This window comes from Cnephaeus nilssonii (assembly GCF_951640355.1).
Source record: "Cnephaeus nilssonii genome assembly, chromosome: 16".
Classification (NCBI taxonomy): Eukaryota; Metazoa; Chordata; class Mammalia; order Chiroptera; family Vespertilionidae; genus Cnephaeus; species Cnephaeus nilssonii.
In genome coordinates, this window is record NC_137087.1 from 16,549,338 (window position 1) to 16,620,753 (window position 71,416).

A 71,416-nucleotide genomic window follows, 5' to 3' on the forward strand; every position below is an offset into this window, starting at 1 on the left:
TTTTATTCCACAGCCCTGAGCCCCAGCTTCCAAGGCCCAGGCATTGTGCTAGGCACAGTGGGTACACATGACAAAGACATACCCTTCAGGAGAGATTTGTGCTCAGACATTTACAGTACTAAGTTGACGAGAAGCACTGTAATTGTGAGAAGCACTGTAATTGTGATCCTCTTTTCTGAATCCAACATTGAGACAGGTAGCCTAATTTGGACAGTGCACACTTATGATGATCACAGAATAGAAGGTTCAAATCAGGTCTGAACCGGAAATCCTGGGTCTATGAGTTCTGGAACTCTTAACACATGCTTATGGAGAGTGATAAGGTCCGACACATACGACCGGACATTTCCTTATCGCCCTTGATGAAGAGGGCAATATTTTATTCCTACTGTCATCTTTGTTATTACTATTATTATTATTCTTTGGCAGAAGAGGCCCTTTCCCCTGGAGTCCTTCCTCCGTCACATTCCTAGGGACAAAAAGGAAGATCCTGTTTACTTCCAATCAAGGGAGTTGATTCTGGGGTTGGCCAGAACCAAGCGAAACAGGAACTGATCCCTTCAATCTTCCAGCTCGATGCCATCAGCCCCTGAGAGAAGGAAGGGCCAGTTAACAAAGTTTTATTAGCAATCCTACCTATCCATAGCCGAATTTCTGTTCAACCTGGCCTCATTTCTTTCAGGCTTACCTCCTGGGCAGATTAAGATAGTTGCTATAATTAATCATGCCCCAGCCCCTAGTTTGGACTCACCACATTCAGATTTCAATTTAAAAAAAAAAAAAAAAAAAAAAAGGCTGGATGTCTGCATACAGAATGCTCTTGGTTGCTGAGGCAGCCTCCTTTCGGCCTACAGGAGGGAGTTCAGACAGAGTAGGACAGAGAAAAGGTTTCCAGGCCCGCTCTGCAAAATTTGCACATATGTGTAGGGATTGAGGATGATCTATGCTCCCAATCAGAACAAAGTAAATGTTAAAAAATAAATATTAAATGCAATCATGTCTGGCATCAGTAATCATTGCACAAATGTTAGATTATTATTATTTACCACTATAATAACTATTACTACTATTATCATTAATTCTCAGTGCCTCTGACTTCCCTCCTTTGGGGATCTTTCAAGATTCTGTTGTTGCCTCTCTATTAAAATGCAAACATTAGCAAAGAGTGGGGAGGGAGTAGGTTTGAGAAGGTGAGTGGGAAACCACTTCTGTGATTTTTTGCAACATGCATACTACTTTTGTAATTAAAAAAACAAGAAGGGAGGAGACTGGGATGGAAGGAGCAACAAAAGAAGAGTTTACCTTTGAAACTGCTATCTGCCAATCTCTTAGCATTATATTCACAAATCTCCAAAACAGTACTGAGCAACAAATCTTACCTCCCGATTTGCTTAGAACTTGTCCAATACTCCAGCCCTTAGCTGAGCTCAGGAGTGAAGTCATCTCTGACTTGAGGAGAGGGGCTCACATTTGGACTTTTGAGAGGGAAAGAAATACTGACCAGAGGAACCTGCTCAGCTGTATATTGTTCAGTGGCGGCGGGGAGGGGGAGCAAAGGGGGATGAGAGGAGCAATGGCTAAGCCCCAAGTACCTTCCAAAATCCCAACTTGACATGGAGAAGAGTTCTGCCACTTAGAGGCCGAGGAACTCCCCCCAACACACACCTCAATTAAAATGTATGGAAATGAGATTCTGAGTCAGTAGGTGGTACCCTGTTATCTATGTTTTTCTCAAGTACCCTCAAGTAATTTGGAATTGTGATCTGCAAATTCACTGCTTTAGAAACCATCTACTCCAACCACTGATTGTGCAAACAGAGACCTAGAGAGTCACCCAGCAAATGAGCAGCTGATCCAAAGCCAGAACTCTGACCTGAAAAAAATAAAACAGGACTCCTCCTACTTCCCAGTGAGAACAGGGTGAAGAGACTGGGGAGGAGCGCCCGAAAGATGCCATTTCACATCTAATCGCTTCTTGTCACGTTTTAACCATTTTCCTCATATGGAGCCCCACGCTGATGGATCAGAAATAACATTTTCAAAGTTATATCTGCAAGGAAATGGCTATTAATGTTCTTCCTCTCCTTTTAGAGCGCTGAGGAATACATATTAATTTTCTCTCCACTTATATTGCCTATTTGCAAATTGTATTCACTACCCAGTGCTCCAATTTGTCCTACCCCTGAAGAGATTATGATGAATAAATGTGTTCCTGGAAATAAAATAAAATAAAAAATTTGTCACTGAGATTTATTTTTATAATTATTTACAGGAATTATTTTAGAATATATGGGGGGCAATAATAATAATGCACACATGAGGGTTCTGGCGTGATTTACCAATATTAATTCAGAGCCACTTCCCACTTCTTTGAAAGGAGCCCCAGCATTCTGTGCAGCTCTGAGCCAGGGGCAAAGCAAGTGTCAGCTGTATCTGGCACCACCTGTGCCAGGAGGCTGAGGCCAGCTGAAGAGCTGGTCAAGCCTCATAATGCCCAGTACCCTGGCCTGGGAGTCCAGGTTCAAGACCCAACTTTGCTACTAACTAGCTGAGTGCCCCTGGATGAATGCTTAGTTTTCTTAAATGTAAACTAATTTACTTGAGCAGCTAGTTATCACTAAAATAAAAATATAAGTAAACGTGTACATCTCCCCAAAATGAGAGAGAATGCAGTCATTAGTAAATGATTATTAAGCACCTACCATGTGTCAGGGACTGAGGGCACAATAAGGAACAAGACCCATACAGTCCTTACCTCAATGAGTTTACATTCTGATAGAAGGACACTGGTAACAAGTAGATAAATAATATAATTTCATATATGTGAGATATAAAATTTTAGATAACACTGACACATGCTTTGCAGACAACATGGGGGGTGCCTAATTTAAATACAATGTCCTATCCCTGAAGAGATTTAAATACAATGTCCTACCCCTAATTTAAATACAATGTCCTACCCCTAAAGGTCTCTGCTAGCCGGTCAGGTCCTGTCTTCTGTGAAATCCTTGATGAGCAGAGCATGGGCTGGACTTCAGCCCCACTCACAAAGCTTTTGTGATGTGCAAACTGCATAGCCTCACACAGCTGTGGAGTGTCCCAAGAAGGATTGTCTAAGGGGAGCAACATTTGAGCTGACGTCTGAATAATAAGATGGAGCCAGACATGAGAAGACTTGAGAGAAGGGTTTTCCAGGCACAGGGAACAGCAAATGCAAAGGCTGTGAGTGTTCTCTTAGTCTCATGTTGTCCCTTTGCTTATGCTTGAGTGGTAAACTTGAACTCAAGTGCTTCCAAGGGCACAGAGTCACCCCAATCAGGAGGATGAGTATCTCAGGTACAGCTTCAACAGTCTTTGGATTGCTCCTAGCTCCTTAGCACAGGGGGACTAAGTCCTTGAGATGCAGCAGCTGGAAGTATTCATGGGCGCACACTTAAGTTCTAGGGTGGACATCTAGAGGGGGAATGTTCCAGGCAGCTAGCTACAACAGCAAGTGCCAAGGTCCTGAGGTAGGAGGGTACCTGGCAGGTTTGGAAAGGAGCAAATATGTGAGAATAGCTGGAGTGGAGTGAGCAAGGGGGAAAGTAATGGTAAATGAAATCATGGTTTAGGCGGGGGGGTGGGGGGATATGGCAGGGAGCGGGGACAGATTATCTAGGGCCTGATACTCTGAGGTCAAGACTTAGGTTTATACTCCAAGTGAGATGGGGAGCCTTGAATGGAAGACCCACATTTTGTAAGGATTGTTCTGGCTGCTGTGTAGAAAATGGACCATGGACAGGGAAGGACAGAAGGAGGGAGACTGGAGAGCAGGCTACTGAAGGAAACGTGGAGACAGTGAACACTGCCTGAATATAGATGGCATCAACAGAATTTTCTGATGGATTTAACATTGAGAGTATGAGAAACACAGGCTTCAGGGTAATTCCAAGATTTTGATCTGAGCAAGTGGAAGGATGGAGAAAATTAGGGGGTTGGGGGGCCAGGAAATCACTTTTGGATCTGAGAAGTTTGAGATGACTTTGAGACATAGATGGGGAAATGTCAAGGAGGAAACTGAATACATGAGAGTTAAGGAAACAGATCTGGACCAGGGTTAGAAATTTGGGAGTCCTCAGCTTTTAGATGGCATTTAAAGCCACAAGACAGGATAAAAAAAGATCTGAAGATTTGGCCCTAGAGCACTAACACAGAGGTAAAGAAGGGAAGGAATCACAAAGAAACTAAGAATGAGCAGTTGGAGAGGTAAATCCAAAATGTTGTCAGGCCCTGGAAGCCAAGAAAAGAAAGTAATCAGAAAAGATGGGGTTCCAACATAATGGCCCATTCAGCCAAGGATCATCAGGGGGATTTTGAAAGCATTTCAAAGTATCATCTCACAGATTACCTATAAATTACAAAGGGGAAAAGAGTCCTTAGAGTGGAAATATCTAGTGGTCATGATCCTACACAAGAGCTCAAACTTAGCATCTCCAAGGGTGAGACAACCTGACAATATGGGCCTCTGATATGATGCAATAGGAAGTACACATCACCTACATGGTTGTCTTGCCAAAATGTTTAACCAGAATCAACCATGAGGAAACATACAAATCCAGAAAGTGTAACATTCTTCAAGATAACTGGGCTAGACCACCCAAAATGTCAATATCATGAAAAGGGGGGAGGGAGGAGGTGGGCAGGGAGGGATGCTCTAGATAAAAAATGCACTAAAGAGACATGAAAACCAAGTGTAATGCATGATCCTTTATTGGATACTGAATCTGGGGGAGGGGGGCCTAAAAAGACATTTTAGGGACAACTGGAAGTGTTTATATTTGAACCGTTGGATGATATTGAATTAACATTACTTTTCTTAGGTGTGCAAATTGTATTGTGGTTTTGTAAGAGAATGTTCTTTTCCTTAGGAGATGCAAGCTAAAGAAATTATGGATAAACATCAAGAAGCCTAAAGCTTTCAAATGGTTCAAGGAAAAAGTGTGTGTGTGAGAGAGAGAGAGAGAGAGAGAGAGAGAGAGAGAGAGAGAATACCAATATGGTAACATGTGCTGAAACCGGTTTGGCTCAGTGGATAGAGCGTCGGCCTGTGGACTGAAAGGTGCCAGGTTCCATTCCAGTTAAGGGCATGTACCTTGATTGTGGGCACATCCCCAGTAGGAGGTGTTCGGGAGGCAGCTGATCGATGTTTCTCTCTCATCAATGTTTCTGACTTTCTATCCCTCTCCCTTCCTCTCTGTAAAAAAATCAATAAAATACATTTTTTTTAAAAAAAATATGGTAACATGTTAGCTGATAAGTCTAGGTGAAAAGAATTGGGCATTTATTATCCTGTTCTTTAAATCTTTTCCATAAGTACCAAAAAACTTACAAATAAAATGTCAAGGGATAAAAGGAAGAGTGATCAACTTTTCCAGTGCTACTTAAGGTCAAGTAAATTGAGTTCAGAGAATTCACTTTGGATTTAACAATATAGAGGCCATAGGTGACTTTGAAGATGGGCAAGAGCAAAAAAGGCAGGGAGGGGCCAAATCATAAATAAATATGTGAGCCTCACTTTGAGCACATTGGAAGTGGTTATTAAACATTTGTGTTTTCAAGCAATCGGTCTGACAGTTGTAGATAGGATGCATCTGGAGGAGAGAGGAGTAGGGTCAGGAAAATGTCCTCCCAGGCACTGAAAGTGCCCTGGACCCCCATGAAGGGTGGTGAGGGCCTGAAGGGAGAAACTGCAAAGAGACTGTGCAGCCCAATTGCCAGGACTTGATGCCTGTTGGGCACTGAGGATGGAAGAGCCGAGATGGTGCCATTCACCAAAATAAGGAGCGGGGACAACTTGATGCAACTTAAAAGTCTACAAGCATGGTGCCTACCTCTGGAGGAAGCAGCAGGGACACTCTGGGACCAACAACTGCATGTGATGATGTAAATCATGTCATTGGAGAACCTAGTGAACCAGTGTGGAACTGTCCACACTGCATGCTGTTCATCTGACGTCTGAGCCAGGCCAGGACTTGGAATGCGACAGTGACCTGTCTGGCTGTACCTTTGTTCACAAAGCCTCCTCCTCTTGGGAATCACTCCCCCCATAGCCTTTTACAAATGCTGTTCACCTTTGTTAACAAATTTTCTCCAATGCTCCAGCCCTCAGTGACTGTTCAGGGTCTGAAACAGTACCGCAAAGCCTTCCCCTGTGCCTGGCATTAATGTCTACTACTTGGTGTTGTTATGTCCATTTATATCTGTCCCTGGCTTTCCAACTAGTTGGTCAGCTCCTAGACTAGAGGGAACCCAGTTTATATCTCAAAATATGCCCAGCTTCATTCAGAACAGGTGGTCTATAAACCTGTGAGGACCACTTCTCACTTCTATGGAAAGGGGTGAGTTACTTAGAGGCATCTCTGCCAGCCCAATTCCTGAGTTAAAACCCATGGTAGGAAGCCTCCGCTGAAACAGCCCACAGCGCGCTCTCCCAAAGCTGTTTGCAGTAAGTGACTCACCCAATTAAGAACATCTACATAACAAAGCCTCACCGGGCTGCAGAGGTCACAGAGACTGTGAAGTGTGTCTTTAGTGTGTGCTTTGGAGAAGGTTCACTAATTACCAGTCATTTCCACCCCTCAAGAACCTGTCAGCCTTTGAGATGCAGAGCATAAAAGAATCCCCAAATTTCCACCCCACACATCACTTCTCCCTCCCCCACCCCCTGCATTTCAAACCGGTGACTAATAAGTGCCAAGGATGGGACTCTGCCCACCTGGCTCAGAGCCTGGAGGGAAGAAGGAGAGGATAGAGGTTGAGTTGCCGCCATTGGCAGTAATTTTTAGTAAAAGGAAACGGGGAGGGGCAAGTTCGTAAAGAGCGCTCTGGAAGCACTGTATTGTTGTCTGTTAAATGAGCAAACAAATAAAACTTGGTGTGTGTGGTTTTTTCTCTCTCTATTTATAACGGTAATGTTTGCAGTAGAAACTACAGGTGAGCAAGAAGAAAATTAAAATCACCCACAGCCCTACCAAGGTGACCAGTGGCTGGTCACATAGTCCCCTTGCATCCTGCTTTCTAGGTGACATGTATTAATTGTGGGTATGTGCATGTCCCTGCTCTTTTCTAATCAGATCTGTTCATCCAATGGTATATCTCCAACATCTCTCCCCAGGGGCACACAGAAAGAATGTCAGAGCTGGTATGGATGCTGAATTGGGCTAGCAGAGAAGGTGGGCTTAGGCATTAAACAGGAGAAGGAGGCACTGTCGGAATTTCTGAATGCTGAAGGCCACAGTGAGGCAGGAAAGAACCCTGACGTTTGGAACTTTGAACAAATGACTTCCTCTCTATAAAACTCAGTTTTTTCATCTGTAAAGTGGGGGTAACAGTGCATGCCTTATAGGATTGTTGTGAAGATTAAGGGAAATCATGGTTGTAAAAGAGCTATACAGAAACTAAATGTTTTAGTACTAATTTTAATAAGTGTGCATTTGTGTCTATTTTGAGCACTTTCTATGTGCTAGGCACATGCATTGTTTCATTTAATTTACCCATTGACCTATGAGGTGGGTACCATTATTACATATATCTTGCACTTCAGAGAGAATAAAAACTTTGTACCAAGTCACACATCTAAGAAATGGAACCAAGCAGTTGGAACCAATGGAACCAAGCTTTTTGGAACCAAGCAGTTGCATGCCAGAGCCCACCACATGCAGAAGCACTGGATCTACTCTGATGGAGGTTGGGGTGGGGAAGCTGAGCCCTGAAGTGGGTGGTACAAGATGGAGCCTCAGCCTGGTGGGCATGGCTCAGTGTTTGAGCATCAACCTATGAACCAGGAGGTCATGGTTCGATTCCTGGTGAGAGTACATGCCCAGGTTTCGGGCTCAATCCCCAGTGTGGGGCGTGCAGGAGGCAGCTGGTCAATGATTCTCTCTCAACATTGATGTTTCTCTCTCTCTCTCTCTCTCTCTCTCCCTCCCTCCCTCCCTCCTTTCCTCTCTGAAATCAATAAAAATATATTTTTTTAAAAGATGGAACCTCAGAAGCAAAGATGAGATTGAGGAAGGTGTGTTGACATGAGAGGAAAGATCCCAGTCTGGCTGGGTGGCTAGTCTTCAGGGACAGTGAAAAGTAAGCTTCGACGGTAAGACTAAAGGAGAACAGCAGATGGAACATTTTTTGGTGGGAAATGGGTTGCCCATGAGTGTTTGCGGCAATGCAGGGTCCAACCAAATCAGAGTTTGGGAAGTGGGGCTAGGAGGAGACACCTCAGGAGGCTTTTAGGTGGCAGTGAGAAGGACTGAAGCTGGAGCAGAAGCACCTGGGGTAGAAGCCATTCTTCCTAGATAGCCCTTTTCCCCCTACTTTTCGATCTATGTGACATTTGAGGCTAATCTGCACTTGGTTCCCAGAACCTCTGGCTTCATTTTTGGCATGTTTATTAGCTCCTTTTGCATTTTGGTTCTGCAGGAAGTAGCTCGTTCATTCATCCTGTAAGTGCTTGTTCATTCATCCCTTAAGCTCCCATGTCAAAGGACTCAATCTACACAAGCTGCTAGCTAATTGTCCTGAAAGGGGATGGAGGTTGGAGATGATGCTGATCCTCTGACTGAGCTGAGCCTCACCACACTCTCCCCAAACCCCGCACCTCCTGAGCCTGACAGGCCCTCCCTGGCCACATCAGCCAGTTCCTCAGGCCACTGCTACCACTTCTCACCCCCACACCTCTTCATCCACAAAGTTCCCCTTTTCTTCTGAAGAGGGGAGACAAAGAGAGTAAGGACATGGCCTTTGGCTCTTCAAGGGAAACTTGGCAAACATGAGAGTGTAGCAAAAGAACTGTGGTAGGAAGAGTCCCTGAGACGATGAAAGGTTCAGTAGCAAAGGTGGAAACTGGGAAAGAAAAATCTTTGAAAATGGGTTCATGTAACCAATATCTATTGAATATTGTTGATGTATGTGGTAGATTCTGTAGGATATAAAAATAGGTTGTCATCCATGCCCTCAATTAATTAATGCTTTGGACAAAGGAAGAAGGAAGGGAAGAAGTAGAAATAGAGGTTGGAAAAGAAAGAGAAAAGAACAAACACTGAGCCCAGAGACCTGAAGCATCAGGCCAACGTCAAGAGTTGGGGAGAGTGCAGTGCAGTATGGGAGAAAAACCTGTTACCTCTTCCTTGATTCTACTCATACACAAGACCTCAAATGCTTCAAGCCACCCTCTTCCCAAGGAAATGGAGCCCAGAGGTGTTCCTGTGCCACTGATTGCATTCAGACAGATTTTGAGCACTCAAAAGTACCAGGCACTTACGCTCTTAAGCTCTGCCGAGAAGAATCAGAGTTGATTGTCACCTAAGGTGGTCGATCTTGACAGTGCCCTTTGATGCCTTAGAAACTTAATCAGACATATTGAGTGCCTTAAGACTTATGGGGTGAGAGGGTTCAAAGTAAAGGGGAGAAATTCTGTACATTCTTGAACCAGGTGGGGATAATAATTCTTTTCTCACCGCGCTTTGTTAAAAAGTAAATCAGGTAATGTGGTGAAGCTACCTAAAACAGTGTCCAGGACACAGTAGGCATTTAATAAAATCATCTGAACATTATGTTCTCTCACTCCGTTTTGGCATGACTGATTCCCTTCACTAAATTTAGCTGGGTATATTTGTTTGTTTGTTTTTGTTTTTTAATTAAAATCATTGCCTGCTGGGTTGGAGTTATTCAGCCAGGGGTCCCCACCAGTACCCAGAGCCCAACTAAGAAATAATGTGTTTAGAAGCTACCTGAAGAACCATGCTATGGCGAATCAATTGATATGCTTGGTTGTGAGGGACAGAACCCGGCTCTGGCTACTTTAAGCAGAAAAGAAATCTATCAGAAGGATTTCAGGAAGCTCAGAAAAATCAGTAAGAAGACTGGAGACTTAGATTTGGGAAATGGACAGGAACCGAGTGGCTGAGAAATGGAAGATGTAGTTCCTCGTGTTACTGCAACAGTCTGGTTAGGCCACTGCCTGAGTGGCTGTCATTATCACACTGGACATGGCAACTGTCCTCTCCATTCTGCCTCCTCTAGACAGTCAATGCTATTGATTTGGGCTCAGTGCTCCTAGAGGCTCCCAGTCTCTGCTGCTGCTCAGTCAGATTTCCAACCTGCTCTAATCTCTCCTCTTGAGAGTCAAAGATCCCCAACGGTGGAGCCTCAGCTGTCAGGGGCAGGGCAAAGGAGGATGTGGCCCCTTCAGCTTAGGCAGCTGGAAGCAGGACCTGCGTTATAGCTAACAGGAGGGGGATTCTGATGATAGGCAGACAAAAGTAAAAAACACTAGGATTCTAATATAATCATTTCGTATAAATAAACAATAACACAATAGCCTCATGTGAATGAGTGTAGTTTATATGAGCATGGTGAACATAGAAAAAGGGATAGAGCCCTAGCTGGTTTGGCTCAGTGGATAGAGCGTCGCTTGCGGACTGGAGGGTCCTGAGTTCGATTTCTGTCAAGGGCACATGCCCAGGTTGCAGGCTCCGTCCCCAGTAGGGGGCATGCAGGAGGCAGCCAATCAATGATTCTCTCTCATCATTGATGTTTCTATCACTCCTTCTCCCTTCCTCTCTGAAATCAATAGACATATATTTTAAAAATAAGGGATAGAAGTTAAAAGGCAGGTTGTTAACACTGATTATATCAGGAGATTAGGTGGGAAATTAGAGAGATGGGTGAGATCATAATGTTTTCTTTATGTGTCTTTGAGTTCTTTGGGGTTTGGTGTTGACTTTTATTTTATAATTTTTGAATGCATCCTACTCACAGCTCTTTAAAAAGTAGTTTAGTACTAGATTATGAAGAGCCACTAAGGACTTCTGAGCAAGGGGATGATGTGATCAAGAAAATTAAGCTGGCAAAAGTATGTATAATGGATTAGAGGCAAGAGAGGGTGAAGATATGCAGAACAATTAGAAGATTCCTATAGCAGCAGCTCAGTTAGAAGCTAATAAAGAACTTAACTATGGTAGCAATAGTATGTGAAGTGAGGAAGAGGAGAGGGGACCGGGCTAGAGCCTTGGGACAAAGAGCCTGAATGGTGGGAGGAGTGGTCATTGGGGAAGGAGAGGTTCCATTATACTGTGTCAACAGCACAACTTACACTTTGAAAATGTGAATAAATGGCTGGAAACCCACTGACATTTCTCTTCTCCAACTTCCTTGAGCATTTACTTATTTGATATTTACAATATAGAGACTCAAAATAATATTTTTTTCATGAGATTTGTATTATTTCCCTTGTTAAATTGAAAACATCTTGCCCTGGCCGGTGTTGCTCAGTGGTAGACTGTGGACCTGTTCACCAAGGGGTCACAGGTTTGATTCCCGGTCAAGGGCTTGTACCTAGGTTTCAGATTTGATCCTTGGTGGGGGTACATAGGGGAAGCAGCCAGTCGATGTTTCTCTCTTGTGCCCCCACTCCCCCCCACTCTCTCTAAAAATCAATGGAGAAAATATCCTGGGGTTAGGATTTTCAAAAATTTGAAAACATTTTAGGCTGTGAAACCATAGTGAATAGTTACTTACTGGTTGCCCCCAAAAGTGGAATGAACCCCAAAAGTTATTCATTCACTCAGCACAGTTGATCGTATATATGAAAGCTGTTTTCTTTATTAATTCCTTGAAGGAATAGCCCCAGACCCTGACCTCTCCAAGTTATCATCTAGTGAAGGAGATAGACTCTGTTCAACAAGCATGTCAAACTCTCCACCCACCGGTCGCATGCCCCGTTTATTTGGCCCGTGTTAGTCTTTGAGTTTGACATGCTTGCTGTACAAGAACCCCCAGTGTGGTAAGTGCTCTGAGAGAGGGTTACAGGAGCCCTGACCCAGTACAGGTAGCAAGGTGCAGGGGAGTGGTGTGGAAGCTGAGTCCTGAAGAAATAGCAGCGGTGAGCCAGGTGAAGAGGACAGATGGTCATCCCAGATAGAAGGAAAAGCACTGGCAAGGTCCTGCAGTGGGAAGTGGCATGGTGCATTCGGGTAAGGAAAGGCAGGAGCTCAGGTTGATGGGGAGTAGGGACAGACCAAGGCAGAAAAGCCAGCTGAGGCAAATCAAGCCTCAGAGTCTGCCAGCCAGGGGCTCAGCTTGACCCTAAGAACACTGAGAACCCAGAGGCTGTTCAGCAGAAGAGGAACATGGTCTGGTGTGCTGTTTAAAAAGATCACTTAGGCTTTGGCAGAAAGCACAAAGAAACAACAGGAGGGTGCTCTTTGGTCCGGTTTTCCCACCAGGCTGGGAGCTGCCCAGGGGCTGAGTTGAGCGCACCCCACTTCTACCTTTCTCCTCCCCTGGGCAGGTCCTCTTCCCGCTGAGCAAGGCCTGAGCTGCTAGTGGAGGTGGTTAACTGGCCTCAGACACTCCCCCCATAAGGTGAGTAAAAGCCCAGCAACCTTCCCCAGAGTGATGGGTTGGGATGCGAGGGATCTGAAGGGGTAAGAATATGGATGAGATGGGCGTGAGGCAAGGCCAATTTCTTCTCTCCGCGCTCCAATTTGTTTATAAAACAGGGCATTCCTGGTACTTACCTCGAAGGGTTGCTGTGAGGACACGATTCATACACAGTTTTAGTATCTGGCACAAAGCGAACGCTGGAAAAGTGTTCATTTTTGTTTTCATTCTTCCTAAAAGACAGGTGGGACCTGTGGGCACGGATATGGATTCCCTGCTGTCCGAGCGCCCCCCACGGAAGGTTTGCGAGCCCGTGGGCCACGCAGGTCTCAGCACCCCCAAAAGACCGGAGTTTGACAACGTGTTACGTGCGAGTTTGGGCCGAAGTTGCTAGTGTATATGTGATTCTATTCCCGCGAATTAAATCTTAAAACAGAACCCCAGGGGAGAACAAGGAGCTGCCCACCGCCCTCCCGCGAGAACTCGGTCGTCCGCCAGGCCTCGGGCAGTGGCCCGAGAGCCCGCGGCCCCGCCGAGGGGCGGAGCCTAGCGAGCCGGGGGCGGAGCCTAGGGAGCCAAGGGCGGAGCCTAGCGAGCGGAGGGCGGGCCGGCGCGGCGGAGGGGCGGGGCCTCGCCGGGGGCCAGCGGAAGTGCCGCCGGGCCTTCCCCGCCCTCCGAAGCGGGGTACCCTGGCCCAGCTATCCGCCAGTTCTTCCCAGAGCAATCGGCTTCTGGACCAAGTTCCGCCAAGACCCCAAGACCTGATCCGAAGAGGAGGCCCCAGGTCTGCGTCTCTGACGGTCTCGGGCGGTGCTTTCTGTCCCTCCCACTTCCCCTCCCTCCCTCCATTCCGCTGTCATTGGCGCGGCCGCAGGCGCCGGGAGGGGTGGGGGGCGCGGCACAGGTAAAGACCGCCAGTGAGGAGGGCGCAGGTGTGGGTGCCTCCCCGGCGGGACCGGCGGGGGGAAGAGAGGCTGAGGCACGTGCCCGGCTCGTTTCCAAAGCGATTGTATTGGCAGTGGAGCTAGGGGAGGGTAGGCGCGGACCCCTGGAGCGCCGCCGAGCAGAGGAGAGGTGGAGGGGCGAGACTGAAGCCCCCAGGACCTTGGGGGCCGGGTCTATCTAGACCCCGCGTCTTGCGCAGGCTCCGTTGTGCCTGGGCGGTAGTGAGCTAGTTGGGTGGGGGCGGTTCGGGGCCGCGGCACCGGAGGGTTATCCCCCATCCACTCCCTGTGTTGACTGGGGTCTGACAGTCGCCCCGCCCGGGTGCGCACAATCTCATGTTTGCAGAATGAAAATCAATAAAAAAAAAAATCGATGCCATGGCAAAGAATACGAAACATGTTGGATTGTTATTATTTGCATTTGTTAAGTTATTTTTATTTTATTGTTTACTTCTTTCTTGGAAAAGGTGGCTTCGGCTTGGATCAGGGCCTGGGAGAGGGACGCAGAATGTCCCTTGGTCTCCCGGCAGCCGTCCGAGGCCCGTCCTCGTCCCCAAGCCGCGCAAACTTCCCGGAGCGGCTATTCGGGGTCCGGCGCGGGTGGAGAGTCCCGGGTGCGTTCGGCTTCCGGACACGGCTTTCCTTCGCGCCTCATTGTGCTCACTTTAGGGAGAAGCCCCCCTCCAGCCGCATTTCTCCGGTTCACCACTCCCACACCCCGGGGGCCGCGCCTCCTCCCCTCCCCCGAGCTCTCCCCGGCGCTTTAAATAATGATATTTGCATGCAGGGAGCGATTCATAAATATGTCAGGGCCGGTGAAATATAGGCAACATTTCAAACTTTCTATTTAAAAAACATGAATTATGGCCGCGGAAAATGTGTTCCCATTTAAAGGCGATACGAAGTATTTGGTGTCTCGTCCCTGGGCCCATCCATCACGCAGACAATAAAGAGAGTTTTTCGCCCTGACACCCGCGATTTATGGGCGCCCTTCTCTGCCCTCATCACTCACCCGCCGCGGCCGGCCCGGCGACAGGCCCTGCGGAGAGATGGGCGGCCGCCACTACCCCCCACCCCCCACCTCCGTGCACTTTGCTCCGTAGCCGGCCCCCCCCCCCCCACCCCCAGACAGCCGCTCCCATGGAGGGAAGGTTTCGCTCCGGGAAGTTAGGAGGTAGGCGGGTGATGGTCTGGGCAGCCCGTGGGAGCGGGAACCTCGCTCGTCCTTTCACCTCCGCGCAAGCCTGTCTTGGGGCGAAGCCGGCCCGGGGCGGCCTGGAGGACCGGCTCTGCGTCCCGGCCTCGCCCGCCGACCGCGGCTCGGCGCGGCGCCGGGAAGTTAGCAGTGCAGGCAACGGGAGGGTATTTACTCGCGGTCTGGAGGTGAGGGGAGCGAACTGGGCAGGGGGCTCCCCAAGATGATTTATTTTTTGAATTTTTTTAAATTGTCTAAAGTTTTACATATGTCTCCTTCCCCCCCCCGATTGACCCCCTCCCTCCCCAAGAGGATTTCTGACCATTTCGCCAGGAGTAAGGCTAACTGGTCCCAAGCTGTCCTGCGCCCGGCTGGGCGCGGGCGCTTCTCCGAAAGCTCTTTCTGCAACTTTTAGGAAGCCAACTAACTCCTCCCGGGCGCAATCCCCGCTGACACAGCCTCGACGTCCGCGGCACCCTGGGAACTGTTTTTACAGACCCGCCAAGGAGTTGGCGAGAAATAAAGGAGGAGAGGCACCTTCCCCAGCGTTTCGCCTGGGCCCACGCTCTGCAGGCTGCCCCTTGCCCGCCTCGCCTACAGCCCCACCTCTCTCGCACGCAAGTTGTCACGCTGACCTCCCAGAGCCTCCGCCGAATCTCTGCTGCAAACTTGCATGGAAGAAAGTTCGGGCTTCATCTGCCGCCGAATTTGCTTTCAGTTTTCGCTGCGGGCGGGCTCGGCCTGGTGGGTTCCTGAAGCATCCACACGAAGTGGGGGCTGCGAGGCACAGCGGAGCAGCAAGGGGCCCCTCGGCCCAAGGGTGCTGATCGTCCAGCCTCCCTGGAGGGCCCCACCTGCCGCCTCACGAGCACGGGAGGCCACCTTGTGTGGCGTTCCAGGCCGATGCGTCTGCATACAGGAGAACCGGGCGGCGTTGCCTGCCCGTTGGCAGCGAGCTGGATTTATTCGGATAGAGGCAGAGCAAACCGCAGCCAGAGAAATCCCATCGATTCTAAAAATGACAAGGTTGAATTTATTGGATCAAGATTCATGTGTAGTGCAGGGAGATGAAAATTACACAAACAGCTTCACGTCCAGTGTGAACGGAAGATCGCTCCCGGCTCAAGGGCATGTAACATAACATCTGAATATTTAGATCTTTAGAGGGATATAAAACATTATTAAATTCTCAGTGTGTGCACATACAGTTAAGTTGGAAAAATCCTACAGCAAGGGTCTTTTTACAGCCTCTGCCTGGGTGTAATCTAGGCTCGATATAATACTTATGTCCAAATACCCACACAGCCCAATATTTCCTATAGCCAGAGTGAGTTCCACATCATCGAGGGGTACAGCATGTGTACCTCCTTAAATATCTGTGGCATGGCAGAGGTGAAATACATTTAAGAAAAACAGGCGCACCGGTAACTGAGCCATTACATCTCTACAATATTTGTGCGTACAGAAATAAACATTCCCACCAGGTCGGCTGTGGAAAATACACACAAATTGAGGGGCCTTGGGAAACCCAGGGTGGGGGGGTCACGGGTCCTGTATCTCTGGCGCCCAGCCCCCTGAGGTGGGCTCAGACTCCACTCCCGTATGACTGATGGGAGAAGCTGGGCCCAGACCACCAGTCCTGTCCCGCCTTGGGGGGCAGCGAAGTGAGGTTCCCAGATTCAGGAGCGGTGAGGGAGCCTTCCTGGGGTTCCGAACCTGGCATTTAGGATAGCGGGGCCTGGGGGCCTATGGGCAGCCCTTCCCCCTCAAATATTTGAACCACCTCTGAATTCTGGTTCCACCGAGCTAGGGCAGTAGCCTTTTAGGCCTATGGGTTTGGAAAAGGGCGGGTCGCGCTTGGTTCCCAGGCGTGGCAGAGGGCGAAGCCAGAGAACACCTGAAAGAAGGCCATGTCACTCCCAGGAGGTTACCAAGACCAGCTGGCCCCCCGGAGGGCCAGTGTGAAGCCACAGAAGCAGTTGTCTGGGTGTGTTTACTTCTGAAATGCTAGGCACCCCTTCACAGAATCCGATCGGTGCTGATGCCAGACGCCTGGTGGGTCTCCAAGTATTTGCAACGCCCAAGCATTTGCAGCAGTGACATTCCAAGACCAAATACTAATTCCACCGTGGGGTGCTTGCAACTGTCTTACCCATGTCACTGCCCTGGTCTCTCTTTATTTTCTCACCCCTCCAAATGCAACCAAACCTTAAACAGACACAGACTTTTTGAGAGCCCCTGTTGGAGGAAAAATTAGAAAGCAGTTGGTCATGAGTTCCTGGAAATTGCACACACTCATGAGGCAGCCCTGGCTCAGAGGAATAACCCGGGCCCGGAGAATGCCCTCCTTCAGAGAGTGGGACTGCGCCGAGGTAGTACTGTATACCTAGAGGAGGGAGAGAATAGGAAATATTCCTGGGCAGGGGGAAAGGAAGGGGCGGGGAGAGAAGGAGAAGATTAGGGAGACGAGGAAGAAGCCGAAGAGGAAACAAAAAACAAAAAAAAAGAGAGAGAGAAGATGGGGGGGGGGGGTCGGGGGAGAGAGAGAGAGCCAGGAGAGGCGAACCGAGAAGAGTGCAGGCCGTGGTGAGACTCTGGGAACCGGCCAGGCTTTGGCTTAGGCAAGGTGGGTACCTTCAAAGGTCTCGAGAAGAGGGAAGGCCACCCGGAGGCTCCCCCTACCAGCCCCGGAATCTAGGCCCTGCTCCGGGTCCCGAAGGTCAGCCCTGAGTCCGGCGGCCTCCGCGCGCTCTCTTCTCTGCCCCCTCCTTGGGGACCACAAGGCGGGGCCATGCTGGGTGGGGAGGCCCCCAGGGGCGCGCGCCAGTCCGGGACTATTTGGGCGCTCTGGGCCAGGCTTTCCAGCTCGCCGGGTCTGACCTGTCAGGCGGATTATCTTCGAGGGAGATTAATAGGGGAGGCGGGCTGCAATAATAATCGTTTTGTTTGATGTGACAACTCTGATAGGCGTTGATTTACTTACAAACTGATAGGCTTTTAATTGAGCGCCTCCGCCGAGCCCGAGATGAAAGGGAAGCGGCAGTGAAAGGCGGCCCGCCTGCCCTCCGGCCTCAATACTGATTAGCCATCTCGACAGTGAATAGTTCAAGGCATTTTCAAACTTTTTGCCTCCACTCTCTCCCCTTCTTTCTCCTCCCGCCCCCTCCTCAGATATCTGCCATGCCCACTCCTTTTTTAGAGAAGACAAATCATTTCCATTGTGTGCAAATAAAATCCACAGGACATCCACGCCAACAGGCCAACAGCCGCTGGGGGTTGGAGGCATTAGGCCTAGCGCCGAGTAATTAATAAACCCCCACGGGCCCGCTGGCCTACGAGGATTTGGCCTCCCTGGCGAGACGAGCCTGCTCAGATCCTCCCGAAAGCCCAGGAGCGAAGGCCTGGGTTTGGGGAACCCAGGCGCCTGGGTTTGGGGAAGGGCGAGTGCGCGCGGACCACGACACTCATGCCTGCGCGCAGCGCCCTGCAGGCCTGCGGAAGAGTGTCGCCGCGCCGCGGCTCGCCCGTTCCGAGGGACGCAGGGGCCACTCTCTGGTCCTTCCCCCCCCCCCCCCGCTTTGGGTGCTGGGGCTGCCGCACGCAATTCCAGAAGAGGGAAGGAACTGAGTGGGGGGGGGGGGGCACTCCCGTGTTCACCTCCAGCTATGGCCACCGCCCCTAGCATTCAGTGTCTGGGCCCCGAGGGGAGGCCTGGCGACACCCGGCTCGTAGCTGAGCTCGCCGAGCTGGGAGCTCCACAGCGGATCCAGGCCGACACCTCGACAGCCGCGCCCTCAGTGACACAGACACTAACAGAGCCGCAGGACACGGCGACTTCACAAACGCGCTGCTCTTCGGAGACAGTTTGGGACTAACTGGGACTTGCTACCCAAAGATGATAAAGACAACCTTCACAACCGTGCTTGTGGCCTCGCCACCCGCTCCCAAACTCGCCTTCCTCGGCTGTCGCAGACACTCCAACCCCCCTTGAACGCAGGCGTGTCCTTACACCTACACACGCGCACACATACTCACACCAACGAACAGCAGCCCCAAACACACACGGCCTCACTCGCCTCTTCAAATTATCTTTAGCCAGGTTGCCATCTCATGAAGTTTGCCAACCTGAAGCATCAAGGGATAAGATTAAAACGCAGAAAATGAATGCCTACAAGAAAATGCTAAAACTCACCCCGGAAAGTTCTCGGTACCTGGTCGGAGTGGGAGACAGAGACAAAAACGGGGGAGAGGGGAATGGGGTGGTTACAGAGGAGAGGGCGAGCGCCGCTGAGGGCAGGTCCGAAATCCGACCCCAGCGTGTGCGGGGCTCTGCGCCCGGAGAGCGCGGGTAAACCCCGTGTCCGGCCCGGCCTCCGCCCCCCGCGCGGGTACCGACGGGCTCTGGGCTCCCAGCGCTCCCTGCCCCGCCATTTATCAAAAGGATTGACAACAAAAGAAGAGTCGGGGCGGAAAAGTGGGGGAGGGGAGACTCAAAGTCTTCCAAGTCCTTCCGAGTAAGGGGATGTGTTCTTCTCCCCCCCCCCCCCCCCGCTTTCCAATATCTGCGACTTTCTGAAGGTGACCCCCGAACTCGATCCAGACGCTATCAAAGCCCTGACAACGCACACAGCGGCACAGTCACGCACACACACTTGTGTACGCAGAATCAGGTACACGGAAACACGCACAGCGCCTCCCCTCTTCGTCCCAAACAGCCGAGTGACGGTGCAAATCGAGGGGAACGCGGCAGTCCCGCTCCGCTTCCCTGGAAGCGCCCGTGTTCCCACCGGCAGCCTCCCCCGCCCTCCTTCGCTCCTTCGCTCCGCTCTCCCAGCGCAGGTCAGTCGCGGCTACGGGTCCCACAAATTCGAGCGAGCAGAGCGGAGTAACCCCGGCTACCAAGCCCGCTAGAATGGAGCGCAGTGCGGAGGGACTGGGGAAGCGGCCAGAGGGTATCTCCCCATACACCCATGGCCAGGCCTCTTCTTCGCAGCCTCGCAGCCCTAACCACTACCCCCGGGGTTCAAAGAATTGAGAGGGATACCCCACCATGGGCCGCCAGGACTCAAGGTTACACTGGTGATGTGGTCTTAGGAAGAAGTCGCCGCGTTTGGGGTCAGGGCACTACGGAGGGTGGGGTCCGCAGCAGGCTAGCAGCCTGGCATCCGCACACTACGTGCCCCCGAGGGAGTGAATATTCCAGGAGAGAGGAAAAAAAAATCTCCGATCTTAGATATCACCGCCGCCCCTCTCGGGTACCCGAAGCCCGTTCCGAACTCCGAGGCCCCAACAGACCTAAGTCCCCAAATGTGGAAGGGTGTGTATCTCTGCTTCCGACGCCAAGAGGGGTGAGGCGCGCACCCCAGGCCTGCGCACCCCTCTCAGCACCCTGGCCGCACCTGCGCACTTTCCTCTCACTATTCATTTTCTTGACACTGAGCGCCTCCCTCCCCTCTTCCATTCTTTTTCCTTAGAGCCCCCCTCCCCTCCCCTCCCTTGAGGCTGCTCCCCTTTCCTCCTCCTCCGCTTTCCCCGGGATCTCTTCCTTCCTCTCTGTCTCTTTCTCTCCCTCTTTTTCCCTTCAAGTCGCACCCGCCTTGTAATCAGCAACAAAAGCTGACATAAATCACGGGCGGATTGACAAGAGCTGACAAATAACTGATTGATTGCGGTCGAGGAACATTGACAATTGATGGAGGGGTGGAGATGCCCAAAGAACTTGGCGGGGGTAGGGGTGTGGGTGTGGGGGGGGGAGCGGGTAGGAGAGGAGAGGATGGCAGGGGAGAGTAAGAAGTGGGGGCTGAGTGTGAAACAGAGGAAACATGTGACCCTCGATCCTGCCCCAATCTGCGAGTCCCCGGGCGTCACGTGGCCGCGAAGGGCGGGGAGCCCAGCGCAGAACTCGGAGAAAAACCGCCGCCGCTGCCCACCTAGCTTCTGGTTTCTCCGCCGCCAAAGCTCGGGAAATCAAATCGGGCGGGCGGACTTCCTCCAGCAACCCGCTCCCCAGCCTTGCCTTACCCTGGCGGCCGCACCGCGAGAGATTTCAATTACTGGGGAGGAGAGAATATTTGGTGTTCGAGGCCCCTGTGCACCCCTGGTGTTGACAGTCCGGCTGTGGTCCAGAGTCTGCCGGCGCTCCGTCTGAACGCCACCTCCGTCTGTTCCTCACATGCACCCTCCTGCGAGAGGTTTCAGTTTATTTTCGAGCTGGGAGAAGGAAGGACGACAGGAGGGGGAAAAAAGAGGGAGGCGGCAGATAGCAAACGCAGAATAAAAGTCCAGCTACCCTTCGGATCGAAATCGAGGGAGGGGACTAGCCGCGGAGGTGGGGGGCTGGGGGCGGCGAGCTGGGAGCTGCCCATTAAAACCAGCGCTGAGAGTCCGGGCCGCGGCGGCGGCGGCGGCGGCGGCAGCGGCGGCGCGGGACGCGTCACATCCCCTTGACCCTCCAATCACCTCGGGCTCCCATTTGATTGGAAGGCGGCAAAGGCTTTAATCTCCCCCTTGGTGCAGCTGCTTTTGAAGTGAGTTTCCTCGCCAGAGCCCCGGCTGGACAGGCAGCGGCTCACACCGCAGAGAGCAGCGCCAACGCCGGGCCGCGAGCGCGCAGCGCAGGGGCACAGCCCGAGGCGGACACGGCGAGCCGCCCAGCAGTCCCGCAGTCGGGCCGGCTCTTCCCGCTCGGCCACGGCTCCGCTGCGAGCCACCCAGGATTATTCGCTTCTGGCTCCAGCAGCGGAGAAGGCGCGCTGGGCGCTGGTGGCCGCTGCGCCAGCTCCTCCTCCTCCTGCTGCTCCTGCTCCCCGGGCGAGCGCGCAGCCCCGAGCCCGCCCCGCGCCTCCGGGAGCCCTCCCCCCGCTGCTCCCATGCGCGCGGGTGGGTCATGAGCACAGCGCCCTCGCTTTCTGCCCTAAGAAGCAGTAAGCAAAGCGGCGGCGGCGGCGGCGGCGGTGCGGACCCTGCCTGGACCAGCGCGCTCTCTGGAAATAGCTGCGGCCCCGGCCCAGGCTCGTCCCCGGCCGGCAGCACCAAGCCTTTTGTGCACGCCGTGCCCCCTTCTGACCCTCTCCGCCAGGCTAACCGACTGCCCATCAAGGTGCTGAAGATGCTGACCGCACGGACTGGCCACATTTTGCACCCCGAGTACCTGCAGCCCCTGCCTTCCACTCCCGTCAGCCCCATCGAGGTAAGGACCCTCTCCCTGGATCGTGCTGGGATGGTACCATCCTGGCTTTCGCTTCACGGGATTCCTCTGGGGATCTGGGGGGTGGAAGTTGGGGGTGGGGGGGTCGAAGTGATTCAGCTCCCGGGTGGGAAGAGAGGATAGTGCTCCCGCACCTTAAAACTAGGGCGGAAAGGTGGGAGGAGGTACACTGGGGTGTGCCTGTTAGGGGGCAAGGCACCAAAACTTGCTCTTCCCTTTGGTGTAAAAGCGCCTGGCCGGACCCAGGCCCACTTTCTGCCCAGAAGACGGACGGGAGCCCGAAATGCGGTTCCAAAGTGGCAGTCCTCAGGACCCCCAGAAGCTGGCACACAGCTTCTCAGGCGCAAGCCTCCTGAGCCCGAACTCTGAAGAATTAGGGAGGGGGTGGGGGGGTGTACAGTTCTGGGTCTAGGAGTCAGAAACCAAAACATTTAGTGAGTTTTTTTTTTTTTAAAAAAAATCCAGTTTAGCGTTTAGCAAGGACATGGAAGGCCCAGTTTGGGGGAGAGGGGCGCCTGCTACCTTTCTCAAGGACGAGTGTGTGTGTGTGTGTGTGTGTGTATGTGTGTGTGTGTAGGGGGTGCCGCCTAGAATTGCGCCTCGGGGCTGGGAGGATCTTCGCGTGAATCCTAGAAGCCAGGATTCTAAAGGATATCCCCTTCTTTCTGTTTGTGCCCCCACCACCACCCACAAATGACCCCGCAGCTTGATGCTAAGAAGAGCCCGCTGGCCCTGTTGGCGCAAACCTGCTCGCAGATCGGGAAGCCCGACCCCTCGCCCTCCTCCAAACTCTCCTCGGTCGCCTCCAATGGGGGCGGCGCGGGCGGTGCCGGCGGCGCCGGGAGTGACAAGGACGGAAAGTCGGGGCCCCTCAAGCTGAGTGACATCGGCGTGGAGGACAAATCGAGTTTCAAGCCGTACTCCAAACCCGGCTCGGATAAGAAGGAGCCGGGAGGCAGCGGCGGCGGAGGCGGCGGCGGCGGGGGTGGCGGCGGTGGGGGGGTTTCGGCGGAGAAGTCCGGATTCCGAGTACCGAGCGCCACCTGCCAGCCATTCACGCCCAGGACAGGCAGCCCAAGCTCCAGCGCCTCGGCCTGCTCGCCAGGAGGCATGTTGCCTTCGGCCGGGGGCGGCCCGGAGGGCAAGGACGACAAGAAGGACCCCGACGCAGGTGGCGGCGGTGGAGGCGGCAAGGGCTCTGGGGGTGCCTCGGCCGAAGGGGCGCCCGCCGGGCTGGCGCACGGCCGGATTAGCTGCGGCGGCGGGATGAACGTGGACGTGAACCAGCACCCAGATGGGGGCCCCGGGGGCAAGGCTCTAGGCTCGGACTGCGGCGGTTCGTCGGGCTCCAGCTCCGGCACGGGCCCCAGCGCGCCCTCCTCCTCCTCGGTGCTGGGCTCTGGGCTGGTGGCTCCAGTGTCGCCCTACAAGCCGGGCCAGACAGTGTTCCCTCTGCCTCCCGCGGGCATGACCTACCCGGGCAGCCTGGCGGGGGCCTACGCCGGCTACCCGCCCCAGTTCCTGCCGCACGGCGTGGCCCTCGACCCCACCAAGCCCGGCAGCCTGGTGGGGGCGCAGCTGGCGGCAGCCGCGGCGGGCTCTCTGGGCTGCAGTAAGCCGGCCGGCTCGAGCCCCTTGGCCGGGGCGTCGCCGCCTTCCGTGATGACAGCCAGTTTGTGCCGGGACCCGTACTGCCTCAGTTACCACTGCGCCAGCCACCTGGCGGGGGCGGCGGCGGCCAGCGCTTCGTGCGCCCACGACCCGGCCGCTGCAGCCGCGGCGCTCAAGTCCGGATACCCGCTGGTGTACCCCACGCACCCGCTGCACGGCGTGCACTCGTCGCTCACGGCCGCGGCCGCCGCCGGGGCCACGCCGCCCTCCCTGGCCGGCCACCCCCTCTATCCTTACGGCTTCATGCTCCCTAACGATCCACTCCCCCACATCTGCAACTGGGTGTCGGCGAACGGGCCGTGCGACAAGCGCTTCGCCACGTCCGAAGAGCTGCTGAGCCACTTGCGGACCCACACGGCCTTCCCCGGGACAGACAAACTGCTGTCGGGCTACCCCAGCTCGTCCTCCCTGGCCAGCGCCGCAGCGGCGGCCATGGCTTGCCACATGCACATCCCCACGTCGGGCGCTCCGGGGAGCCCGGGGACGCTGGCGCTGCGCAGCCCCCACCACGCGCTGGGACTCAGCAGCCGCTACCACCCCTACTCCAAGAGCCCGCTCCCCACCCCCGGCGCGCCCGTGCCGGTGCCCGCGGCCACCGGACCCTACTACTCCCCCTACGCCCTCTACGGACAGAGACTGACCACGGCCTCGGCGCTGGGCTATCAGTGAGGGGAGTCGCGAGGGCGAGCTCGGGAAAGAAAGGAGCTGGGGGGGAGGGGAGGAGCCCCGGGAGGGGCGGGAACCGGGGAGAAGCTACTGTCACCCTCGCGTGGGGATGACCCGGGCCAGGAGAGGAAAAACTATCTTACACCGTATCTGTCTCCCCGAAACGGCGACCGAGACCCCGGTGGGAAACTCCCCTCCCTACCTCCCCTTCCCACCCAAACTTTATAAAAGTTGGAAAAAAAAATATCATTTGACTTTTTATAGAAAAAGAAGGAAAAAAAATAATTGAGAAAGTGTTCATCTGAGGACTGCATCGGTGGACACTGGTATTTATTTATGTTAGCTCCAAGCGGACCCATGGTTCTAAAGTGCATTATTTAGTTCGAGCTCCGTAGATAAAAAGGAAGAGGGGGGAAATTAAAAAAGGAAGAGGGGGATTTAAAAAAGAAAAACGAACCCTCCCGACCCTTGTAGATTATAAATAAATACAAAACCACCACAGAACTAGAGGTCTTCTCTTTAATGTTACTTTAAAATTGCTATGATTGTATTGTACGTTCTTATTTAATGTCTGATTGAAACACAACTTACATGCATGTTTGTTACAAAAATGAAAAACAAAAACAAAACAAGTCACAATTTGTCAGCTCTGATTTCAAATTGCAATTATTTTTAAGGTGTATACCATTGGAAGAGAATGGGTATTTTTTTGTATGTATTCTGGAAGAAAACAAAAAAAAAAGGAAAAACAATTCTATTCCAAAACCTCATTTGCCTTATTTTGTTCTTTAAAAGGAACACTTAACTATTTTTAATTTTTAAGTACACCCGCTGAAAAGGGGACAAGTAAGGTTTACGTCATGTACTAAAATAATAGACAATGTATCGCTTTAAAGATTAAAATTCCGTATATTTGATGTATTAAAAGGTTTTACTTCTTCTTCTTATCTTTTTTATTTTTTTGGTTAAAGAGAAAGAAGAGCAAGGCAGCCACGGTGGGCTCCCTGGGCCTCGCGCCCACTCCTGCCCAGGACGGCGGCCGCAGTTCGATTGTTCTGTCGTGATTTTCCGGAAGAGGCGAAGGCTTCGGAGGGGCTGGCCGGTAGTGGGGTTGGTCTCAGGAAAAAAATATTTTTCAAGAGGGGACTTAACAATTTGAAAATAGCTTGTCCTTAGCTATCGCTCATTTCGTTTTTCTCTTTTTCTCCTAGCAGCCTGTTTATTAAAAGTGAAAGAAAATGATTTTTAAAAAATTCCTCTTGCGCTTTTGAGGAGTTTGGGTTTCGTTTTGAACAGAGAGCAGCGCAGGCCACGACTCGCCCGCCGGCCTGGGCCCCGGGGAGGTGCGGCGCGCGGCCCGCGGTCCCCCGCTTTGCTTCCCCAGCATCCCCGGTCCCGGGCCGCAGCCGGGCTGGGCTGGGGGACGGCGGGTGCTCGGGAACCTGTTTCCCCGGGTTAGGGAGAGCGCGCCGAAACCCTCCCGTCTCTCAGGGGAAAGTGAGCTTGCTGTCCTTCTCCTCTTCTGGCTGCCCAGGGCCAGAGATGGCCGCCAGCCGACCCACTCAGACACCCCCTTCCACCCCGCACCACCCCGCCCCCGGCTCCTTCCTCTCCGGAGGCCGGACGCCCGGCTAGCCGGCGCCGCGGCTGTTTTTCCGCGTCCCGAGCCCTCTGCAGCCGGTGCTCTATCCCAGTCTGTGCCGCAGGAGAGTGCGCCGGGGCAGGGGACCCGGAAGCCCCTTCAAACTCGACCCCTGGAGGGTCCTGGCCCTCGTTCTCGGCCTCGCGGGGGCGACCCGGTGGGCGCCGAGAGCCATTCTGGGCTGCGAGCTGCGCTCCGCAAAGCCGCGGGGGGACCCTCCGTCCCGGCTCGGGTCCCCGCGGTGCGCGCCGCTCCCTCCTCCCCAACTGGAGCGGCGGGACTGAGCCGCCTGGAGCGCAGTGGATCCGCGCAGAGAAGAGCCCTGGTCTTTTCTTTGGGGGCGGGAAGGGGGGGCGGTTCGGGACATGCGCTCCCCAACCCCCTTCCTGCTCACAAACACACGCTCACACTCCGGGCCTGGGCTGTTTGGGCGCTCGCCCTCCAGGTCCGCCTTTCCTGGGATCCCGGCACCAGGGAGCCGTGACGCTGAGCGCGCACACCGGACCCCCTCTCTCCAGGGTCAGGCCGTTCTGGGTTCTCCCAGCCTTCGGCCTCCCTCCTCGGCGCCTAACTCCTCCCGCTGCCTCGGGAGGCTCGCCGCCGCGCAGAGGCCGTCCTCGGCCTCGGGCCTCGGCCAGTCCATCGCGCCGCTCCCGCCGCCATTTGCGCGGGGGTTGGGGACTTTGAGGTTCTCCATCCTCCTCCCAGCGTCAGCCTCGCGGCTGCCGGGCTTTCCCCGGGTGGCGCGCAAAGCGGGCCCGGCGACCGTACGCAGCGGGGAGCTGCCGGGCCCCCGCCGGGAGAGGACTGAGTTGGAGACTCGGGCTCCGACGCCGCGCCCCCGAGGAGGGCAGCCCCTGGCGCCTCGGACCCTGCAGCCTGGGCTCCCGACTCCGGAAACAGGCGCTGGCGCCCGAGGAGGACCCCGGCCGGCGGTTGTCCGGGACGCCCAGCGCCGCTCCCACTCTGGTCCTGCTAAGGGGGGCTGGGTAGAGCCTGGCTGGGCCTGGATCCTCGAGAACCCCGGCCTTTGGAGAGGCTTGTCACCCCCAGGCTCTCAGACAGACACCACCCCTCCTGCGGAGTGAGAGGGAGGGCGTTCGAGGAGGTGGTGCGGCCCGAATCGCGACCACAGCTTGGGACGGGAAAGCCAGGCCCCGCTCACCCTCGCCAGCACCAGCCACACGCCGCTGGCCACTCTGCTCCACAGGCTTCGCCCTCCTTCGTCCCGCGTCTTCAAACAGGGGTCCCTAGGCCAGCACCCCGCGCGCCTGTGCCCGCTAGAAATTGCCCAGCCCTAGAATTTCAGGTCTGGGGCCGGCAGGGAGACCAACTGGGCACGTTTGTGCCTTTGTGCCAACTCTTGGTATTTTATTACCAAAAATCAAAACCAAAACGCCTTGAAATTTTAATGAGACCTCCTTCCCGCAGAAACTATTCAGAGGCAGCAAAATTTCAGAGCTGGGGGCCGGGCGCTGGGAGGAGAATGCGTCCCCCGACGTGTTGGACGGAGCTGAGTCACCCTGAGCGCTGGGTTAGAGACGAGAAGGTGGCAATATTTGCTTTGGGCCCAGGCCGAGGTGCGAGCACCCTCGGGGAACAAACGCGCCTCCGCGGCGCGCCCCGAGCTCTCTCCGGCTTTCTCCAGAACTGCGGCGGGATCCCCAGCCCACGGCCTGCTGCTGCTGCTGCTGCGGCTGCTGATCCCGGAGCGGAGCGCGGCGTTTCCGCCAGGCGGCGCTGCGGAGCCCTGCGGAGCGGAAGGACACGCGGATCTTCGGCCAGTGCGCAGGTGCCTGGGTGGTCATCCTAAGACCCCGCGCCTCCGCCTTCGCCTTCGCCTTCGCCGGGCTTTGGAGCGATGTCTGAGAGTCTCCTCCTCGTAACTACTCGTTCCTCTCCTGCAGCGAACGATGCCCTCTGTGCTTCTCCACCTGCTCTAGCTTCTGCTGCTGTGTTTCTCTCGCTTTCTTTCCTTATCCCAGAGGAGTTGGCCCAGGTGTCACGGACCCCTCCCCAAACCTGGGAGTTCCCACCGCCACCCTGGAGGTTCCAACAGGTCACCTTGTCTGTCAGGCTAATGTGGTCCCCACACATTCATTCGTTCTCATCCACTGATTATTTCCTGGGGCTTCCCCCTTATCAAGCGCTCTCTCTTTACCAGCCCCTGACACAGATGGAGAAATGGAGACTAAGTTCTGGAAGCCAGTAAGTAGCAAGGCCAGCAGGCAAAGCCCACGCCTTTCTCTCCATTCAGTCCCTGCCCCCATCTGTACCTCTGGTGGTGACACGAGTGACCCTGGTGTCTTTGTGCTGGGTGACCTTTAAGCTGTAAGGAAAGGCAGAGGAAAAAAGGCCTTCTGGTTGATGAACGACCTGTGCTTTGAAAAAGGGTAAAAGTTGCCCAGAAGGTGAGGTATGTCCCTGAGAGGCCCTCTGATGGCCTCTTCTGTACACACTGGCTTAGAGTTCCTCACCACCGTGGCGAGAGGCCCAGTCATGCGCAGAGTGACTGCAAAACTCAGGCAGACCTGTTCACGCTGTTAGGGACTCCAGCCCACATTATCCTATATTATCCCATTTAAACTTCACAACAATTCCATGAGGCCATTAGAATCTTTCCCCCCACTTTATAGAAGAGGAAGCTGAGGCTCAGCAAGGGAAGGAGGGTAGCCTGAGGTCACACACCTCGTCAGAGGGGGAGTTGATGCAGAGAGCCTCATCTTGCTGCTCTCAATTGAGGAGATTCTAAAACATAATGATTCCTGGGAACGAGAGATTCTGTGTTAGCTGAGAGAGAGTGTAATGGACATAATTTTGTTGTTGTTTATGTTTTCAGTGTTATTGTTATTATTATTTTACTTTTCATTATAGAGATTTTCAAACATATGCAGATGAGGTCACCCAGAATAGGCTATAGAGAAAATGGTATAATAGATCCCCATAAGCCTATCACCTAGCCCAGTGGTCGGCAAACTCATTAGTCAACAGAGCCAAATATCAACATACATCGATTGAAATTTCTTTTGAGAGCCGAAAACTGACTTCTGTGCATGGGCCACGAAGTTTCAATCGCACTGTATGTGCACGCCCGCACGTGGTATTTTGTGGAAGAGCCACACTCAAGGGGCCAAAGAGCCGCATGTGTCTGGCGAGCCGCAGTTTGCCGACCACTGACCTAGCCTCAACAGTTATCAGCTCATGGCCTACCTTATTTCCTCTCCATCCCCTCTAACTTGCTTCCCCCCATTATTTTAAAGTGAATACAGACATCTTACCATTTCACTTCCTCAAGTGTTTGTCACTTCCAGCTGAGGTCTGAACCAATCCAGGGCTCATCCCTCTGCGCTGCCTTGAGGCTTGGGGAGGTTGAGGATAGTTCAGTGAGTGCACAGCAAAGCTGAGATTGGAATCCATTTCTATCAGACCCAGCACCCAAGTACTTCACCCTATGCTGTGCTGGAGATCCCCCGAAACCCCAGGGATAGTGAGCCCTCTCCACCCAGTGTGACCCCAGGGCTTGCCCAAGAGGTCTCTGGGTGGTAAAATGACACGAGCCCCTGGCTAGGCAGCAGTGCCTGAGAGGGACACGCAAAGCACAAGGGACATTCTGAGAGAGAGAACTACTTAAAGCCACATGTTGTAGTGGAAAGAGTACAAATTTGGGGATGGGCTGATCTAAATCGAAATTCAGCTCCACCACTGGCTCAACTCTGGGCCTCTGTTTTCTCATCTGTAAAATGGAGTCATTGATATTAACCCAATAGTGTTGTTGAGAGAGGCTCAAATGAAATAATAAATGTGAAAATGCTCGACCTACTGTCTGACCTGTACTGGCTCTTAATAAGGACAGATTTATTTCCTTCTTTTTTTTGCCAAAGTCTCATTTCATTATGACCAGCGCTCTTACTTCAGTACCAACCATGACCCCCCAGGCTCAGATTCTCACTCTACCACCTGGCCATCAGAGTGCCCATAATTATGGTTTATCTTCCAATCTGGCCCCTCTTTGCCTGTCCTACCTTGTGTCTCACCAATCTTCACAGTTGAGATACACTGCCAGCCAACTAGCCCCTATATACCTTGGTTAGTGGTGCTCATCACCTGCTCCTTCCCTAGAATGCCTTCCTCCCAACCCTTCCCTCAAACATCTCTTCCAGGAAGCCCTCCAGGCTTTCCCCCACCACACACTGATATTTCCCTCACTTTGCATTCCTTCATCACTTAATGCAAAGGCAGATGGTAGAGATATAAAAACCACTGGATTAGGGATGAGGATACTTGGGTTTGAGTAGTTCCTCTTCACAGCTGTGTGACCATGGACAACCCAATTAAGGTCTCTATGAAACTTGTCTTCAAAACTGATATAGGACTGAGTATACCATAGGTAGGCAGCATTTCCTGACAATAATAGTGTTAATAAGTAGCACGTATATATACACACTTACTTTCCAGGCACTCATGCAGTCCTATTACTATTACTATCATCGTTTGACAGGTGAGGAAACTGAGGACTAGAGAGAAATAACATATCTATAGCTCCAGAGCTCAAGTCCGTAAATGCTGTACTACTCTGTGCTAGTCCCTGTGCCTGGAGTCTTTGTCCTCTGCCTTCTTTTCCTAATTACCAGCAACTCAAAACTTCTGCTTCAAATCTCAGGCCTATGTCACCTTCTCCAGTAGCCCCCTCACTTGAGCTAGTCATTCTTCCTCCTGTAGCCCCCTCCCTCAATCCAATGCCCTTCTCTTTGTCCCGTAGCACCTGTTCATCTCACCATTATATTCTCTACATTGTCCCGATAGCCTGGACTCTGAGACACTGGGGAAGAGGGACTATCTCCTATACCTATTTCTACATAGTAGATGCTCAATAAATGTTAGAGGGAAGGAAAGAAGAGAGGGAGAAAGGGGGGAAGAAAGAGAAAAAGAAAAAACAAAAGAAGAGAGAAGAGATGGGAAAGAATTGGGCCCTCTTGGACAAGATGATTCTTCCAAAGAGTAGGAGGAAAAGTAGCAGTGGCCTTTAGCGTAACCTTAAATTTCTTTGCCCATGGTATAAAACTTGGGGCTGGGTGAGCTTCCATACATCAGTTAGAAATTGCATTTGCTGACAATAACAATGACCCTTAAATAGTGGCTTAAAGAAGATAAATGTTCTCTTCCCTCAGTCTCCAGGTGATCAGTTCAGGCTAAGAATGGCCCTGGATCATCAGAAACCTAGGGTCCTTCTGTTTCCAGCTGTACCAGCCCAACACGGAAGCCTTCATTCTCACATCACCTCTAAGTCCAAGATTGCTGCTTGAGCTCAGCAACCATTACCTCATCCCAAACAACAGGAGGGAAGAGTGAAAAGAGGTAAAAGGGTCCCCTCCCTTTTGATGAGTCTTCCTGAAATCCACACACATTCTTCAGCTTATACTTTATTGGGTAGAACTAAGTCACATGACCATACTTAGCTGCAAGGGAGGCTGGGAAGTGTAATGTTTAACTGGGTCACTGGATGGTAATTTCTACCTTTAACCACAGATTCTTGTAGATCAAGCATGTCAAACTTGCAGCCCGCAGGCCACATGTGGCTCACAACGAATATTTTTGCTACCCAGCCAATATAACGTTTTAATAAGAATTTCATAACTTAATTTTTCCAAAATCCTGTTATACATAATTATTAATAATGAGCTACAATGTTCGCTAATAACTGATTACTATAATCGAGTTGCATTCATTTCCCTTACGCTCCTTACGTGCAGGCGCACCATTTCTCTCCACTAATACTAGCAGCGATTATTTTAGCAGCCAATTGCCACGTCATTAGCCTTGTACTGACTTGTTTGGCGTATGCAACAGGAAATATTTTGCTTTCGGAGAACAAGAAAAATAGGTTTATTTGTGTTACCCTTATTAATTTGTGCAGTTATTCAGTGTCTGGTAAGTTAATGTTCAAGAAAAATATTAATTTTTATTAAAATGTTCTATTATTTTATGTTAATGTGACTCATTTATTTCAGCCCTTTGTATGCACCATGTCTCTATCAAAATAAACCTACGTTTCTATGAAGATTGAAGCTTTTGGGTTTTTTTGCGGCCCACATAAACTTAAACCTTGTTTATTTGGCCCGTGTTAGCCTTTGAGTTTGACATGCTTGCTGTAGATAAACTGGGTGGGGTGGCATTTGATAAGCCCACAGAAATTGTAATTTCAGGTTGGTGGATTTTGTTCCTTTTAGGTGCCTGGAGTTGTATGGTGCAAAAATTTAAAGAAGTAATTTTTGCCCGTATAAAAAATAAAGAACTTTGATCAGACAACTGTTCATTTTGGCTCTGCACCCTGCACATAACACCAAGCCAGGAAGAAGGGATCATCTTTTATGAAACAAAAATACAACTGGGTGGAAGGCAGTAAACCTACCTCCCATCCCCTTCCATGTTATTGATAAAAAACTGAATACAGCCTCCAACTCAGAACAGAGGCAGACTGATGCTAAGTCAACTTTGCACTAATTCTACCTTACATAATTATTGGGTGACTACAGAAACCTAAAAGAAACAAGCCATGACCAAAAAGAACACAAACAGAATCACTGAATCTTAGCAACACCTGAGTGAGTTTCAATCATGAATCCATACACCTACACAGTGCAAACCTATAGATCCATACACCCACATAGGGATGGCCCTTGGACACACCTATGTTGGGTGCAGAAGGTGTGGGCAGGGATTAAGGAATTTGGAGAAAGGAAGAGGAGATTCCTAGGACTGGGAGGGGTAAAGAGAAAGCAGAAACAGGGACTTGCGAGTGTGAATGCTTCGGTTGCCCTGTTGCTAGAAGCTTCCTCATCTTCAGGTCTCAACAAGGGAGAGACATTTCAGAGTTCTGTGCGTACCTTTGTTTGTCTCTCTGCATCTGCCATTTTTCTTTCATACACTTTACAAGCATCTCTCCCTCACATCTTCCAGAGGCAACTCCTGTGCTGTGGGAATTCTACACACTCCACATCACTAGTTCTTAAGCCTTTTGTGGGTTGAGGAAAAAACCACAGTCTTTTTGTTTGTTTCTTTGAGAATTTGATAAAAGTGATGGACCCCCTTTATAAAATAAGTCCACTACTCAACTTTGGAAAAATAATTTCAAGTAGTGCATGGATCTGCAGATTTTAAATCTTTGATCTTAAAGGAAATCCCAGCTTTAACTATAAAAAGAGCATGCCCTTGGGAAATGCCCTGAGGGACTCTGGGGTTTCCTTTCTAAAATTATTCTGACCAAGGCAGCATTCCAACTATTCTGTGCCATTTACTCTAATAAATAGCAACCTACCATAAGCCAGTATTAACCAGTGCAACCTTCACAATAACTTTATGACGAGGGCACTGTCATTAGCCCCACTTTATAGATGAAGAAACGGAGGCACAGGGAGGTGAAGTGATTTGCCCAAGGTCACACAAGCAGGAAGTGGCAGAGGTGGGATTCTATTATACGCTGTTAGACTCCAAGGCCATTATTTTCTGTATTCTCATCACTGCACAGTGGCCTTTACTTCTCTGTACACTAAAATCACACACATCTGCCTTTCTCCCCTAATGCAGGTGTCAGGCCCCACCCAGTAGTGTGCTATAACCAGCTCATACAGGCTCCAAGAGCCAGTTGTGCATATCCCTTTCCAACTCCTCATTCTGTGGCATTTTACTGATAGGTTGAAATCAGCCATAATGGGAGTATTTACACCACAGCCATTGGCAAACACTACAAGTGAAGGCTCCCCTACCCGCCCCCCAACCTCCACCCACACCCACACCCCCCGTGCCAGAGAGCTGTTTATAAAGAATCTACCAGCACACCACTGACTGGACCCACTAATGCTAGTTCCACTCAAATGGTTGTAACCTACAGATCCAGCCACCAAACCCCTGAATCAGTGTGAAGTAGGAATCTTCCTCCCTGCCAGTGAGGAGGATTTGGATATGATCTGCTGCCCCCAGGCTTAGTGTGTGTGTGTGGGGGGGCGGGTATTTAGGGAGAGTATAGCTTCCTTCTTTGACCCCATCATCTACAGGTCATCTTCCAGATGCCCTCAGCACTTCCCTCTCCTAGAACCCAAGTCTGGTCATCTGTGGGCCTGGACCCCTTCTACCACACAGGTCCAGATACTTTACACCACAGCAGACTGTTCATTTTAGCTCTGCACCCTGCCCAGCTCTGTACTCCCAACATTGGACCGTTGGCTATTGATGCCAGCCAGATCTACTTTATCCCTGTTCCTTTGGGGTTAGCAACAGGCAGCTGGCCCCTCCCTCCTGCACCACTAGGTACCAGCCCTACTCCTTATCCTCCACCTTCTGGGAGCACCCAGCAAACTGCCTGGCCGAGGCCAAGACAGTTGTGACAATACACATTCTCTGGCTTTTGTCCAGAGAGAAACCCCACCCCACAGTACAAATTCCAGGGGGCCAGCCTTCAAGTGGAGCCTGCCCTGGTGCCCTCTCGCCAGGCAGAATCACAGGCCACAGGAAAGAAATTGGATTATTATTATTACCGTTTAGTGAACATTTTCCTTGTGCCAATAGTTTTATATTTTTATATGATTTTTAATCCCTACAAGAGCTCTAGAAGATAAGTACTACATTAATCTTCTGTTATAAAAGAGAAAACTGAGACCCAAAGAGGTTAAGGAACATGCCTGAAGTCACACAGCTAACAAGTGTGAGCTGAATTCAAGGCCAGCGCTATCCCATTCCAAAGCCCACACCCACAAAATCTGTATATGTCAACTCACAGGTACTGCTCAAGAGCTGACAGAATGCCCATGGCTGCTCCTTCACAGCCCCCAGGGAAGTATGGAAAGAGCAGCCCCTCTTGCCTCCCTTAGGGTTACCTTGGAAAGTCCCCAAGGTGAGAAAGAAGACAACCTGGGTCACCTGTGGCAAGACCACTGCCCAGAGTTGTGAGCCTCTAGCCATGGAAAGTGAGTGTTCAACTGGCAGGCATGTAATGAGCACCTCCTGCATACATAGCATTCTCTCAGGCATGGAGGTAGGGAAAAGATGGCCAGGTCATGATATCTGTCCTCAAAAAGCTTACTGTCCAGACTAGTGGGCCACAGAAATGACTGCTGCATTAAGGTGGGCTGTGATAGGGCTGTAATCAGTGGAGGCACAGGATGAATTCCCATAGGAGGCTGTGGAAATCCTCCTGGACTGGCATCAGGGAGGAGGCAGCACTTGATGTGGGCTTGGACAATGAATAGACATTTGAAGGGTGGAGAATAGGGATTTAGGGAAACCAAGAGGAGGGACCAGCAGGCCCATGAGGATGTTGGGTAGGATGTGGCTATAGCAGAGGGAGTAGGTGGGAATGCAGTGGGAACAGATGGTCTCCTATCCTACCTAATAATAGACAAATATGCAAATTGACCATACCTCCGACACACCCACAAGCCATGCCCACCATCCAATCAGAGCGAGCATGCAAATTAACCCAAACCAAGATGGCTACAGACACAGAGAGCAAGGTTTCCTAGGTAACAGAGGAAGCCAAGCTTTCCTCCTGCCCTTGCCAGGCCTAAGCCTCCACTCAAGCTACAAAGTTTCAATTATAGAAGGTAAAGAAATTCAAACAAATGGCGGCAGAATGGAGCTTGAGAGAGCAGGCTAGGGTTGCCACTGGCAACAGGGGAAGCAAAGCTTTCCGCACACCCTGGCCAGGCCCACCTGCTTAAGGCAACAAAGTTTCAATTATAACCCCAACAGAAATGGCTGCCGGCCTCAGAGGGAGCCCCAGGCTAGGCTCCGCTCCAGGCTACAAAGTTTCAATTGTAGAAGGAAAATAAATTCCAGATACCAGGGCCTCTGCTTGGGTTGCCAGGGGGCGTGGCCCACCTGCAAACCACCACAGGCCCCTCGCTCAGGCCGCCCCACACCCCAAGGGAACCCCCACCTGATCCAGGACACCCTTCAGGGCAAACCAGCTGGCCCCCACCTGTGCACCAGGCCTCTATCTTATCTAATAAAAGAGTAATATACAGATTGATCATCACTGCAACACACAATATAGCTGCCCCCATGTGGTCAAAGATCCTGCCCCCATGTGGACACAAGATGGCCACCACAAGATGGCCAGCAGGAGAGGGCAGTTGGGAGGCACCCAGCCTGCAATGGAGGGCAGTTGAGAAGGACCAGGCCTGCAAGGGAGGGCAGTTGGAGGTGATCAACCCTGCAGGAGAGGGCAGTTAGGGGTGACCAGGCCGGCAGAGGATGGAAGTTGGGGGCAAACAGGCTGGCAGCAGAGTGGTTAGGGGGTGATCAGGCTGGCAGGCAGAAGCAGTTAGGGGCAATCAGGAAGGCAGGCAGGCAAGCAGTTGGGAGCCAGCAGTCCTGGGTTGTGAGAGGGATGTCCGACTGCCCGTTTAGGCCCGATCCTGGTGTTTCAGGCTAATTTCTTTGTCCAATGGGACATCCCTTGAGGGGTCCCATATTGGAGAGGGTACAGGCTGGGCTGAGGGACAACCCTCCTCTGTGCACGAATTTCATGCACCGGGCCTCTAGTTCTTTAATAAGCAATGGTGAGCCATCAGAGATCTTTGAGCAGAAGAGTACCATTAGGGCCCTGGCCGGGTGGCTCAATTGGTTGGAGCACCAAAAAGTTGCAGGTTCAGTTCCTGATCAAGGCACATACTTAGGTTTTGGGTTCAATCACTGGTCTGGACGTGTAGGGGAGGCAACCGATAGATGTTTCTCTTGCACGTCAATCTCTCTCTCTCTCTCTCTTTCTCTCTCTCTCCCCCCCCCCCCCCCCCCCGCTGTCTTCTTTCCTCTCTCTCTAAAATCAATAAAAACATATTCTCAGGTGAAGATTTATTTTTAAAAAATTCATGGCCAGTATGACTCAGCTGGTTGTGCATTGTCTGATGCACTGAAAGGTTGCCAGTTGAATTCCTGGTCAGGGCACATGCCCGGGTTGTGAGCTCGATCCCCATAGTGGGTATGCAGGAGGCAACTGATCGATGTTTCATTTTTACATTGATGTTTCTCTTCCCCCTTATACCTCCTGTCTCTCTAAAATTCAATTTAAAATATTTTTAAAATAGAAAAAAGAAAGAGTACCTTTAGGGATGGAGCAATGAGAGACTGAAGATTAAGAGACCAATTCAGAGGTCAGGTGGTGAGAGCTGGAAGCAAAGGAGAGGCTACAAGAAAGGCAAAGCAAGGACAGTTCCAAGGGACACTGAGGAGACAGAATGGACTGGACTCAGTGAAGGACAGGGACTAGAAAGAAAATAGGATCCTGAGGTCTCTAGCCTTTGATATTGGCTACAGTGCTGGAACAAAGAGACCCCAAATACAGTGCCTTCAATCAGATAGAAGTTTCTCTTAAGTCTTTGTGATCTACGCTGGAGAGGCTTCTCTCCTCCATGATGTCATTCAGGGGCCGAGTTCCTCCCATCTTTGTGTTCCTTCATTCCCTAGCATATTGTATTCATTGGTGTGATCACCCATGGCAAGAGGAGAGATAGGAAGTCCAGGGTAAGTGACATCCTTTTGAACAGTTGAGGGAGAAGTTGCTTATAGTCACCTGGCTGTAGAATGTAGTTTCTGCCATGTGCAAGAAAATTGGGCAGAATAGATTTGGGGATGGAGTCTGCCACATCTGGGTACTTGGCAGATATTCCAAGGGGGGCAGGCTTTGGCAGGGAGATGCAGAGTGAGGGTTTTTAATGAGTTGAGTGTCTGAGGCCTGCAGCATGTCATGGCTGGAGATGTAAATTTGTGAGTTGTAAGTGTAAGCAGAGACGAAAGAGCTGAAACCTGGGGTGTGAGTGATAATGTGTCCAGGGAGAGAAAATAGAAGAAATTGGACAAAGAAATTAGCCTGAAACTCTTGAGGAAGGCATAGGAGAAATACATTGCCAATTTTTTTTGCCAAAGATGGTGGCAACCAGTATATCCATCCCATGTACCTTTCTTACACTTTAAAGTTGACACACCTCCCTTGGCAGGTGAATTGGGCAGGCCTGTGATCAGAGCAGAAGTAATCCTGTGTGACCTCCAAGGTTGTCAGGACAGGTGATACCTCCTCCTCTAGAGACGCTCACTCTTGGAACCCCATCCTGTGAAGAAGCCAAGTGGTCACATGGACAGGCCCCGTTTAGGTGTTCTGGCGGCAGCTACAGCTAAAGTCAGCCAACAGGGCATCAACTGCCAGCATGAAGTGATGAGCCTCAGAAGATCCAGCCCGCAACCTCTGGGCTGCCTCCCTGACCCTGAGTGGAGCAGAGGTAAGCCCTCCCGCCAAGCCCTACTCAAACTGCCAATTCTTGAACAAAATAAATGTTGTTAGTGTCTTAAGCCACTGAATTTTGGTAATAATAGGTGATCAATTAGGCCAGAATCCCTTTTCCCATCCTAGGAGAATGCCCCAAACCACATAGAATAGGGGTGACTCTGGATTGACCTTACCTATCCCCCTACTTCTCTTCCTATCTGTCTCCTGCTTGTCCCTTCTCTAGCTGTGACACATCCCTTTTTCTGTGTACCTAGCCCCCAACTTTCCTCTTTGACCAGCCTCTGGACTCCCAGGATGGCTGCCTCTCTGATCCCCCTCAGCCCGGCTCCACAGTCCACACAAAAGACATTCCCAGGCTGCATCCCTTCTTTCCCTCCATCCCAGAGGGCCAAGAGGGTAGTCTGGTGGCAGAGAATTGGAAAGAGAGCACATGGTCTCTGAATGCAAGGCATAGAAAGGCCTCTGTGTTCCCTTTAATATAGCCATTTCCCTTGGATATCTGCAAAAGGAACACATGTCAGACTTGGAAAGATGACGGTCATAGAGGAAGCCTCTGTGACCAAGAGACAGAACCAGGGAATAGGGGATGGGGAGGTGATTAGAGGCACCACAACCTGGGAGGACAACAGCCAGGAGCCCCCAACAAGGCAGTGAGTAGTGGGGGGTGGGGATTGGGAGGGAGTTGACACAGCTGCACAACCAGAGCATCATTGGGGCACATTGTGAAATAATTACCACAGTCAAGTTAATTAACATACCCATCACCTCACATAGTTACTGTGTGTGTGTGAGTGTGTGTGTTGAAAACACTTAAGATCTACTCTCTTAGCAAATTTCAAGCACACACTACAGTATTGTTGACTCTAATCACCATGCTGCACATTAGATCCCCAGCCTTATTCATCTTTTAATTTCATTTGTACCCTTTGACCAACATGTCATATTTCCCCCACTTCCTAGCCCCAGGCAACCACCATTCTGCTTTTTGTTTCTATGGGTTAACTATTTTAGATTTATTACATGGGGGTATCATATAGTATTTGTCCTTCTGTGTTTGGCTTATTTCACTAGAATAATATCCTCCACTTTCATCCATGTTGTTGCAAATGGCAGAATTTTCATGTGTGTGTGTGTGTGTGTGTGTGTGTGTGTGTGTGTGTGTGTATTACATTTTCTTTAGCTAGTCATCCATCCATGAACATGTAGGTTGATTCCATATTTTGGCCATTGTGAATAATGCTGCAATAAACATGGGAGTACAGATATCTTTTAGAGATACTGATTTTATTTCCTTTGGAAATATAACCAGAAGTAGGATTGCTGAATCATATGATAGTTCTATTTTTAGTTTTTTTTAGGAACTTCCATACTGATTTCCATAATGGCTACACCAATTTACATTCCCAGAAAGAGTGTACAAGGATTCTCTTTTTTCTACATCCTCGCCAACACTTGTTATCTCATCTTTTTTATAATACCACTAGAGGCCCAGTGCATGAAATTTGTGCACTTGGTTGGGGGCCTCGGCCCAGCCTTCGCCCTCTTGCATTCTGGGAACCCTCGGGGGGATTTCTGACTGCCGTGGAGGCAGGAGAGGTGGAGGCAGGAGAGGCTAGCCATGAGCCTGGCTTCTGGTTGAGCGGCGCTCCCCCTGTGGGAGCCCACTGACCACCAGGGGGCAGTCCTGCATTGAGCATCTGACCCCTTGTGGTCAGTGCCTGTCATAGTGACCGGTCCATCCACCATTCGGTCTATTTATATATTAGCCTTTTATTATATAGGATCTTAGCAATTGTAAGGTGATATCTCAATGTGGATTTCACTTCCCTGATGATTAGTGATGTTGTACACTAATGTATATGTACATGTTGGACATTTGTATGTCTTCTTTGGGAAAATGTCTGTTAGGATCCTTTGCTCATTTTTAAATGGGTACTTTGGTTTTTCACTATTAAGTTGTATGAGCTCTTTATATATTTTGGATATTAACCCATTATTTGATAAATGGTTGAAAATATTTTCTTCAATCCTGTAGAATATATTTGCAAACCATATATTCATTTTTTTCTATTGTTTCCTTCGCTGTAAAAATTTTTTTAGTTTGATGTAATCCCACTTGTCTATTTTTGCTCTTGTTGCCTGTGCTTTTGGTATCATGTTCAAAAAATTCATTGCCAAGACCAATGTCAAGGAGCTTTTTCCTTATGTTTTCTTCAAAGAGTTTTACTTCATCAGGTCTTATGTTTAAGTCTTTAGTTAATTTAATTTTTGTGTATGCTGTAAGATAAGAGTATGTTGATTTCTTGGGGAGTTAATCCCTATGCCTGGCATCAAATTCTACACATGCTGGGACAATGGGCAAGGGACCCCCACCTATGTACCCTGAGAGTTCAGTACTATGCCTGCCAATGCAAAGGTCTGGCTGTTGATCAAATACTAGCATGTTTATTGACTGATAGATCAATTAAGTACCAAACAGATTGCCAAATCAAAGATTGATGGACAGACCAACAGCCTGGCTGGCTAAGGACAGGGTTTGCACCTTAATTATCTTTATCCCAACCAATGCTTAGCACAGCACCTGGCTCAGAGTAGGCCCTTAATAAATGGCTACCATATTAATTACATGACCCACATAGCATCAAGGGAGGCTGGGAAATGTAGTCTTCATTTTATTAAAATCAATTACAAATCAGGGTTCCAATCCAGGAAAAACAGGAAAATGGAGATGGAGGCCACTAGTAGTCTCTGCAGTAAGGACACAGTGATGAGTTCTGAGTAAGGGACGCAGAGACTTGCAGGCCACATCTCAAGTTCAAAGGTGAAATTGCACTGAGTCTTGGAATTTTGGAGTTGCCTCCTCTGCAGAACTTTCAGAGGGCAACAGTTTCTCCCCTGTACCCATTGATGTCCTAGGGAGATGCTGAGCGGAGAAGCAGAGAAAGGTCACCTTTATCCTTCAAAGTCATTGTTTTCTATTTCCACAGGCCTGGCCTGGAGGAAATATGGCCTTATATCTTCCCTTGTTCAGCTCATCGCAAATTCTTACTAAAGTTCCCATTCAAAACCTGATCTCCGAAGCTCCTGATGACTGTTGACCCTAAATTCTTTGCAGACAGGGCCCCTGCAGTGTCACAGGCTTCCATTCAGGAGTAAGAACCAAAGGTCTTGGAAATTCTCCCTCCTTGTGCCTTTACTGACATGGCTTTACCTTTGAGCCAAATGGAAAGCTCAGCATGTAGGCCCTGTGCTAAGATCTGGGCCCCATTGCCTGGCTTCAAATTTCACCGCTCTCACTGGCTGCTTCTGTGACCTTGGGCACATCACTGAACCTCCCCCTGAGTCTCCGTTTCCTCATCTCCAACAGGGGATGAGAACAATAATGCCACCCTCACAGGGTTGTGTCAGTGGTGAGAACAGGGCCTGGCAGGTAGCAAAAATTCAAAACCTCTTAGGTGTTCTTAGAAACATAGTCATTTCGGGCCTGTGTTTTCTGTCTCCCCTGATTTTTGAGGGGTCGGGAGGCCTGTCTTTCCCATCTCATCTTGCCCTCCCTCTCCCCCATGCACAGAGGAGAGAATCACACAGCCAGCTCAGCCTGGGCATAGAGTTGGCACAGGCCGGTGGTTTACATACCTCTCCTCTGACCCTGGTGCCAGGGGCTCTCCTCTCTTCACTCCAGCCACACCCCACCTAGAGGCACTGAGTGTCCAGTGCTGTGTTGTGGTGTGTGGTGCCCACTCCCCGACACTCCCCTTTGAAGGATCATGGCAGGGTTGAGGACCCCCTGCACAGGTCTCCTACCTGCATTGCATTCAGATTGCCCCTGTCCCAGAGCACAAGATAATGGGGCGAAAATAAAATTTGCTTCCCAGCTTCCCTCTGGTTCCTTGAGTGTCACTTTCCTGTGTATTTATGGTAATCATCCCTGCAACAAAAACAGAGACTTCACTGTCTAAATAATAAGGCAATTTGTTACAGCTAATTACTCAAGGACTTCCTTAATCTCAATTAATAGATCCGAGAGGATTCCTGCCCCCTCTCGTTGCAGTGTTCCCCAAGATCCCCCTAATGTATTCTGGATCACAGATTAGTGGGGAGCCAAGAATGGTCCTTGCTGGGCAGAACTGCTAAAATCCATCCCAGCAACGTGAAGCAGTGATTTATTGTGACATGGAATGTGGGACATTTCCCCAGCTTTTGTGATTGTGGTAATGAAGCTGTAAACCAAATAGCATGAAATGAGGCAAGGCCTTACAATTTAATCAGCTCGTAAACAGATCTACTGCATCAAGCAAATGACATTATTATCCATCCGAAGTAAATCATGCTAATCTCGGGAGATAAAATCAACATCGTTAATGGTCACATGTCATATTCATCAACACTAAACCATCCCCTTTGACAGATTAATCCTAACTACAGCTCCCAGGATGTATGGTAATAGGGCTTGTAGCATGCATTTCACTCCGTGCCAGGCTAACCAGCACTCTTAGGCTGCTATTACAAATAATTTTTTATTGATTTACATATTTTAAAATGCATTTAAGGTGAGGCACCATTAAAAATCTTGTCACCCACCCATATTTCTTCCCTACATTACCAGACTTTATTAATAGGAATGGGAAGACAAACGCAGCAAGCCTTATAAATACTTTGTTTAGGACACTATTAGAAGTAATTAAGATTAGGACTGGGGTATTTGGGGGGCGGGAGACAGGTGAGGAGCAGAGGGGGTGATAGGAAGAAGGAACCTTCTTGTGGTTCAGGGATGAAAAGAAATTGGAGCATCTTTTGCTTTCTGTTTTCCCTAGAGGTGCCAGGGAGAAGGGGAATAAATTCTCCCCCAAATCTGCTGGCTGAGCCTTTCCTCTCCCCCTCCCCCTCACACCCACCTCCACCCCATCAACTCAGCCTTATGGTATGTGCATCTGTGCTTGCATTTTGGTCATCGTATCCTGCCTGCTGACTTCAAACGCCAAATGCATTTATTTATCATGAGGCTGACCTAGGATGAATGCTCCTGGAAAAGTGTCCACTATTCAAACTGTCACTTCCCCTCAACAGGCCGTGCATTATATTGACAGGCATACTTTCAGAGGCCCCTGAATGACGAGGATGGATGGAGGGCTGCCATCGCAGCCGGCACTGCCACCCTAGCTGAGTGAGTGGGTGAGTGAGTGAGTAGGTGGGTGAGTGAGTGAGTAGGTGGGTGCCCAAATTATCTACACCCTCACCCAGGAACACAGAAGCAGTGGAAGCCCAGCCAGCGTGGCTCAGTGGTTGAGCATGGGCCTATGAACCAGGAGGTCACAGTTTGATTCCCGGTCAGGGCACATGCCTGGGTTGCGGGCTCGATCCCCAGTGTGGGGTGTGCAGGAGGCAGCTGATCCATAATTCTCTCTCATCATTGATGTTTCTATCTCTCTCTCTATCTCTCTCCCTCTCCCTTCCTCAATGAAATCAATAAAAATATCTTAAAAAGAAGAAGAAGCAGTGGGAGCCAGGACTATGGCAGCAGATATCACATGGAGACTCTCAGGGCTGCCTTGCTCAGTGACAAGAGATAGCAACCCACCTTACCCCAGCCAGCCTTTCAATGGGCACATTTGCATCTATCGATTAGAGCCAGCAGTGGTGGAGGGCTGGAAAAGGGTGCGGTGTTACCCTTCTTCTGAATGAAGAGCATGGGGTTCCAAGGACCATCACTTCGGGCCAGGCAGACCTTGCACTGCATAGTGCCCAGCAATTACTCAGAGCAGCAACCATGAGGTTACCACTAAATCGTGCCCACGTCAACCTGGACAGAACCCACCAAGCGGATAGATTTTGGAGGAAAAAGTACCAGAATCAAGCTATTAAACTCGAAGCATTTCTCGAGATGCCCTGAAAAGACCCCGCCTTGGTTTAAGTGGACGAAGGTAAGACTCAGATACTTTCAGATTCCCCAAAGCATGCTCACAGAGCCCTCCTCCTGCAGCGATTTATTTCAGAGGCGGGGTGTTTGATAGGTACAACAGGAGCCTGAGAAACTCCCCAGCCCAGGTCTGTTTTGTAAAATTGCATCTATCGATTAGACCGACTAATGAAATGGTGCAGGGTAAATTAACTTCAGGGTTTAGGTGGCACCAAGTTCAAGTGGTTGGGACCCACCGAGCGATAAGAGTCTCTAAAGATTTTGTGTCAGGGCTTTTCCAGGTTTCTGACTGAGGTTGCCTGCTCTGCTCACTGGGGACCTGGAAGGCCAGGGAAAGGCCTTTCCCTGGAGCGGCTTGTCAGAGTTGGTAAGGTTCCGGGCAGTGGTTCATAAATAGTGAGAGTCAAAAGCTCCTGGTGGCTGTTAAGCCACAGAATCCTAACACCCCTTCCCTCCCCCCTCCCCCCCTCCCCCCTCCCCCCTCCCCCCCTCCCCCCGAGTTTCTTAATCAGGAGGTCTGAGGTGAGGCCAGACAATTGCAATTCTAGCGAATACTCCGGCGGCGGCACTGATATTGTTGGTCCCACACCACAGTTTGAAAACCAGGGTTTGGGGGCAGGAACACCTGTGCCAGGGAAGGGCAGAGCGGGCAGGGAGGGAGGTGCAGGTGAGAGGTTACAAGCCCAAAATTGGGTCATGGCAGGAAGCTGGGGCCAGAAACAGGAAGTAAGGTCAGGAGTGGGATCCACATTTCTAAGGGCTTTCCCGTTCTTTTTGTTGTTGTTGTTCTTTTCTGGTTTTTTGGGTCAATTTTATTTTACAAAATTGTTCCAATTAACCTGTGAGGAGTGGCTGACTTAGTTCCCTTTTCTTCCAGGCTGGTTGTGTTTGTGGAGATGATGTGGACTTCAGAGGTGGGCAGCCTACAGGACCTGTGAGGATTCCATGTGGATACACGTCTACTCTTTAGGATGCCCTAGCCTTTCTCAAGTTCCTCATAGCAACCCGGCTGCGCATGTCAAGTAGCCAGTCTGTCCCTCGGGCCAAACCCTAGGGAAGGATTTTCCTGTTCTAGTTTCTGTGTCTCTGAGAGTGCAAGTGAGCAAAGTGGGCCTGACACACCAGGGTTCAGACCCCCACTGGTCAAGACTGAAAGCAGCAAGTGTCCAGAAGCCAGATATGGCTGGATTCTAGCTCAAGCCCAACACTGATATGCTGTGTTTCCTGCAGTCCATCCCTTCCCTCTCTGGTCTTCCCCTCTCATGCCTCCTCTAGGAAGAGGGAGTATGGCGCTAGATTCTCTCCAAAAGCCCTTCCATTTCTGATAGGTGTGGGTCATGCCAGTGTCTCCCAAAGAGCACTCTGTGCAACCCTTGTTCTCCTTGAAAAATGGGCTTCATGGAAACGTTTCAAAACATATGACCTCTCTTGGAGAATTTATATTCACAAATGCAAGGCTCTTAAGAGTTCTGAACTCGGGAAACTTGTTTAACTTTATTTAACCCAGCATTTCCCAAACTTACTTGACCACAGAACCACAGAAATTGTTTTCCACTTGGTACCTGTTAGTGCTGGGGTTCTCCAGGACACACTTTGGGAAACACTGGCCAATGCCAAGGGCTGAGACAAGAGGCCGATGAATATGTCAGCATCTGAAGATGCCTGTGCCCCAAGGTGTAGGCCACTTCCCCTCTTCTCTCTGCACCTTGGCGCATTGCACATTCAGGAAACATCAATTGAGTACCTGCACATACCAGGGACTAAGCTGGGCACTCAGCTAATACTAGGCAGACAGCTCCTGCCCTCGAGAAGCTCCCAGGCTGGGCGGCAGGGCCAGCCTAGGTACTTCCTTGGCCTCGCAGGGAATGTTCCGGATTCTAGCCACGCTTGGGGCCTTTTGTCCCTCCTTTCCCATGGGCTGTCGTCAATTTGCCATTGGTGTCACTAGTAGATTTGCTCTGTTCAGTCTCACCTGCCTATAAAGCATACGAATACATCCATTCATTCACTCAATAAAAATACATGGAGCGGATTCAGCTTCTCGAAGTGGAAGCTCTGAGTTCCCTGGGTGCCTCTGCTCCACCAGGGCCGGCCCCGGCCCTCTCAGCACCACCTCTGATCCTCCCGCGTCCCCATTTTCTTGTCTTGGGAGTGACATGTTCTCTCTCATCATTGGTTTTTCTTTCCCTGGGTCCTTTTCCCTAGGCTTTTGAAAGTAAAAGCCAGGATAAGCCCTTCTCTTTTTCTCTGTCTGCCGTCCCATCTCTTCCCCAAGGCAAGCAGCACAGAACAGCTAGCTTGAAGGGGCAAGGGGTTGGGATGAGAAAAAGAGAAGGAAATAGCCAGAATTATTAAAAATGAATGAACACTTCAAATATGTTGCTGTAAAACAACAGCAATTTTTAAATATGCTTTTTTTCTAAAGCACACGGGCCTCTGGATTGTGCTACAAGACCTCCCCTGATGAGCATCAGTGCTCTGTGAGGCCGGGATGTTAATGCCAAGATCATTCATTCATTTGTGAGCCAGAATAGACAACCGGATTGTTTCCTTAAGAACAATTCTTGTCTTGCTTGCAGATTCTCTTCTGGCCCGCTGCCCTGCAGAGGGAGGGTGGCCATTTGTTTGGATTAAGTCTTGATTAGGCTTCTTAATTTTCATAAAAGGCAGTCAACCTGACAGTCTCCAGATTGACTTAAAATGTTGTTTTTAAAATTATTATTATTATTATGACAGTAATACCTACCTATTACAAAAATGTTATAAAAATGATTAATCTATAAAGTTAGTTTGCTATAATCTTACACACATACCCCAAGATAACCATCATTAGACACTAGATCTATATTTATACAGACTTTCTCTTCACATCTTACTTTTTCAGTAATACTAATCAGCTTCATTCTTTGTAACAAAACTGCATTATTTTCTTGATTAATTTTTTAAATGATTTTTAAAATCTAAAAATAATACAAAATTATAGCAAGGAAGGCTTAGGTAAACCATAAAATTCTGTCTCCCAATGTTCAACATTGTCACCAATTTCTTTCCTTTTTTTTTTTTTTAAAGAGAAACATTGATTTGTTGTCCCACTCATTTAAGCATTCATTGGTTGATTTTTTAAAAAAATCCTCACCAAGAATATGTTTTTATTGATTTTTTTTTTTTAAAGAGAGAGAGAGAAAAGGAGAGAGACATCGATGGGTTGCCTTCCGTACGTGCCCCAATCAGGGATCGAAACCACAACCCTGGCATATCGGACAACGCTCTAACCAACTGAGCTACCTGGCCAGGGCTCGCCAATTTCTTATGTATCCTTCCAGAAAATTTCTATAACCATGTTTTGTTTTGTTATTTCATTTCTTTTTTTATCCAAGCAGGACATTACAATACCGACTGTTCTGCAGCTTGCTTTCTTCACCTACTAACGTCTTCCACAACTTTTCCTAAGAGCGTGTACCACCTCCCTTGCTCCTGTTGGTGACTGCGTGGTATTCCACTGCACAGATGTGCTGTAACCTACATATCTCAATCCAGTTCTCAGCCTCGTGCAACGCCTGCATTTCCGGTCTTGGTCAGAAACAAGAGCCTCAAGCTGTCTGCTGCCCGTTCCCTACATAAAAGCAGAGCTGAGAGAAACACTTGGCAGAGAGAATAATTTGGAAATGAGGTTGGGCTTAGTCCTTTCCTCCTCCTAGGACCTAGGTCTTATCCCATCCGGGAACTGCATAGTATTTAACCCACCTTTCCTGGATCTCCCAAACAGGTGCCTTCACTAGCCTCGCCCCTAACCATGAGGGTGTCGTGGAGGATGTCAACCACTGCATGGGAGGTCCGTGCAAAAAAGTCTTGTTTCTTCTGAAGAGTTGGCCTGCTTTTCCTTTAAGGACAATGTGACATTTGTAATTCACCATGTTTCTTATTTCCCTTTTTGCTTCGACTGCCTGGAAGCCCAGAGCCAAATTTCAGTAACCTCATAAAACTTTGTGTGCCTATCTGCTTGCTATTTTTTCCTTTCGTCTTATCTGCATAGTCTTTTATATAATAACTCCTGGATCTTTCTTTTTGAAGATCTTGATTTTTAATTTTTGAACTTTCCCTTTTTCTGTTTTGCTGAGGTGTCTTATTTTTGTTGCTACCCTTGAAGGTTACCTTTTTTTTTTTAATTGCTGCATGAGCCTGAACATTAGAAAACTATTTTTGGAAGATGCTTTTCTGACATACCCCTTTCTGGCCTAATGCCTGCGTCTCCCTGCTCTGTTGATGTGGAGAGGGTCAGAGGGTGCTGTGGAGACCACAGAAGCAAGATGGGCAGCAGGTGGCCTGATTGGAGAGATTTGTAGCCCAAGGACATAAGACCAAAATTCATTCGAAATGTCTGGCTCCTTTGAAATGAGGTGTGGGGGCTGCTCAGCTGCTCAGCAGGGCTCACTGCCTCAACTCTGGGTCTAATGGGCCTTTTCTAAGTCTGTAAAGGGCCTCTTGTCCTAATAGGACGCCACTCCTGGGATTAGGTTGGAAACTGGCAAGGCCAGCTTGGGACTTGGCAATGCTTTCAGCATCTGAGGCAGGCAGGACCCTGGATCTTCCACTAAATAAGGGGCAGGGATGGCAGCCCTAGAATCCAGGGGGTTAGATGCCGTCCTGTCACCTGCGTGAGGAATGGCTGTGATAAAATAATAACCAGGAGCCGGAGGTGACCCAGTTTGAACAAAGGGGCTGAGGATCGATGCTCTGCAGCCAGGGCGCGCTTTGTGGGCCCTTTCACTACAGCATTATATATTACATGCAAATCGCGGCACAAACTTAAGGCCGCTTTTCATGTCAAGTGGCTTCTTTGAGCCTATATGTTATATTTTACAGATCTTGGACAGTAACATTTTTCTTTTTAGTGCAAAGTTGCTCAAGGTTCATCTGAGACTCTTTTAAATTGCTGCTTTCAGAGAAATAACAATGTAAAATGACACGATGATGTATGGCCCCCGTCCGGCCGACCGGGGCTGCAGCAGCCGCAAACGCCACCAAACCTCAGGGAATGAAGCGGTCTCCGGAGCGCCATTGTGCAATTGTCCTAACCGGATCATTTTTAATTAGTTGCAATTAATTTCAAGTGACAGCGTCCTGCAATATCAAGTCAGAGAGGCCCGGGTGCTTGGGTGTGGTTATTAGGAACAGACGGCTGGTGAGGGAGAAGCCAGAGGGAGGTCTCATCACAGAGCCACAAGATTTCCCCGAGTGGGCGGAGGGGACTTCTTGCTAATGATGCCAATGTTCTGATCCTTCTGGGCTGTGTACGGGCTCTGCTAGATGGGCACTTACTCCACCCCGTGCCTGTGGACAAGCGTGTTCCAGCAATTACCTCGCTTCAGCCATGCAAAGTGGCTCAGCCAGATAACCTCTGTGTTAGTGTGGAGAAGCAGACCCTGAGAGGAGGGTTTGGGCAGGTGGTTTATTCGGGAGGTGACCCCAGGAGCGGGGAAGTGAATCCGAAAAGAGAGGGAAACTGAGAAGGGGTATGTTATTAAACGAGTTAGCCCTGTGGGTCCCTGGAGCTCACTCCCATTGTAGAACTCTGGAGGACAACCTAGAATGTACATCTCAGAGCCATCCCGTCCACGGGATGAAGCAGCGAGGCTATTTACACAATGACCCCGTAGGTCACTGGTGGAGGACTGCTTCCGAGATGCATCAGTGGTCGGAGAAAGCTCTCAGGCAAAAAAGCTGCAAATGCTGGCAGCTGGAAAGGCTTCGAGCCATGACGTGATAAGGGCAAGGGGGTGGGGTGGGCAGTGACAGTGTCTGCTATAACCTCAAGGACCCCTGCCTGTCCTAAAGTCTTACAATGCCCACAGTTCCCCGTGGGTGTCCCGCTAAGGCATTTACAGGGGGAGAAACAGGCAGGGAGGGTAGGTGGGTGATGCGCCCAGGGCTGTGAGCCTTGTAGAGGAGAGTTGAGCAGTCAGGTTGCCCGCCTCTCGGGGGCAGGCTCCCCCACCTTGCCTCATCCAAGAACCCCGGCTATCTCGGACCAGGCCATTGTGAGCTGACTGAGTTCCTTCCCCTCCAGCCAGTGTGGACACTTGCCTATGCAAACCTCTCTCATTTTGATCTTGGCATCTTTTCTCCTGCGTCCAGGTTTGGATTCAGAATTCTTCTCAATAGGATTGCTATCGAGCAATGGTAGATGCACAAGAGAGAAAACCAGAGGGTATCCCTCCTGAGCACCAGGTCCTCTAACCAAAATGTTTTAGGGGAGACAGATTGCACGGAGACACCATCACTCCTTGTCCCCCACCCAGCTCATTCCTTGGGGCCAAAGGGCTAATCTCCACTTCCAGCGCTCTTACGACTCTAAACAGTGGACTTAGACCAGGATCAGGGCACTTGACCTCCCCGCCTTGGCTTCCCTGGGGAGGTTAGGGGGGCATATATGCCACCACCACCACCACCACCACGGCCACCCCTCTCCTCCCTCCTGTTCCCAAAGCCATCCTTCATTGGTTAACCAGTAAGGAGGGAGTGGGAGCCGATAAGACTTGGCCCTTTCTCAGGAGTAATAACAGCGCCAGCACACATGTATTGAGCACTTGCCATATGCCACACACTATTGTAAGCCTTTTCATATACTATACTAGAGGCCCAGTGCATGGAATTCGTGCAGGGGGAGGGGGGTGTCCCTCAGCCCAGCCTGCACCCTCTCCAATCTGGGACCCCTCGGGGGATGTCTGACTGCCCGTTTAGGCCCTATCCTTGGGCCTAAACGAGCAGTCAGACATCCCTCTCACAATCTAAGACTGCTGGCTCCTAACTGCTCGCCTGCCTGCCTTCCTGATTGCCCCTAACAGCTTCTGCCTGCCAGCCTGATTACCCCCTAACCACTCCCCTGCCAGCGTGGTTGATGCCTAACTGCTCCCCTGCCAGCCTGTTTGCCCCTAACTGCCGTCCCCTGCAGGCCTGGTCACCCCTAACTGCCCTCCCCTGCAGGCCTGGTCACCCCTAACTGCCCTTCCCTGCAGGCCTGGTCCCCCCAACTGCTCTCCCCTCCAGGCCTGGGTCCCCCCTAACTGCCCTCCCCTGCTGGCCATCTTGTGTGTTGAAGTGACAGTCAATTTGCATATTACTCTTTTATTAGATAGGATTAATTCTTTTAATTTTTACAACCCAGTGAAGTCATATTATTATCCCCATTTTTGGGGAACTGAAGCACAGAGAGGTTAAATAACTTGCTTAAAACCACCCAGCTACCAGTGGTGGGGCTAGGATAGGAACTTGGTCACCTGAGTCTGGACCCCAGTGATAAAGTCACCTACCTTAGGAATTCTGATGCCCACTATATACCCACTGAGTTGTGTTTCGTGCTTCCCCTAAACTGAAACACAACACACACACACTAAAAATCCCTCTTTCCACAATGCAGCATGTGTCTGACCTAACCACTTCTATTTCTTCTGCCCTTAAAAAGCATAATTGGATTATTGCATCCATGTGGGGAACCCCTAGAAATAACTGGAGACCCCAGCATTTCTTGTTTCCTTCCAAGGCCCAAGCCCATTGTCTGCTTCGGGTTAAGACACAGGGGCCTTCATCAGGAATGTGGGTCCTCCTCCAGTCATCACTAGTGCAGCACCTTCCTCCGGAGGAGCCATGCTCCCCTTGGTCACCTGTTGGGTGCTGTCACCCCCTAACTTAGGAACCCTGACTCTGGGTGGCCAGCCTTCCCAGTTACGAAGCATGCCTCTCCCCCTGCAGATGCCACTTTGAAACCACCATCTCACCACATCAGATTTTCTTCTCCAGTCTTCAACATGTCTTGCTTTGGATGTCCGATAACTTGTTTTTCAACAGCCCCGGAATTTGGGTGCCTTGTTGTTGTTGTTTTCAGGATTTCCCATTATTTTTTTTCCTGATCAGTTTTCACTTTGATGAGATTGTTGTGAACTTTCTATTCTAGAATCTGCATTCTCTCCATTTGCCCAGCTGTCTATCTGCGTGATGGGGGGTTCCGAACTTTGCATGACTTTTCTGTGGATGCCCTTCTCTCATGTGTCCCCACAGGGCCTGGTCAGGGCCATACTTTGTGACCTCTTCAAGTCTTTGGGGAGCTTGCATATTTATTGCGACACTGTGACCCCAAAGGGCTTCATTTAAGTGGAGAGAACAGCGGGCTTCAGGTGGGGCTGTGGCACGGAAGTGGCCAGACGAGGCTTCCCAGCAAAGTTGTTGAAGCTGGAATTCTCTGAACCGTAGCCCTCGGCCCTTCAGACCCCAGCCTCCTTTTATTACCAGGTTTGTCACACCCCATTTGCTTTCCCAGGATGGAAAGCAGAGATAATGTAACCAACCTAGCCACATAATTTTTTTAAAAATCAATATATTGACCAAACTGTAATATAAAGGAGAAATCAAAGGAAAGTAAGTTACCATAAAATAATACGTATTTCCATATGTAAATACTCAGCAGCAATGAACACAATGAATACTTACACCTAAATATGAAACCACATGATGGGACAGCTGTCGGTACCTCCTGCCTCGGTGCGGGGCGGGTGCTGGTAACTTACGGGGCCAGGAGTGATGTGCCCACACGGACAGCAGTTTCTGAAATGGTGAACAATTCTTGGTAAGGTTCTGTACCGAGCAGAGCAAAGTTCCCCCTCCATCATCACAGGAGGTGCATTCCTAGAAAATTTCGTGTCTATTGAAGCCATGCAAAAACACTCTGTGGTTATATGTAAGGCTGAGCTAGGTTTAGACCGGCTCATTGTCAACAGACTTGTCCACCGGGACCGCTGTCAAGCCTGGGGCCTCTCTGATGGCTGTGCAGGCTGTGCACTGTGCCCGGTTAGTTCATCGTGTAAGTGAATGGTGCCCCCTAGGGTTGTTGAGAACATTCGCTGGGGATGTTCAGAGTGGGAGAATTCCTCATGGCATGGGACTGGCCTGCATACACATTTCCATGCACAGAGAGCACGCCTAGGTCCTCCCCACACACGCACATACACTGAATGCCAGCACTGCGACAACAAAATGCCCCCACAAATGTCCAAACGTGCCCTTGGCCGCACAGCCCTGCCGAGAACCTCTCCTCATGGCTGAGGTGGCTCCAGCCGCTCCTCCCAGCGGGCAGTGCACAGCCCCTTTTTGTCTTCTCTGTATTGCTTCATCCTTCATCTCTCCCTTCCCACTCCTGTACCAGCCCAGTCCTATGGCCTCATTCCTGGTCCAGCAGAGGCGTCCACCTGGGCTCCCTGCTTCTGGCCGCAGCCAGGGAGCCCTCCCAGCACCACATCAAAAATAGTATAATATCACAAAAGTTGTAGGAAATATTAAAAATCTGCAAATAACAGGATTACTTCTATTATATTCTAAAACTAGAGGCCCGGTGCACGAATTCGTGCACCAGTGTGGTCCCTCTGCCTGGCCTGTGGGATCAGTCTGAAACTGGCTCTCCAACATCCCTCAAGGGGTCCTGGGTTACGAGAGGGCACAGGCCAGGCCAAGGGACCCCACCAATGCACGATCGGGGCCGGGGAGGGACACAGGAGGTTGGCCAGCTGGGGCGGGACTGTGGGAGGGCTCCAGGGCGTGTCCAGCCCGTCTCGCTCAGTCCCGATAGGCCGGACCCCAGCAGCAAGCTAACCTACCAGTCAGAGAGTCTGTCCCCTAGTGGTCAGTGCACATCATTGTGAGTGGTTGAGCAGCCTTAGCATATCATTAGCATATTACACTTTGATTGGTTGAACGGCTGACTGGTTGACCAGACACTTAGCATATTAGGCTTTTATTATATAGGATATTTTTTTCCTCTGGCTCTGTTTTTGTTCAACAGTTTGCTTTTCATTATATTCCACAAATGAGTGAGATCATGTGATATTTATCTTTCTCCGACTGGCTTATTTCACTTAGTATAATGCTCCCCAGGTCCATACATGCTGTTGCAAATGGTAAGAGTTCCTTCTTTTTTACAGCAGCGTAGTATTCCATTGTGTAGATGTACCACAGTTTTCAAATCCACTCATCTGCTGATGGGCACTTAGGCTGTTTCCAAATCTTAGCTATGGTAAATTATGCTGCTATGAACATAGGGGTGCATATATCCTTTCTGACTGGTGTTTCTGATTTCTTGGGATATATTCCTAGAAGTGGGATTACTAGGTCAAATGGGAATTCCATTTTTAACTTTTTGAGGAAACTCCATACTATCTTCCACAGTGGCTGCACCAGTCTGCATTCCCACCAGCAGTGCACAAGGGTTCCTTTTTCTCCACATCCTCGCCAGCACTTGTCATTTGTTGATTTGTTGATGATAGCCATTCTGGCAGGTGTAAGATAGTACCTCATTGTCATTTTGATTTGCATCTCTTGGATGATTAGTGACTTGGAGCATGTTTTCATATGTCTCATGGCCTACGGTATGTCCTCTTTCAAAAAGTGTCTATTTAGGTCCTTTTTTTGGCCTCATTTTAAAAACATCAGTCTCGCTAAACATCTCCTGCACCTCCCTCCTAATTCAGATACAGCCTAACAATGTGGCTTCCCATGCATTGTGTTATTAGAGTAGACTATATTATTGTAGAATAATATCCTATATTATCATCCAAAGAAAGATGCCCTTTGCTCAGTATGTTAACCTATCCTATGTCATGCTAACTTATATTCTGTGCTTACTCTTATCCTGTACAGAGCTTCCCCCTTCACTTCTGTCTCCATTGTCATCTCAGCAGGTGCCGGGAATGGAGAGGGGATGAGGCCAGTAGGGTCCGTGAAAGGACTGCAGACAACTCTGCCCATCTGTCCTCCTGTCCACCAAGCTTCCTCTTTAGAAAGGTGCTTCCATATTCACCTCGCACTGGGTCCTAGTTCCCACCTTATTCTCAGGGCACCTAACTCTCCTGTACCCTCAGACTTCCTCTGCCGATTGCTGGGCCTCCATGGGAAACTGGGAGCAGGGAGGTGTGTGTGTGTGTGTGTGTGTTCATGCACTCTGGCAGATGTTGCTGCTGCTGCTGCTGCTGTGGTCTGGCAGGAAAACAGCTGTTTAAATCCCTCAGTGTAGCTTCATCGAGCCCAGGAAGGGGGACTTGCCCAAGGCTAGGAGGGGTTACGGGTGGAAGTGGAATGGGGGTTTGAAGAGGGAGGGCTCTAAGATTTCCTTCTGGCCATTTTGAATGAGACCAGGTAGCAGGGCAGGAAGGGGGAGCCCTGACGCCCAGCTGAAGCTGAGCAGCGGCCTCCCACCCCCACACAGGGCCTGACTCTAATGTCTTCTGATGGGACAGATTGGTGAGCAGGACTATTAGCTGGGCGACATCAAAAGGCATTAATCTCTGGCTCCCGAGCAGCCCAGCACCACATTAGTGCCTCGCACCCAGTCATTATTAAGACTTTAGCCCAAGGGTGTAATAAATGTTTTATGGCATGCAAACCAAGGTAATGGAATGCAAATCCCATAATATAGCCATACATTTATTTTCTAATGGAGCAAATGATGATGTATTTTATCTGAGAGGAGCTACTGATAGGGTCTGCTTGGGAAATGCGAAGTTAGGGACCCAAAGGGTGAGTGGGTGGCCTTCCTTGGTGGGGGCTGGGGTAGCGACGGTGGGAGCCATGTTGGGACTTCTTAGTGACAGTCAAGCTTCAGTACCTTCTGGACAAGCCCATCTCTCTTGTCCTCATTCCCCCAAATTCCCTCCTTTTGGGGCATAAATCGAACATTCTGAGCCTTAATTGCACCCCCTTTGCAGAGTGCTCCTCCTCCCTCAAGCCCCAACCCCACTCGGAGCTGCATACCAATAAGCTACTCCGCTCATATTGGCTTTCCAAAAATATGGCCGCATTAAGGTGTGAGATGTTAATGGGATCGAGGGGCGCAGGGCTATTTCTCCAGCTGAGTTAGGACTTGGCAGTGGTGCTGTTTTCATTAAGAAACCAACATTGTTCAGTTGTAGCCCTGGGCTGGTGGGGAGGCCTGTTGGGTGGCTGCAGCCTTGAGATGGGCTTTGGGCAATGGAGCGCCCCAGGTCTTTCTGACTGCTACCGCTTCAGAAAGAACTTTCCATTATTCCAGTTGTCCAAAAAGAGTACGGGCCTCTTCATTCCCCAGTGCCCTCTCTTGTCCTCCCCAGGCCAAGGCACAGTACCCTGCCTAACCCTTACTTGCCCTGACTCTATCCCAAAGGGAAAAGTGGGAAGAGGCCCCTGTCTCCTTGGCCCACCATAGAGTTGGCAGATAGAAAGGGTGGCTTCCAACTGGTCCCTGTACCTAGAAAGCTTGGGACTCAGGGCCTGGATTCGCAACAGAAAATCTAAGGAAACTGATTCAGAAGGAAAGCATGAACTGTTCACTAACTCACGTAAATGAAAGTTCAGAGGTTTTCAAGCCTGAGGCAGGGCTGGATCCAGTCACCCAATGTCCTGATACTGATGTCTAAGGATCTGTTCTGTGCCTAGACTTATAGGGACACCAGGAAGTTCAAGACCTGTCCCTGCTTTCAAGCTACTGATAATCTAAGTGGGGAAAAGGACAAGCATCTGAAAGGAAATAATCAATTCCAGGTAGTATATAGTTTAAGGCCCACCAGAGTGTATATCTGAGGGGTTCACAGTTTTTTGTACTGATTTCTGGGTCGGGGGGTGGGGGAGGGAGAGATTCATTGAGAAAAAAAGGAAGGGAAGTGGAAACCACTGTGCGAGAAGAATCCTGGTAGAGATGTTGCTATGAGCTGAAGGTGTTAAGAACCCTTAAAATCGAAAAGGCAGGACTGGGTTCTTCCCCCAGAGAGCTCATAGTAGGTACTCAATTCACAATGGCTTCTAAATGCCCTGAAAACAATGGTTGTTCTCAGAGGGCTGGGACGAGATCTAGAATTGGCACTTCAGCTCTTGGCAGTGCTTTTGATCTTCTAACATGCCCTCTTTTTTTATAGAATAACATTAACACCAATAATAATTAATTGCGACATTATATCAGGGCCTGTGCTAAACACTTCATTATCTCATTGAATCTTAAAACGACCCTGAGAGGAAAGCACCTTTATGGTTCCCACTGAGGAATAATAATGAGGAAACAAATCTCCGAGTGGGTCTCGCCCAAGTGAGTAAGAGCTGGGATTGTAACCGGATCTTTCTGTCGCTAAAGCTCATCCTACACAGTCTGTCCCTCCAAAGAGAGGTAACAGAGGTCAGAGAAGTAAAGAGCTGTATTGAAGGACACACAACCAGTTGCTGTGGTCAAGGGGGAGCCTCTGGCTCTAGGTCACTGCTGTCTCCTGAGCCACAGTGAATAGCTCTTGGTTTTCACTTGTGTTTATTGTCCCGGTAGGAGTCTCCCCAACTCCGAGTACCTGACTCTCAGTCTACCTTCAACCAGTCTGTGCTCAGGAAGAATATCATCTCATCCTAAGGTAAGCCAAATCCTGGATGAACACAAATAAAGTAATAACCGTAAATCGATCGGGTGTCCCAAATGATTCTGAGCCCACCCTAAATTTGAAGACTCTCCATTGATTTATCTGTGCCTGAGCCTCTATTCAAACATGGATGCTGTCGGTTGATGACCCTTTTGAAGAATACTTGGACTGGAATGAGTAGCACTGGATTCTGCTCTGGTTTGACCTGGTAAAGCCCCAGAGCAGTCCTTTATGGAACATTATCCTTCAAGGCCCAGAGAACGAGCCGAGCCCACCTCTGGAGGAGGAAAGACAGTAGCAATCACCTCTGAATTCTTCATGCTAGATCTGGAGACCTGGGTGTGAACACTCAGCAACCTGAACAGGACCAGGCCTAGGATGAGATGAGAGGAACCTCAAGTGCAAGATTTAAGGAGACATTCACTCTCAGCGTCACGCAAGTGCAGGCCTTAATAGGAGTGCCCTAAAAGTATGTGCTCTGGGCACCTCTTTGGCCAGAGCCTGACCCTTACTTGCCCTGACTCTATCCCAAGCGGGAAAGCAGAAAGAGGCCCCTGTCTCCTTGGCCCACCATTGAGTTGAGGGAGGGAAAGGATGGCTTCCAACTGGTCCCTGTACCTAAAAAGCTGGGACTCAGGGCCTGGGTTAGCAACAGAAATTCTCAAGAAACTGATTCATACAGAAGAAAAGCATGAACCGCTCGCTATGTGAAAGTTCGGGGGTTTTCAAGCCTTAGGCTGGGCTGGACCCAGTTTTTTTTCTTTCCATCTCTCAGCTCTGCTTTCCTTCAAATTCTTCCTGGGCACAGACTAGCTGAAGCATTCAGAGGTCACTTGGACCTGGGGTAACACGCACACATAAAAGCCAGCAAGTGCGGACTGTGGTGCCCGAGACGGTGTGGCCTGGAGCCAAGCCGAAGGCTCTCCTGCAGGAAGGAAGGAAGTCTTTCTAAGGCTTCAGAAAGGGATGGCTTCCCTCTAAGGCTCAGGAAGCATCTCCTGAGCGCGGGCAAGATGGTGGCTAGCAGCTCCAGGCCTACTCCTGGCGAACCCCAATGGAAAAAAGGAGCTTGTTCCCAGTAGAGGGTCAGGAGCTTGTTCCCAGTAAGAATGGCAGCACCAGCTTCCATTCGCCCAGCTCCGGTCCCGTGCTCATCACTGAACTAACCACCATGGCTGGGGCGCTGACCTGCTCTAATTGGCTAGTTCTAGTCCCGGGCCGATCCCTGACATTCAACCCCATTTGAAACCACACAGACTTAATGAAACAGAGTGGGTTCCCCAAAGGAGAATCTGGGTGCTCTTGGAGGAGAGATGGGTGCTGAGCAAACAAACTAGAGAGTGGCCGGTCAATCAAGAGTTGGAGACCCCTCTAAAACCCCGGCTGCACCAGACCTTCTCTGGGGACCCACAGCACCTGCCACGCAAATCTGCATAATTTATGAGCATCTTCTGGGAGCTTTCCTCAGACATAACATGCTTCTTGCTCATCTTTGGCCCCGTAACCAACCCTCTCCCCTAAGGGACCAGCCAATGACTTGTGCATTACAGTCACTCAGTAAGAATTTGCTGACGTTATGAAAGAATGAATGAGGAACTGTGCTGAGGCTGGGCCCCAAACTTTTATTAACTGTGAGGTTAAAAGCTATCGAGGGTCAGGAGCACCACAAAGGGGCAGAGGGAGTGAGTCAATTAACACCTGCCTTTTTACTTCCAAATCGAATTGTTGCATGAGGTTTAGGGATGATGTAACCACTCGGCAGTAGCGTTGGGGTAGGATTTATGAGCCATGGTATGTGGAGCGATGGTATGTGGAGCGATGGTTTGAGCAGGCAGCTGGTGAGAGGCACTTACCCTGCCCGCCCTTGCTTGGAAGTCTCCCTAAAATAACGGTTATAAGGCATGAAGGTACTTTGGCAGTTGTAAACCTGTCCCCCTGCATTGAAGGTGGATCTGAGTTGAGTCACTTTTTCCTAGGCTGTTGTAGAAGGCTGCTCAGTTCAGGCGTGGCTTCATGCTAGAAAGGGAGAGTGGAGCGATGGGGAAGGGTAGGCAGGATAGGAGATTAACTTGGCCTTGGATACCAGGAACGGGACATGACCCCACTGGAGACTTCTTAAGTTGGTTTGCCTTTGAGTATGGATTGGTATTAGCAACACGGAGAGTCTGTTTGCTAATGCCCATTCAGTGTCTCCTACCTGAGAGGAACAGGATTAGCCTCTGCTGGAAATTTCTGGCAATGTGGCTGGTGTGGCTGGACTCATTATAGATGGGGAAGGGAGGAAGAAAGCAGGCTTCCCCTCCAGCCCTCCTACCGGTGCTTGGGTCTGAATGATGGATTTTCAACTGGGTCATTAGATGCTGATTAAAGTACTAGAGAAAAGAACAGGAGAAACACATTGAGTGTTGTACATACACACACACTCCCACCCCTGGCCCCCCTTCTCTTTTCTCAAACTGCCTCGAAGTTTGTTCCAACCCTCCATTGGAAATGCTATAAAAGGCCAGGTTAATTAAGTCCTATATATTACCAGCGCAAACACTTCCAACTTTATTCCGGTGGCTCCATGAGTGAGGAGGAGGCCAGGCCAGGTCCAGGCAGCTCAGGGTAATAAAACAGAAGACTCAATTACCTTGTACATTTGCAGTTTTTATAAAATCATTTAAAGTTCTCCCAATGAAAATCACAGTGGAGAGGGATTGGAATCCTGAAATCCAGCAGGAGCTTAGGGAACCGGGGACTTTAGAGCAGCCACGGGTAAGAAAATCATGTTGGCCACCCCGCTACTGCTGGGCAGAAAGGCCCCCTCCACGGGGCAACTCACGGCAAATTATGGAGGAAGGAGAAAAGAAAGGGGACTCCCCAAACATGAAGTGCATGCCCATTGGGTTTGGAGTACTATGCTGGGGCTTTACATAACCCATTTCCAGATGAGGAGACTGAGGCAGCAGAATGAGTGTTTGGTACCCAACGAAAGGCACCCGACACCCAGAACCTGCTAGACTCTGATTCCTGCCCCTCCCTTTAAGCTACCAGGCCTATTATCTGCATAGCACTGTCTCTGCAGTCCATGGTCTGGATTCAAATTCCAGTCCCACCACTACCTGGCTGTGTGCCCTTGGGAAAATTACTTAACCTCTCTGAGATTTAGTAAGTAGTCTCCTCATCTGTGAAAACAATTTTAGGACCTTCCTCACAGCACTGTTAAGAGGATGAAATAGGACAGTGTATAAAATAGCCCAAAGCCTAGAGTATGATACTTACAGGTTATTATTGTGATTATTACACTATCAACTTGTCATGACCAGCTCATTACATTTTCCAGGGTGGTATCTAGTGAACCAGTTATACTTTAGCACACGAGTATGAACTAGTCATGCTCATGTGCTAAAGAAAAAGGTTAGAGAAGCTCTCCCAGCTTCGTCCTCTATACCACAGTGACCTAATTCACAAATAGATTCTCCCACTTCTGAGAATCACCAAAGGGCAAGAACATCTTTCCTACTGAGGAATCCTGTTTATTCCCATGGTTGCAACAAAAATAAGAGCTATATATAAGTTAAAAAAACTTTTTTTCCCCAGTAAATAGAAACTGCTCAGTATGCCTGCTCTTTCAGAAATGGGAATATAAAACTTCAATTCAACAGCAGGCCCCGATGGGAGAAATTATTCTCTGGGCTGTAGCCACAATGACCCAGAACAATGTTTCCCAGAAGGCTGGAAAGAATTAAGCCCAAAGTTCCCTCATCTTGAGCAAATCTCTCTGGGTTTCGGGGGAGGACCTGAGTGGGGGTGGGGCTGAGGCCATGCTCCGGAGGCAGCGCCTGGCATGAGGTAGGCACTCTGATCACTTTGTGTTGACCAAATGAACGACATTGTAGGTCACCCCTGGGCACCTCGGAGGTCCTCCTGTGTGGAGGAAGAGCTTCCTCTGAGCTGGGCCCAGGAGGCACACTGAGTTTTCCGAAAATGAGCGCAGCAATATTTCCAGTCCCACCAGCTCCTCTAGAACCTTGACACTCCCCACCCAGAAGTGGAGTCTATTTTTCCTCCCCTTGGAATTAGGGAGGATCTGGTGGCTAATCTCAACAAGTGAAATGTCACAGATACGATGCTACACGACCCAGAAAGCTATGTCATAAAAGGCCACATGGCTTTCACCTGGCTCTCTGTGCACAGGAATTTAGCCACCATATTGTGAGGAAGCCAGAGCTGTACGGAGAGGCCACATACAGCTATTCCGGCCAAAGGTCCCAGCTAAGGTCCCAGCCAACAGCCAGCACCAGCCCCCAACCACCAGAACGTGCCTTCAGATGATTCCAGCCCCCAGAGGTTGAGTCAAATCTTTCAAATGAGGCCCAGACAGCGTAGAGCAGAGACAAGGCATCCCTGCTGGACCTGATTTGAATCTCTGACCCACAGAGTCTGAAAGCATCATATATGGTTGTTTTGCACCACAAAGTTGGGGGTAATTTTTAACCTAGCCGGAGAAAACCAGAATAGCCAGCCAGGCCTCTCCCTGCTAGGCTCAGCTCTGGGGGCTCCTAGGTAAGAGGGACAGTGACCAACTGAAAAACTCCCGAGCATTGTAATCAGGGTGGGCGGGACCTAGATGCTGAAAGCCAGAGATGGCGGCCAGAATGGAGAGAACATTCCCTCCAGAGTTCCCTTTCCCCAGGAAGCTGCCGACTGGTTCTGGGCAGCCGTGTGGGACAGCAGGAAAGAAACGGGCTTTGGAGTCAAATGGTCCTGGGCTCTGTCTTCCCCTCCTCTCCTCTCACTAACGCTGACTCGGACAAGTCAGTCCACTTCTCTGAGTCTCAGATGGGGATAATAAGGACTCTCTTGCAGGCTTATATGGGTTGAATAATGTCAGTATAGATGACTTGCTTGGCACATAGACCCTTGATAAATATTTGCATAAAAGGTCTTTAGGTTACCCATTCCCATCTGCAAATAAATAGGAGGTGTTTGTGAAAACGATGCTGCAGGGTATCTCTTCTGGGTTAAGGGCGGGAGGAGAATTAAAGTGTAACTCTCCTTGTCTCGGGGCTTTAATGCGTTGGAAATAGATTTAAGGAGGTACATGTGGATCGAAGTCTCGGCTTTATTAATAGTAGCAGATGCCTAATAACTGCTAAAGGGAGGGCTACAGTTGGAGCCTGGCATTTTTTCTGTGAGGAGATCGTTAATTGAGGATTCAGGGTCTTATTTAGGCTTTTTATTCTTTCTTTAAAATATGTTTTTATTGATTTTAGAGAGTGAAAGGGAGGGAGAGATAGAAACATTAATAATGAGAGAGAATCATGATCGGCTGCCTCCTGCACGCCCCTACTAGGGATTGAGCTCGCAACCCCAGGCCTGTGCCCAGTTCAGGAACTGAACCGTGACCTCCTGGTTCATGGGTCAACGCTCAACCACCGAGCTACACCAGCTAGGCTAGGCTTTCTCTTCTTTTGCCAGTTTGGTAATTTGTGTTTTTCTAGGGCCTTGTCCATTTTATCTCAATTTTCAAATTTATTGGTATAAAGTTGTTCAACTGCCTATTTTACTCAATCATGGAGTCCCTCTTTCCGTCAAAACCTCAAAACTATGCAGCCGGTCACTCCATGTCCTCTTGTCTAGTGGTCACGGCGGTGGTGTTTTTGCCACCACTAGTGCAACAACCTGAGTAGCCCCCAGGCACACTTTCCTGGAGTGGCAAAGGCACTCCGGACATTAGCAAGTTAGAACCGCTGCCTGAAACTCACCCAGAAAGGTCAAGGGAAGGCCAGATTCCTTCCCCGCCCGGGCTCCTACAGACAGCTCAAATGTGCCCTCGGATGGTAACAGTCTGGGGCTGACAGAGCCATCCCGCCACCCTCCAGGGTGTAGCTCCTGCACCTTCTCCTTTTCTCATCGGTTGCCCAAGCCAAGCAGGCTCTGTGACCTCACCTGGCAATAGCCATGCATGTTCCCCTCTCACCTCTGTGGCTAGTTGATTTCCCCCTGAGTACCAGCAGCATCTGGCAGCCTGGGCTAAGGGCTGGGCCCTGGAGATGAAAGGGAAGTTTACGGGGCAGTGAGGAGGTGTTTATCTCAGGCTGACCTCATGTGTTCTCATGCTGAAGTGAGAATGGATGGGTTACCTCAGCAATGGCTTCAGTGAGGTGCCCAATCGGGATGTATCCCATTGCCCATATTTCCCAACAAAGCCCCCTTCCTTCTCGACGGTTTCAGAGAAAATATAAAGGATAGGATCAGTGGCTAGTGCTCCGGAGCCCTTGTCTCCTGGGGAGTCCCTGGCTTGCAGCCCCCTCTCCATCTGCCTCCTTGGTTGATCCTCCCTGCTACCTTGCAGGCCCCTCCCCAGAAAAGCAGCTGTCCCTGAACTCTGCCGCCCTCCAAGGCTGGCTGCCCCGAGGGCCTGGCAGCGTTGTCCTCCATCTGGTCACCCAGCTGAGGTGAGCAGAGGACACAAGCAGCTGCTGGGCCTGTCTCGGGGTCAAAAATCCTTGCAGACTCAGTCAGGCATTGGCTTCTCAGCCAACACTGGAACCTGACACTTTGAGAGATTCATGGGTGCTCAGCTGGGCACGGAAGGGGTTAAAGGAACAGGGGAAAGATGAGAAAATGGGGGCTCAGGCACTGCTGCAAAAAAAGCTAGCGTTGTGCTTGGATAATTAGAGCTGAACATCATCAGTAAACAATGCCTTGTCCCCTCATTAAGGACAAATCTGTATGTATAATGTGCCTATTTTCTCTTTCATTAACTTATAAACGGCCACTACTTTCAAGCCATTGAACCAGCAGTTTTGACTTGCCTGTCAGCTCCCGGTCTGACGTGTCTTCTCTCCTATACAGACAGTGCTGCCCACCTCAGCACATAGCTCCCATGGGGAGAGAGGCGGGGGGCGGGGGAGTGGGCGCGTGCTCCTCTAAGATACCACAGATGAGCTACAGCAGCTTCCCTTCCCCAAGGGAGTGGGTAGGGTGGGTGAGGGCAGGCCCCGGGCCCTCCTCTGATGACTCACTCTCCTCCTACACATTGCTTTGTCTGTGCCCTTGAGTAGCTTGAGAACCCTGACCCCTGGGAGCCCTTGAGAATGTGGCCAATGGCACGCATGCCTTAAAATGCCCAGGAGCAAGCTGGGATTGGAAATCCCAAAGCGGGGAGTCAATTCTGCCCTCTGGAAACTTAGCCCCAGTGGAGAGAGCAGCACCAGAAGGAAGAGGTGCCGTAGGAGAGTTTTGTGCAAAGTGGAAGTCTTCAGTGAAACTCAGGAAGGCTCCCCACATGTACGTGTCCTCCATCAGTCTGGAAACTTCCCTGGAAATTGATATAATGTCTCCCTCATCAAGCTAGGTGCTTCAAGGGATACTGACCAGGTCCCTCCCATCAGACTAGGAAATCCCCTGGAGGCAAGACCAGGTCTCTTCTATCACACAGCAGATGCCCAGGATTAGGAATTATTGCTCCTATCAGACTGAACAATCTGTTCAAGGGCAGGACCTTGTCTTCCTGTCTTTCTCTGGGTAGCCTCCCAGGACCCTGGAAAAGAAGAGCTTCCTTGCATCCCTCCCTCTTGGAGCTCAAAGTGTACCCCAAACCTATGCAAGGACTCGAGAGGGGTGGGGATGGTGCCAAAGGGGGAGACGACACAATGTCTGTCCTCAGGAGTCCCCATGGGCTTTTCAATTTTGCAGTGAACTGATCCATACAAAGCAACAGTGAGATAAGGAAAGGGGGGCTAAAATGAGTGAGCACCCACTTTGAGGTGACAGAAGCATTTGCATTACCTGTTCAGTTATCCCACGTAAGAGCTCACAAGCACAAGAGGTAGATAATATTTCCCCCACTCTACAGATGGAGAACTGGAGACTCAGAGAGGGGAAGCAATCCACTCAGGGTCACACAGCCAGTCAGTAGTGGAACTGGGAACTCATCAGTCTGCCTGGCTCTACCATGAAGAACAGGCTCTTGCCCTATCCCAGTGGTCGGCAAACTCATTAGTCAACAGAGCCAAATATCAACAGTACAACGATTGAAATTTCTTTTGAGAGCCAAATTTTTTAAACTTAAACTTCTTCTAACGCCACTTCTTCAAAATAGACTCGCCCAGGCCGTGGTATTTTGTGGAAGAGCCACACTCAAGGCGCCAAAGAGCCGCAGTTTGCCGACCACTGCCCTAACCGGTTTGGCTCAATGGATAGAGCGTCAGCCTGTGGACTGAAAGATCCCAGGTTCGATTCCGGTCAAGGGCATGTACCTTGGTTGCGGGCACATTCCCAGTGGGGGGTGTGCAGGAGGTAGCTGATCGATGTTTCTCTCTCATCGATGTTTCTAACTCTCTATCCCTCTCCCTTCCTCTCTGTAAAAAATCAATAAAATATATTTTAAAAATAACAGGCTCTTTCCACCACAGCCAACTGTCACCTCAGGTGAGTGAAAAAGCCTTGTGAGCAGTAGAGGCAAGAGGAGAATGGGAAGAGCAGTGAGACTGGAGGAGTCAGGCCTGGGGAGAGACGCTTCGGCAGGACCCAGGCTGTAAGAAGATCTCAAGAGGCCAAGGGCACTGTGAGTCTTCTGATGGTGAAGCTGACAGAGCCCCACTTCTGACTCCCACCTGTACCTGGCTGGGAGGGGACAGCAGAGAATCCTCAGGCCTGGTGAGGGACCTTGCTCATACACTCAGCTATTCCTCAAAACTGTCATCCCCTTATAATATTTTAACGTTAGACTGACTTCTGGTGGGTGCTGGGTTGTTCCACTATTGGGACATTATCCTCAAGATCATGATTGTTAGCATGCTTAGTAATTCCAAAGAATTAGAAACAACCTGAATATCCATACACAAGAGAATGGGAAAGTAAGATGTGGTCTGTGTGTGGAATGCTCTACAGCAGTTAAAGGGAGTGAAGTAGACCCACATGGCCTTGACATGGCTAAATCTCTAAGACATTGTTGAGTGGAGGGAAAAGCACCTTTCGTGTTATTACATTTAGTGTGATATCACTTACATAAGAAGAGAAACACCCAGACAAAGTGCTTTCAATGGCTACATATTGTACTTGAAGGATTTGTAAAATATGCATCAAACTGAGAACAATGGTCACCTCCAATTGGGAGCGGCCATAACTGGGGTGGCAGGTGATCAAAGGGGACTTTGGCCTTGACAGGGTGACCACCTGCCCAGGTTTGCACAGAATGGCTCTGTCTTCTCTGTTGAGGCTGTAACTAATAACAGCACTGCCTTTCACGCTCAAAAGTGTTCAGTTGGGGTCATAAATTACATAATTACCCTACTCATCTGTAGGGTTTAATTTTTTACAAAAAGAATGTATTAATTGATCACTGTGTCACTTCTTTTTTTTTTTTTTTTTTTTTTTTTTGCTTTCATAAAGCTTTTATTTTTTATTTTTATTTTTTTAAATTTCTTTATTGATTAAGGTGTCACATATTTGTCCTCATCCCCCCATTCCCATCCCACACCCCTCCCCTTGGATGCCCCAACCCTCTGTTGAACTTAAGCATTGGTTAGGCTCATATGCATGCACACAAGACCTTTGGTTGATCTCTCCCCCCTCCCCCCACCCTCCCCTATCCTCCCTCTGAGGCCCGATAGTCCGATCGATGCCTCCTTGTTTCTGGTTCTGTTCTTGTTCATCAGTCTATGTTGTTCATCATTTCCCCTAGATGAGCGAAATCATGTGTCACTATAGATATACTTATAAGAATTGAATGTGCGACGAGCAAAAATAGTTATGCTGACAGGCAAATGAATCAGTCTGTAGTGAGTTTCTTTCTGGACCAACAGTTCTTTTGAGACCCAATATCAATGTCCACCGGTTCCCTATGAGTACATGTCGGCACTGACCCCTCAGCTCTGGATGGTGGACAAATGGTGGTAATGCAGGTCCGACTCCCTCTGGTTTGGTCTCGGCTGGACCCAGGGGCACTACTTCACCCGGATCCAGGGGCCCACGGCCTCGCCCGGACCCGGGGCCAGGCTCACCCGGCTCCAGGGGCCCGCGGCCTCGCCCGGACCCGGGGCCCAGGGCTCACCCGGCTCCAGGGGCCCGCGGCCTCGCCCGGACCCGGGGCCCAGGGCTCACCCGGCTCCAGGGGCCCGCGGCCTCGCCCGGACCCGGGGCCCAGGGCTCACCCGGCTCCAGGGGCCCGCGGCCTCGCCCGGACCCGGGGCCCAGGGCTCACCCGGCTCCAGGGGCCCGCGGCCTCGCCCGGACCCGGGGCCCAGGGCTCACCCGGCTCCAGGGGCCCGCGGCCTCGCCCGGACCCGGGGCCCAGGGCTCACCCGGCTCCAGGGGCCCGCGGCCTCGCCCGGACCCGGGGCCCAGGGCTCACCCGGCTCCAGGGGCTGTGTCACTTCTAAGAGCACATCAAGTAGAAGGTAAAGTCCACCTCCCACTGCAGGCCCCCAGCCCCACACCTCAGAGGTATCTATTGTTCACAGGTCTAGCATCCTTCCTGAAACTGTAAATCTATATATAATCACATAACGTTAAAACACAGAGAAAGACATACAGAATTATGCAGTATACACTGTGCTGAAACTTATCTTTTTCACTTAATTTTGTCTATATCAGGATCATCAGGAAAACCTAACTACGATATAGATCCTCAGATTCTACCCACAGAGATGCAGGTTCCATGGGTTGACAGAGATCCATGGATTCTATGCTAACCTTTGTCCATAGAACAATCATTCACTCATTTATTCAATTAACAAGTATGGAGACTTGCTTTGGGGTTGGCCCCAACTAAGCCTGGAATTCAGCAGAGAACAAAACACTGTCCCTGCCCTCTAGGGCACAGCCTCAGGTCTCCTTCCAGTGGGACCAGTCATTACTGACAGTGGGTGGAACTGGCTATGAGCCAATGGGGTCAGACAGACCTCATCCTGTCACTCCCTCTTTCTGACCATGTGACTTTGGGAAAAGTACTTCATGACTCTTTCTCAGTTGCCTGGTCTGTAAAATGGACACAATAATACCCACATCACAGGATGAGCACTCAATAAATTGCATCCACTATTATCAACAATAAAACTCATGTAGCATTCCTGCCAAGAATGTTTAAACTAAGTTCAATCATGAGGAAACAGACACATCCAAACTCGGAGACATTCTAGAAAACTTATCTGTACTCTTCAAACATGTCAATGTCAAATGAAAAACAATAAAAAGGAACTGTTCTAGATTAAAGAAGACTAAAAAGACATACGACTAAATGCAAAGTGTATTCCAGGTTTGGATTAGGTTTGGATTATAGATTATTTAAAAAAAAAAAAAAAATATATATATATATATATATATATATATATATATATATATATATATATATATATATATATTATATATATATGGAGAGAGAGAGAGAACATTATTGGGGTAACTGGGGAGATACGAATATCAATTGTATATTATATAATAATATGGGAGCAATGCTAAATGTCTTGAGAGCAATAATTGCACTGTATAAATGTCTTCATTTTTAAGAGATGTGCTGAAATATTTAGGGATAAAGTGTCATGATGTCTGCAGATAACTCTCAAATGGTTCAGAAAGTTGTGTGTGGAGAGAAAAAAAGAGAGACAGGGAGACAGAGAAAATGAGGCAAAATGTTAACAATTGATTTATCTAGGTGAGTATATGGGTGTTCCTATTCTATTTTTCCTATTTATTTTGTAGATTTGAAATTTTTCAAAATAAAAAATTTGGAAAGGTGAAATCAAATGGTTTTAAAAAATAATATGCAGAGTAGTGATTGATAAGGGAAGGAGGGAGTGACTAGGAGGAGAGAATGGCTGGGAGCTCCTGACTTCGGGGTCATCCTATTTCTTGGACTGTGTTCACTTTGAGAGGATTCATTGAGCTAGGCACTTATGATTCCTCCTTTTGTGTGTATGTTACATGCCAATAGATAAGTTTATTTAGAATAATCATCATCATAAAGCATCCTCCACCACATCCTATTCCCTGATCTGGGTCTATAAATGCAAGATGGGCCCAGGCTGTGGCTGGGCCATCCTTCCCTGCCAGTGTGTCACACCAAGAGGAGGGCAGCGGGCCTGAGTCGATGACAGCCTGCCCCTCAGCCTGACCCCTTGGACAGGAGGCAGGCTGCTTCCAGGAGGTGCCTCGCCCGCCCCTCTGAGCCGAGCTGTACTGACTTCTGCTGCCAGCCCTGCGGCAGGAGGTTGGCCTTGACTCCACACTTCTCGGGCCTCGGCGTTCTCCTCTCTTGTCAGCCCTGTGGGCCCAGATAGATGTGGGCTTAATGAGGCATCTCATCCTGTGTGAGGAGAAAGTCCAGGGGTCGCGTTTTCCTCTCCTTGCATTGTTCTCCCATGTGCTTGATCTGATCTGCTTCACTAGCTGGAGACACAAATGTGGTCACGTCTCTGTGTTTTGCAGATTAATTGCCAGAGTCTTCATTTGCCTAAATTAATACGAGTGACAACAACAGCTAACATGCAGAGCTTACTACATGCCAGACCCTGTTCTAAGTACTTTATGTATACAGTAAGTCCTCACTTAACGTCATGGATAGGTTCTTGGAACTGTGGCAAAACAACTTATAACAAAACCAGGTTTACCATAGGCTAATGAATATAAGCAACGGTTAAGTTCCTACAGCATCTCATCAATGTTATAATGAAACGATGTTGAACAATGCCATATAACTCATCTAATGTTCACAACAACTCTTTGAGGCAGGTAATATATATATACACTGAGTGGCCAGATTATTATGATCTCTGAACACATAATAATCTGGCCACTCAGTGTATATCCTATATAATAAAAGGCTAATATGCAAATTGTTCCCTGGACCAGGAGTTCGACCAGCAGGCAGGCCGGCCAACCGCCCATGACCCCTCCTCCTGGCCAGGCTGGCCGGACCCCACCTATGCATGAATTCATGTACCGGGCCTCTAAAAAAAAATAAAATATATATTGGAAGCTACTGTTGCTTCACACACTGAGTGGCCAGATTATTATGTGTTCAGAGACCATAATAATCTGGCCACTCAGTGTGTGTGTGTGTGTGTGTGTGTGTGTGTGTGTGTGTGTGTGTGTATTTTTTTTTTCACCCATTTTGCAGATAGGGGAACTGAAGCATAGGGAAGTAAAGTAATTTGCCCAAACAAGACTGGCTTCATAATTTTCAGGGCTCAGTGCAAAATGAAAATGGGGGACCTTGTTCAAAAATTATTAGGACTTTCAAGACACTAAGCATTAAACCAAGCACAGGGCTTATTTAAAGCTGACATAAGACTGCACATGTCTACAGTCCATGAAGCCACACCTGTACACAAGGTAAACCAGTAAGTAATAGGACAGAAACATGAATGTGAGCAGTCTGACTCCAGAGTCCATTCTCCAACCATCTCTCTAATACTCCAGCACACTGGTCCTGCACAGTCAATACCGCCATATCCACAGCTCAGTGCTGCCCTTGCTGGCCCAATCCCTGGACACTCACACACAGAACATCTTGCATTTGACGTCTTGCATTTGAGGGGCAAGATGGGCATAGACCTCCCCAATAAGTAACTAAGCCTGATAGCTTTGCTCACCTATTCAGACTCCCCATTTCCTGGTGGCGAGTTTCCCCTCTGGGTCCTTTCTACCTTTTCCTGACAAAGGATTTCAGACGGGCCCAGCTCAGTTCATCAAAAAGGCTCTAGGAATCTTAAGCCCCAAAAGGGAATGGTCAGTAAGGGTCATGACCCCAGTCTTCCCTGGAGGATTCCTGGTCCATATGCAAATATCCCCACTTCTGTGACCAGCTCTGCACAACAAAACCTCCTTATAATCACAACAATACCTATTTTCAAAGCAATGTGTTTGCCTACTTATCTCACAGTTGCATAACTAAGAGAAGAGACATTATTTATTTGCCAGAAAATCTAGTTTTGCCTTACTAGGCATTCCTTTACACAGAATTTAATATGACTTATATTTATTAACTAGAGGCCCAGTGCACAAATCCGTGCACGGATGGGGTCCCTCAGCCTGGCCAGCAATCGGGCCAATTGGGGCCTTCTCACCCAGTCCC

General features: G+C 49.9%; 1 protein-coding gene across 1 annotated transcript; it reads left to right on the forward strand.

Moving 5' to 3' along the window:
• Nucleotides 1-20,553: 20,553 nt before the first annotated feature.
• ZNF503 (zinc finger protein 503) lies at nucleotides 20,554-25,043 on the forward strand. The gene is made up of 2 exons (XM_079793114.1): nucleotides 20,554-21,748; nucleotides 22,472-25,043. The coding sequence occupies exons 1-2, from the start codon at nucleotides 21,446-21,448 to the stop codon at nucleotides 24,104-24,106; spliced, it is 1,938 nt and encodes a 645-aa protein (XP_079649240.1). The 5' UTR covers nucleotides 20,554-21,445; the 3' UTR covers nucleotides 24,107-25,043.
• The last annotated feature ends 46,373 nt before the right edge of the window (nucleotides 25,044-71,416 follow it).

Bases quoted from the DNA above. Each gene is read 5' to 3' on its own strand.
- ZNF503 (XM_079793114.1), top strand. From the start codon at position 21,446: ATGAGCACAGCGCCCTCGCTTTCTGCCCTAAGAAGCAGTAAGCAAAGC. The intron at 21,749-22,471 runs GTAAGGACCCTC...ATGACCCCGCAG, and splicing joins CTCCCGTCAGCCCCATCGAG to CTTGATGCTAAGAAGAGCCC.